The 72,089-nt window shown below is 29.5% G+C and overlaps 6 protein-coding genes across 9 annotated transcripts in view; 3 read left to right on the top strand and 3 right to left on the bottom strand.

The window, feature by feature from the left end:
- The first annotated feature begins 28,443 nt into the window (after positions 1-28,443).
- On the top strand, positions 28,444-36,470 carry LOC114391995 (auxin response factor 19-like). Its single transcript, XM_028353028.1, has 14 exons — positions 28,444-29,141; positions 29,296-29,804; positions 30,637-30,749; positions 30,843-30,938; positions 31,045-31,101; positions 31,236-31,391; positions 31,492-31,576; positions 31,892-31,982; positions 32,071-32,235; positions 32,320-32,515; positions 32,673-32,811; positions 33,245-35,142; positions 35,272-35,462; positions 35,554-36,470. Exons 2-14 carry the CDS (start codon positions 29,762-29,764, stop codon positions 35,735-35,737), a joined length of 3,414 nt encoding a protein of 1,137 aa, XP_028208829.1. The 5' UTR covers positions 28,444-29,141; positions 29,296-29,761; the 3' UTR covers positions 35,738-36,470.
- Positions 36,471-36,929: 459 nt separating this feature from the next.
- On the bottom strand, positions 36,930-39,225 carry LOC114392304 (20 kDa chaperonin, chloroplastic-like). Of its 2 annotated transcripts, none has more exons than XM_028353382.1 (6): positions 39,067-39,225; positions 38,673-38,875; positions 38,291-38,470; positions 37,990-38,145; positions 37,503-37,580; positions 36,930-37,290 (listed from the first exon to the last, which is right to left on the bottom strand). In XM_028353382.1, exons 2-6 carry the CDS (start codon positions 38,838-38,840, stop codon positions 37,117-37,119), a joined length of 756 nt encoding a protein of 251 aa, XP_028209183.1. In that variant the 5' UTR covers positions 38,841-38,875; positions 39,067-39,225; the 3' UTR covers positions 36,930-37,116. The 2 variants fall into 2 exon arrangements, with proteins under 2 accessions (XP_028209183.1, XP_028209184.1); XM_028353383.1 differs by having other exon boundaries at positions 38,673-38,863; positions 39,067-39,204.
- Positions 39,226-45,744: 6,519 nt separating this feature from the next.
- LOC114392791 (ethylene-responsive transcription factor ERF017-like) lies at positions 45,745-46,903 on the top strand. Its single transcript, XM_028354015.1, has one exon. The coding sequence runs from the start codon at positions 45,853-45,855 to the stop codon at positions 46,447-46,449; it is 597 nt and encodes a 198-aa protein (XP_028209816.1). The 5' UTR covers positions 45,745-45,852; the 3' UTR covers positions 46,450-46,903.
- Positions 46,904-47,682: 779 nt separating this feature from the next.
- LOC114392026 (beta-galactosidase 15-like) lies at positions 47,683-51,884 on the bottom strand. The gene is made up of 17 exons (XM_028353065.1): positions 51,575-51,884; positions 51,285-51,493; positions 51,115-51,181; positions 50,938-51,030; positions 50,688-50,831; positions 50,517-50,605; positions 50,284-50,389; positions 50,124-50,211; positions 49,919-50,037; positions 49,653-49,814; positions 49,376-49,569; positions 49,171-49,274; positions 48,978-49,087; positions 48,633-48,866; positions 48,325-48,539; positions 47,944-48,220; positions 47,683-47,858 (listed from the first exon to the last, which is right to left on the bottom strand). Exons 1-17 carry the CDS (start codon positions 51,746-51,748, stop codon positions 47,751-47,753), a joined length of 2,493 nt encoding a protein of 830 aa, XP_028208866.1. The 5' UTR covers positions 51,749-51,884; the 3' UTR covers positions 47,683-47,750.
- Positions 51,885-67,375: 15,491 nt separating this feature from the next.
- On the top strand, positions 67,376-68,659 carry LOC114393904 (FCS-Like Zinc finger 13-like). Its single transcript, XM_028355401.1, has 2 exons — positions 67,376-68,044; positions 68,162-68,659. Exons 1-2 carry the CDS (start codon positions 67,488-67,490, stop codon positions 68,319-68,321), a joined length of 717 nt encoding a protein of 238 aa, XP_028211202.1. The 5' UTR covers positions 67,376-67,487; the 3' UTR covers positions 68,322-68,659.
- Positions 68,660-71,697: 3,038 nt separating this feature from the next.
- LOC114393373 (oligouridylate-binding protein 1-like) overlaps positions 71,698-72,089 on the bottom strand; it is a 5,316-nt gene continuing 4,924 nt past the window's right edge. For all 3 annotated transcript variants that reach the window (XM_028354682.1, XM_028354684.1, XM_028354681.1), the window contains one exon: positions 71,698-72,089. This exon is cut by the window's right edge and continues 124 nt beyond it. In XM_028354682.1, coding sequence (XP_028210483.1) covers positions 71,938-72,089 — 152 coding nt within the window. In that variant the 3' untranslated portion in view covers positions 71,698-71,937.

Here is a 72,089-nt window from a genome sequence, read left to right on the forward strand (position 1 = left end):
AGGGTTTCCTCAGAATCTTACATCACTTTAAAATAAAAACACCTTATTTTCTAAATTTCACTCACTCACTCACTCACCTGGCTATCATTCTTTTTAAATTATTAAATCTTTTAATTTCATCCTTAAATTATACTAGTACTATTCGTTTTCTGAATTACTTACTACTTCCGTGTCATCCCAGTTGATTCACCGGCCAATGATTCTTTTTAGGCATTAATTTATTTAGGGTGTGTTTGAATGGGATAATTTAAAATTTTAAAAAATATTAAATTTTGAAAATTTTAAATGTTTTAATTTAAATAATTTTATTTTTAAAATTTTGTGTTTGGATACAATCTCTCTCGTCAACAATCACAGAATTATCATTAAATGACAGTCCCGAATTTTCCTCCACTTGACATTGGCTTTGCTTTTTTGATGTGGCAGACCCGTTCGGCTGGGACCTATTCCTGCGCTCCATAGCCTCTCGATGTTCGTCATCTCCGCCATCATATTCACTAGCCTCTTGATCTCCGTCGCCATCGAAATCAAAGAGACGCGATGGCTTTGGCGGCGCTACAAGACTCCACTCCAGTGGCTTATGTCTCCCCCTTGGGACACGTCCCTCTAGTCATGTTTTCTTCTAATCTTACGTTTTCTACCTCTCGTGTTTCCTTCACATGTTGAGAACTGTCATTGTTGTCGTACGACATCGTCGTAAGCTTGTTTTCTTTCGACTTTTTTACCATGCGATTTCCGCCTTCATGTCTTTCTTGTGGCTTGAGTTCTCGCAATCTTTCCAAGTTCTCGCGATCTTCTTCACCATGCTCGCATTCTCCGTTATGTATGGCTACCGCTTTTGGACATTAGCGGCGGCCTCCGATGGATCTCATGACGGTGCTTGACGTTGGCAATAACATGAGCGGCACGAAACTTCACATACTAAAGCGTACGATGCGGTTGGTTATGTCTTCTCTCGACACGGCTGACCGGCTCGCCGTCATGGTTCCGTAGCTGATTCCAAACAATTGTTACCACTGCGGAAAATGACAAACCACAGAAATAGAAGTTCAAGAGATAAGAGAAAAGAAAGAAGAGAGAAGACGAACTAGAGAGAGAAAAGTTCAAAGAGTCACTTACACAATTTTTAAATTCACTCTCTTAGAGATAGAATTTAAAATTTTGTTCTTTCAACTAATTAAAATTTCTTTTAAAATTTTAAAATTTTAATTTTTTTTTACTAAAATATTCAAATAGTTACTTTTAATAAAAAAGAATTTAATTTCCTATAAAAAATACATTATCTAGTTAAATTATCTTATCCAAACACACTTTCAATCATTTTCTCAATCCATTTTTTCCAAGGCTCAATCCGTTTTTATATATAAAAATATCAAGTCTGAAACAACTATGCTGAAAAAGGTTAAATTTATTAGCTTAGTATTTCTTAAAGATGAGCATGTCTTTGCGAGTTTTTTAATTAAATATCTTATTTGATGTATTTAGTATTTTATTCAATTAAGGTTTAATTACTCATTTAATATTTATAATTACATAAGTTTTACTTTTTATTCCACATAATTAAGATTATTTATTTAATCTCTATATATTCCATTTTCATTTTTTTTTAGTTTCTATCCATAACGTTTTTAGTCTCTACCATAATTTATTTTTGGTGAAGAAGGACTAAGGCCCCAAGAAACTAAACATTAAAAATTACGAGGAAAAGAGATATAAGTTACATTAGCTAAAACCTGTAAAGAAATAAAATCTGGATTAACATCAAAGAGACTGTCATCTCCCACAGGCGATAAACCAAACGTAGCTAGTGCATTAGCCACTTGGATCGTCTCACGAAAGACATGTCTCCAAATATCATATAAACTCATATATATATATATACATCGCACTATATTGGAGATATTTTTCTTGCAGTAAAAATTACAATACTACCACAAAAATAAGTTAAAAATATTATTCAAATAATATCATTATCAGAAAAATACTCATTAACAGACAATGTGTATCGAAATGTAAAATTAAAAATTAATAAATCTCTATATTATAAATCTAAATCTTCATTTTTGAACGATGGTGTTTTTACGAGTTATTCATAGCAACATATTTTATCCTAACCATATATATTAAACATTTAATTTTTTTTTACCTTTTTATTCCTTTCAAATATATTTCTTACTATTAATTTGATTTAAAATTTAAATCTTAACATATAATATCAAATTAAAGATACTTTTGAAATTTGAGATTTTTTTTTCAATTTGGGAAGTTAAAATCAGATTTGTTCAAAATTTTAGAAACAAAAACATAATTATTCGTAATTTCTTTTTGGTTCTCCTAAAAAAAAATGGTTCCACTTAATATATGCTTTAATTAGCCGCTTGATAATAAAAAAAAACTGAACACACAGGGTCTTTCTCTAATTAAAATTGTAATTTAATGCCCAGGGATGATATATTAGAAAAGTACTTTCTAACTTTTGCATTTTATTTTAAATATAAAACATGTTTGACCTTATCTCCTCCCATCCATTGTGTGTGAAATGTGAATGGATGTGTATCATTCAGGCGTTTCAAATTCATAAGCAAATATAATTATTTTAATTATAATAGACTTTAGTTTACATCCAAAAATATCGGAGTTGGAAATTAATTATTTTAATTATAATCTTACTTCTGTTGTTTCTTTCTTTTTCTATAGTTCACTTACCATCACACATATTATATTATATGATATATTAATAACAGATAAAAGTAAAATAAAAAGTAGAAACATAATATAATAAAATACCATACAATTATAAAATGATACTTTCATTTACATTACCATATAAACATTTTACCAAGAAAACATTAAAGAATTTTAGAATTATCCATATAACTTTTTATGATTATTTTATTATAAAATATTAGACAATATTTTTTAATTATTTTATTTACTAATAATATGGCATTATTAAAGTAAATACCCTAAATTTTATATAATTAATTAATATTATTATGTAGTTAAAAATTATAACAAAATTTAATAGGATAATAATCAAAACAAATATTTTATATCACTAAATAAAAAACCTTTAAATGATTATTTTTCTAATTAAATTATAACACGCCATTTTAAATTATTTTAATATTTTAAGTTATATACATGACTAGAAATATTATATCATTAAATAAAAATATTAATAAAATAATATTATAAATACTACATTATAATATTATTTATCATTTCTTGCTTACAATGAGAAAGCATTATATCAAAATACTAATTAAAACCAATCTTTCAAACTATTAAATAAAATATTTTTCAAAATAATTATTTAAATACGGCTAATCTAATTAATATTATGATTAATAAGCTTTAAACATGTTACAATAATAATAATATACACACATGTAAATCATAAATACACAACAATACACTGAAAAGATACAAATTAAGTAGGAGTAAAAAAATCCTTTTAAAAATAAAAGGAGTAAAAAAAAAAAAAAAACCAAACGTGTAAGCAATCATGTTTTAAGTCTTAAACATTTATTATAGCAAATGAGTCTCAAGACATGGAATAAAGGCCACTATTAAATACTACTATTATTCAATCCTAATCACATTTAATTTGGAGTGATCTGTTTTCCAATAATGATGTAATGAAATCATTTGACGATAGATTGAATGATAACAGAACATGATTGTACACCAAAAAAAAAAAACACAAGGACATGAAGTCTCTTAATTTATCGTTTAATTTATAATTTATGACTCATTGACGTTATTTATTTTATATAATTTAATTCATAATTTATCCATACTTGCTGTTGTTGTAGACACTTTTTTTTGTCAGGGATACATTCTGATCAACTGGCGACATAGATTGTTTATTGAAAGGTAATTTTATTTAAGTCAATAAATATATTTTTTGAAATATTTAATGTAATTAAATATTTATAACTTGAATTTGAAGTCACTAATTAAGTCAAAATAATTTTTATTGATTTATTTATATGCCCAGTGATAAGAATTATTAGAAATGATACTTATTTAATAATAATAATAATCTAAATCAATTCTATATTAACTAATTCATATACTCAGTGGGAAAAATATATTGAAACAATCTTTTAATAATTATCTCAAATCTTTGACTTCATAAAATTTATAGTTATTTTTATAAACTTTGGTTCTTTAAGTTAATTATAAAACAAACTTTCATTTCGAGATTTTCATACACTTAAAGTTCGTAACTTTTGTCTAATGAAGTGTTTTGCAAAAATCAAACCTAAGTTCTTCATGCAAGGAAATATGTTTTTAAAAAATTCTCTTAACCTTTTCTCTCTCTTTCAATTTATCCTTTTCTTTTTTATATCTAAATTGAATTTCAACTATTCTTTTAAAAATATCAACAATTTAAATAATTATATATCACAGTATAAATTATTTATCATAGATTTAAAATATAGTTTACATGTTTGAAATTATTGATTTATTATGATTTTTAATTATAATATAATTATATATTCAAAAAGTATTTATTTACTATAAAATAAATCATATACATCGGCTCAAATACTAGTTTCCTAAAAAAATATTGACGGTTTGAATTGAAAATTAATTATTTTGTTTAGTTGTTTAGATACTTGAAAAAAGCTGTTTGTCCCTCACCTATTTTAGAATTCGATTTTTAGTCTCTGTGAAAAAAAAAAAACTCACTTTAGTTTTTCATTTCTTTTTTTACACGTATTTTTTTAGTATATTAACAAGCTATAAGGTGGGCTTTTTTTATTATAAATTTTTATACCGAGAGAAACAAATTTTCATTTACACTCTTCTATGATTTAGATATTAAATTTTTTTAATTTAATTCTTTAACAAATATCCATAAAATACTAGTTAAGAAGATCCTAAATATAAAGCTTTGTGCGAGGCTTGCACATCTCGATTTGAACGTGTAGTCAACAGACTCAACACGTGACATATAACAACAAGCACGTGTAATTTAAATATTTGAAAAGGTCAAATTATTTCTTTTATTATTATCTTAATTAATTAATAATACTGTTTTAATGAATGTACTATTTAACTTTTAATATTAATTAATTAAACAATATGACAAATAAAAAAAGAAAAACATACAATAACTAGTCTCTCGTCTTACTTTTAATTAGTTTTTAAAATTATTGAATTTTTTAAATTATAAGAGTATGTGAATGTAATTTATCTTGACTTTGATATATGATTTTAATTAATTTAAAACGCTCCTATGTTAAAGTTTATTTAAAGCTTAAATATAGACTGTGCCAACCTTGGACGATACATGTTAACTAAATTAATTTGAGTAAGAAAAATGTTAACTAAATTAATGATTAAATGATAGACTAAAATAGATATTAATTTTTTAATAAATTTTCGAAATGCCCTGTTGTGTTAGAGAAACTTTGATGGGATTAAATGTAATTTACTCATTAATATATAATAATAAAAAATCACCAGCAATATTAAGCTACATACAATAATTAGTGATATATTAGACTGTAAGTTAAGAAAATTAACAATTGATTAAATAAAATAAGTAAATTATTATAAATTTTTTGATATTATCTTATATTTGTACAGATAAAAAATATTTAATGGTAAAAAGTTGAGCGTGATGATTTGATTTTTGATAGAAAAAGTTGCATGGGCTTAAATGCATTCAATTGAATCTAAACTATCAAATATAAACAACAATTGGGTACTTAATCAATTCTTTGAGAAATTTCATCGTAGATGAAAGAAGGGGTTGTTTTGAATTTGTTCCCCTTTTCTTACGGACTGAGAAAAAGTAATAAGAAGAAGGGGGTTGGTTGAATGACATAAGTCAAGAACAGGTAAGCCGAACATGAATCCCCTTATTTCCCATTATCACACAAACAACACTAGCTTCATTATTCCGTCTGCAATTGCAACCAACTTCCCAATTGCCTAAGAAAACAACATGCAACCACTCACTCTACCCACAGAACTTTATCTCACCCAATTTTAAGGTTCTTACTTCAAAAATCTTAATCTTACTTTTTCTCTATCTGTGAACCTAATATAGAAGCAGACCTTTCGTGTATCCGCAGTCTGCCAGCTCCAATCATACTTTTATTAACCAGAAAATTTATATACTATGGGAAATTCCACATGTCTAATATTTTGGTGCAAAATACAAATATTTTTGTTACAATAAAAAAAATCTCTTCATAAAAGTTTCCTTTATATTTTATTGGTCGGGTTGAGCATGTAAAGAGTTTCATAAAGCCCAATCTTTGAGTTCTTTGGAATGCAATAGGGTGCAACAGGAAGTAATAATGGAAGTGCATGAAATTTTTGCCCACACTGTGTGACACTCTTATAACTTATTGGGCTGAACCGACTCATGTTCTTTGGACATATCTGAATCCGTTGCATGCCTTCCAACTTCACACCTCCTTTGGACCCCATCCCAACAAATATAACCAAAGACTTCAGACCTTTCTTGTTTGTTGGACCCAAAGTTAATGGGGAATTGTTACGTTTACCTTCATTGTTGTTAAGTTCACCCAAATCTTTCCATTTTGACAAAAATACCCTTAACGGAGTCTTGTCGAATGAAATACACAACGAAGAGTTTAAATTTTTTTATCAAAAATTTCGGTCAAGAGCATCTTTTGTCCATTTTTTTTTTGGAAAAAAAAAATTGGATTAACTTAGATAAAATACAGTGGCAATAAGAAAGCCCAAAATCAGACATCTTAGTTGAATCATGGCCCAAAAAAAGATCTCTTAGTTGAGTGACAATAATTGGGAAATGGAACATTTTACATATTTTTTTAAGGAATAATCACTAAATCAATTTTTTAAAGACTTAAATTCTTTATTAATTTTTTTTCTAATCACCATTTCACTCTTTTGTAAAGTGTGGTGTTTTGGATGTTCTTAGTGATAAATTTTAAAGAGTAACATAGTTATAAGCTAACATTTATGAGACAACTAGGAGAAGACTTAGATTTCTTTTATATATGTTACCACTTTTCTGATACTGCAAATCTGCTACTTCACATTTCCTCTCTTTATTACAGTTTCAATTATCATTCATGAATCATGAAGTTATTCTGATGGAACTAAAGGGCATAGCGTTTCACTTTTTCCTCCTCCTGGTAGCTTCTCTTGCTGTCTCCGTCACATGGACGGCTCCAATGCCAGTGAACAATATCATAAAGATGATGACCTATCTCACAAATAAGAAAATCGCAAATTTGACAATTTTACTTTAATAAAACTATCAATGATATGATAACCACTCAATATGCCGATTCAATTCACGGAATTAATTAATTTTGTCAAAAACATTTAAGATGCACTGGAGTGGTAAAAAAGGTTTCCTTAAAATAATTAAGATACTAGCGGTAAGACATTGTAGTATAATGTGATAGAGAGCTTGACTTTTAACAACATTTTTTTCTAATATTTAATAAAAAAGTTGCTAAAAGTCTTTAGTCATATTAAAAAAATATTATCAAATTATAAAAAAATATTACTAATATGCTTTTATAATATTTTATCAAATATTACTAATATGCTTTTATAATATTTTATCAAATGTTATATATAGTATATGTTACTAAAGTTTAAAAATATTATAAAAAGATTTTAACAACACGTACTATATACAATATTTAATAAATATTATAAAAACGTATTAATAATTTTATTCATAATTTTATAATATTTTTTAAATATTGTCAAAATTTTTAGTAATATTTTTATTAAGTGTTAGATAAAAAAATGTTACTAGAAATTATATTTGTAGTACTTGCATATGCTTACATTAATTGGTGTATGATTTTTCTAGAACATGTTATCAAATATGGTTAACGATTCTACGTCATATATATATATACTTTCGTAACATCCAACCTTTGTATTGTGCCCTTCATGGGGTCCTGCTCCTACCTAGCTAAGATTTAAAAAATTACGGATTTATTGATTATAAGAGAACTTGTTTTCCCTGTTCCCACAAGTTTCTACACAAGATACGACCACATGCTGCAGCAGTTATAGGTGCCAATAATGTACTGCCGGATATCTAGCTAGTTCCAGACTGTGTGTAGGAATGAGCTTAATTACAACAAAGAGTGGTGTTCACACAATTTTTGCCTCTTTCTAGTTTCTACTCGAAATGGATTTAGTGATGTCTATTCCACTCAGCAGCATGTCCCATCTTTGCGCCCTAGAATGTTTCGTGTTGTTCATCAGTTGCAAGTGTTTGTCGAGTTCGGGTCACCTTTAAAGTAAAGACTAGAAATTGTATTTATACAACTTTTTTTTTTCTATAAAAGTTAATTCGCAACTAAGAAAGAATTAAATGAGAAAAGAAGAGAAAGGAACGTGGGATAAGATTACTGATCATAATATAAAACTAAAATAAAGCTAATCTAGTATACTCTCCCGATCAAGCTCATCAAGTATTTATACAATTATCATAAACATTGATATGCATTTTTCACGTCCTTCATTAAATTAGCTTTGCTAAATTAATGACAAAGAAAGGGCAAGAGTTAGACCATGTAAACTGCCAGACTAATATGAATTACTCTCCAAATGTACGGTGATCCTTATTCTCGATGATAGTATATATTATGTATACATTCAATCAAAGTGAGAATGTCTGAACCTTCTACATTTTATATTACCCAAATGATTCTAGCTATAACGTTCTTGATTAATATCTGGCCATGGTTATGGATGACCAGCAAAGCTGATATATATCTAGCAAAGAGCTTCGCATGTCGTCCTTAATTAGTTGGAAGTTGGAAAGTGATTTCGAAAGCAAACTAAGAAGAGAAAAAGATACGATCGAGAAGCAAAGAGCATGAGCGGCGAGAAAAGATACAAGTTACATACAAGTGTGTGGAGTGATGCAAACCATGATCGAATATGGATATAATGATGGAAGTTTGATATAGTGGATGCTGAATATTGTCATTGATGATGGCAAATGATGATTATAGACGGTTCTCGTGAGACCAGATTATTGTCCCCACGGATTATGCCATGCATTCGTCAAAATGACATCGATGCCTTTTCCGTTGTGGCTCTTTTCATTTCCGTAGTCTAAGTTGCCATAAAGGTGAGTATTTGAGTTGTTGCTAAATACATCAAATCCTCAAGTAATATTCGATACATAAAATTGTATAATATAAATACTTAACTAATATTATAACTTTTTACTGTCTAAACTAACAAATAATGTTAATTTGAATATAGCATTTAACAATAAAGAAAAAACAAAACAAAATTACAAGTTATGATATTTTTGAAATTTTTTATAAACATGTAATAAAACGATATAAACTTCAGATGATAAAGGTTGTTAGAGTTAGATTTCTCTTAATCAAACTCTCTTTACACTAAAACATGATATTCAACTTATAATCTAATGTTAATATCGGTCACATTTCAAAAATGATATTCTAATTCATAATTCCTTAAGTGAAAAGACTTAAGTTCTTTAATTAAATATCAATTCCTTGCACATTTAACAAAATACATTGTTTTAAACTCAATGACTCAAAGATAATCATTATTTCTCATCGTATTCCTAGCTTCGAGGTTTAGTGGGCATTTTATCACAGTTTAAGATAAAGAAAGTAATCTCCAATAGCAATCTCATCTAATAATCAAGTTATAAGTGATCAAATCATAACAAGCATGAAGCATTGAAGTAAAAAGCTAACATTAAAGAACAAGATGGATATATAATACTATTCCAAAAGAAATACATGAGAACAAGAGGTTCGAATATATTCTAACCCCAACAAAAGAGAATTTAGTTAGTCATCTCCATGAATAACATTCAAAAGCAAGAAAACTGGAGGAACATTAGAAGAAAAGAGTTGGAGAATAAGAACTTTAATAAAAAAAGCTTTTTTTTACAAAATGAGGAAGCGTGCCCTAAAATGAACAAGGCAATCTATTTATACAACCCCCAAAAAAATCTGCACTTAAGTGAATGTTTGCTCAAGCCAAAATTTGAGGCTTAAACATATACCGTAACTATGGAGTTCTGTACCTTTGTCTAAATTCAGCTTAAGTCAAAACATGTTTTGTTGAAGCTAAATTTCCTTTACAACTTTCTTTTTCATATTCTCCAAAAAGAAACTTCAATCTAAACCCTCTAATCCTAACTTAAGCACATTTGAACTAAAATTTTCACTTCAAGCTTTTAGTGAACCTTGCTCCAAAAAATTGTTATTCAATCCAATTTGAAATCCTACCAAATGGTCCATCAATAATTATGTGAAATCTAACAAAATAACAAGTTAAAGAGAACAAACTACAACTTAATGATTTACAACAGAATGACATAAATAAAGTCTTAATAAGAAAAAAGATGAAATAATTACCTAAATTCATATGTTTCAGTTAAGTATTTTTTACAATCATCAATTACATGTCATTCTAGTCCCAAGATTGAAAACATTGGTTGTTTTACCGCTTAATTTTACCCAAAAAAATATAGTTCTTGATTTTGTAAAAGTTTGTTTATTTTAATCTTTCTTAATGTAAAAGCGACAATGAAAATTTTAATATAAAAGAAGTAAAACGAATGATATTTTCTAAAAGAATAAAATATATGTTTGATTTTTTAACTTATTTTTTGATTTACAATTGGTCCGTTATATTTTAAAAGATCTAAAATAATCAATTAGTTAATTTTTTTAGTAACACATTTATCTTTTCATTAGTTTTAATCTAAATGACATTAAATTTACATCATTATTAACAAGTCCAACTATGACTCTTAAAATTAAGTTTGATATAATCTTAATTAAAATTTGAATTTAAACTTTAACTCAATCCTAAAAATTTCAAGTTTAAGATGTTCTCACTTATATACCGTATATCATATCACTATTTCACCTAAGATCTCCAACTTTCCAAATTCATTATTACTACTAATCTCTTTGGGATTTTCATTTTGGTCATGACAAGTAGAAAGCACTCTGTAAAGAAAGAAATATGACTAGGGATATTGTTCCAAATCTATAAGAAGAGACCCGAGAGATCGTCCGTAGCCATTCCTTATCGTGGTGTATACTGTTCTGTATATTCCTATGACATGTGGGTTGGTGTGTGTGGAAAGGGTTGGCACAACACAACGAATTTCAGAAAATGACTTTATGGCAATTAACCTGACCTTGTTTGCTTCAGCCCCCAAAACTTGAAAGAACATATTATGTGTCATTGCCCTATTAATTTCTCATTGATTCATTGCTTGGACAGCCGTACACGAAAGCAATATGGTGCAGATCGACCAGTTATTTATTCAACCAAGCGATGGAGAAAGGAGCAAGAAGGATATAGATTTGTGAATTCAAATAATTTATTAAAGCTGTCCTGAAAAAGTTAAATCTACCTTATTCTTGCAATTCAAGATTGAGAGCAGACACTGCCACATCTTTAGATCAACCTGATTCTTTGTCTCCATAGCACATGGTTTTGTTGGCAATGATTAAGCATTCATATATCTGATCATTTTTAGCCACACGTTTAATTTCTTCACTATGAGCCAATTGCCTTTTTGTAGTTTGAAAACAAACTTGAAGTTGGTCTCATATCATAATTGGGGAATTATTAAATTACGTACCCAGCTAACTATTTGGTTTAATTTATAAATGTTATCCTCGTTATTTTAATTAAAAATAATAATTGTAATTAAGACAGAGGGGGGGGGGTCGTTATTTAAAAGAAATATAAATTTGTTTAGTAATATTTCATTATTTTGTAATTAAAGAAATAAACATAATAAAAAAGAAATATGTAATTCATTCCTTATATTTGATGTAAACAATAAACAAAAATGCTTTAGATCAAATTACATCCAATTCTTACAATACCTTTATCAAAATCATTTATTTTTTGTCGACATTTTCTTTTCCTTATTTTTCATATTTCTTTTTAAATTCAATTTTTGTTGATAATGATTATATGACTTACAAAATGGCCTTTTGAGTATAATATAGCAATTACAAGATTTTTTTCTTATGCGTTATTTGATGAATATAAAAACTATTGAAGTTAGAAATATTAAAAATTATAGAATAATTGAAAAGAGAAAAATCTTATTCTGTAATCATATATCTTATGGTAGAACTAAATAAAATATAGGTGTACGTATATATAAACCTGTATGCGGTTTATATTAATTGGTAGTCTATATTCAGGTCCAAAATCCAAACCACATTATTATCGAAACTATTTTTAACAGAAAAACTGTTGTGCAAATAGTAATAATATTGAGTATGTCCAATATGCATTTTATTGTAAATTTAAATATAAACATAGAATTATTTTGCAATTGAGGCAGCGTAACGATGCACATAGGTCCGTTCTTGCTTATTACCATAATCAATAGTACTTTCTAACTATTTATATTATTTGTAGAGTTTAATATTTATGTTATTTAATCATAGTTTATTATTTGAATTAATTTAAGACATTTTAAAAGATAATAAATTTATTATATATATTAAGTTGTGATTAAATCATTGACAGAATATTTTTTTTATTTTGAATACACCGATACATGATTCGATGATTGAAATTTGAAAATAATGATATGACAGATGTGATTGAAATGAAATTCATTGACAAAATCGTGTAAAAAAATAACATCAAGAAAAAGAAAATGAAGATCTGCATCGAAAAAATCTACATCTACATCTATGGCAAAATCACGACATAGTTGCTGTACAGGATCTCTAAACTTTATATTAATTTAGATTAAAATAATAAAAAATATGCCTTTCTTTTTGCGTCTTCTCTATAGCGTATAAGCAAAACTAATTAAATCACTAATAATATTTAATGGGTGAGTCAATGTTCAACGTTGAACGGAATTACCGTAAACACAGTAATAAAGTGTCCATGCCATATCTTCACGTCAGGTGGATTTATCATGTCACATTTGTGTTCTCTCGATTGGGCCCAGTTCCGGACCGAATCTTAGGCCCATCAAGGGCCCACTTCACGTTCTAGCTGAATATCCCTTCCGTCCATTTCTGTACCTCTTTTTTTTTTTTCCTTTTGGATGGAGACTTAGCCTTCTCATATCTAACTCATGTTTAGTTCTTTTCTTGGAGGTAGAGACACTGAGATATCACCTAAAGTAGCATTAGCAAGACCAACCATCTTTTTTTAACCTATTTGAAAAAGAAGGCTTCAAAGAATCAAATTATCAAACTTTTGTTAGTCTTGAATCTTGATGATGTTAAAACAATAGGTTTACCTTTACTGTGCTACACAGTTCTTATAAATGATAAATTAAGAATCTAATATTAAATGTTAGTAGTACTGACGTACTGTACAATTTTTTTTTTAGCATCATTTATTATAATATATAAATTAAACAGATTATGATGTAATAATCCTCTATTCTTCTGGACATAACATACCCTTATGTTTTGTTTTGCTGGTTTCAGTGGTTTGTCCCTGAATAAAGATTCCACGATAACTAATGTTCATTCATGATGTTTCTCATAATTACTAATGATTTAGGCTGCTTTGCATCGCAAGTAGAAGAATAGATATAAATAAGCATCGTTAACGAGGAGACACGAATGCTAATTAACAGTATTAAATGTCTTCATGGACATCATAATGGCAGGGAAGAATTGACCCGAAAGAGATATCAAAGCAAAACAACGACCTTATACCCAAAAAAAAAAGTGCTATAAATGACCGGTTTAAGTTGTAACGGACATAGAGGTGTTATCATTGTCAATAGGAATGCTAATACTCAGAGGACTAATCTCATATTATCTCAATCAATAAACATATTTCGTTATCATTAGTTTCTTGGTCACCGGTTTTTCAATAGTAAAACCTTTATACAACAATTGAACGTGAAGTCATAATGGATAGGGAGTGTGGTCTTAAAAACAACCATGAGGGGGAGGACACATGATCATGTTATTATCCAAGTTTGATGTCCACACACACCACCAAAATCCACATGCTACCAGAAAGACCAAATTAGTCAACGTCATATATTCAACAGTGAAAAATTAATTACGTAAACACCTAGGAATATTGACTCTCAATCTCTCTCATCTTACTGTTTCCGGAATTCCAATAAAAATTTAAAAAACTGTATCTTTCTCTCTCTTTATCATTTAATCCTTCATCGCAGTATCAGTGAAAAACCCTATATTATAGAACCGACCAAAATAATATAATTAAAACTTTGGTTACTTTTATATGGTAAAACCGAAATCAAATCAATTATTCATTGATTTATGTTTCGGATATGTATGGATAGCCATAGATTTCTTTGCTCAAATTTCAAAAGACAAGATATATATACTAAGTAATAATTTGATGATACATACTCCCTATTGAATTGTATGTCCAAGCTTTCTGAAATATCTTCACGTGAATGCGATACCTCATATCATGTTATATTCGAAATGATATATATCTTAGCAGATAGCACATACATAATCAATAATTTAAGGGAAGCCGCCAAAAATTAGTAAATTATCGATGTTATTTTTTACTTGAAGTTAGCTTCTGAACCTTTGGATAATAGTAACTTGTATATTTCAGCTCCTTTAATAGATAATATACAAGTGTAGTGGGGACCAATGCTCCTTTAAAGAGGGAAGATCTGCAGAAGAGGGATATGTATATAACTATTACTTGTGGCTGGGATTTAATTCCGGAGGTTAATTTGTGGCAGTAACTGTATTGACATTATTGTAGTTTTGGCAGCTATAACAATGTAATCATAATAATGCAGCTTTGAATATGACAAATTATTACAATTGCATGCATTATATTGTTATTTCAATAATCTTGGTGATTAATTATTGGTTTTTCTGCATATTTATTTGAAATCAGAGTCTGATCATTCATTACCCACATTTCAATCCTACTTTAAAACTCTCATTACTGGTGTAAACTAGTGTTAAATACCTGACATGCACTACTTACTACAGCATTTATATTAGATATGATGACATGCTTTATATTACATATTAAAAAGATATATGTTCAAAGTAATGGAAAGCAATCAAGGCATGCTAATTAAAGTAAGAAATGTTGATCCAAGTAATGATATCCCGCAACAACACGTCAGGGAAGGCAAACAATAATTTTTTAAAAAAAATAAGCACACGCCAATGATCACAAATCCACGTGAAGGTCAATAATAGCATGACATTGGTTTACTGAGAAGTGGAGCAAAAACAGTTGCACTATGATTCTTGTGTAGCCTGGTGTCGGTGTTAACAAATAACAATTTGCGAGCGGCGAGCCTAACTTCTCTTCTTTATGTAATTTTGTGCATTCTTTTATTATTTTAGATGAATTGAGTATGTGGTTTTGAGAATTTTAAAGAAAAGAAGCGTGGGGGTGTGTCAAGTGCAGGGGACAAAAACAGAGGACATATTACGGCATTCTAAGAATTTATATGTATAATATACATATTTCTTAATTCCTAAGAACACTTAGAAGGGAAGGTTCCCTCCAACAGTTGTTCGTGCCGTGAACCTGGCTTCTTGCTGGCTTCTAAGGGCTCCGTAACTGAATTTGTATTCCAATTTCACTGTGCAATCTTTTAGTACATGTAATCCTATTTAAGCCAGATAAAATTATAAAATTATTATGTACGGTAAAACTCTCCAATTTGAGTTATGTTATATTTGTTGCTTTCTTTAAAATAAATAAATTGATTGTCAAAATTGGCATTGTGAGGCTGTGTTATGGAGCTAATTCCATCCTTATTTGTTTACAATGCATGAAAACTGATTTTTTTTTAATTTAAAAAATAAATTCATTATTAATAACTGAATCGTCCAAATGCTTTCACATGAACCTCTGATGATACTGACTCATAGTTACGTCACTGCAGCACTAGGAGCAGTTAACATCATACCAGTTTTGCATTGCTCGAAACCAAGTAATCCTTAACCCTTCTTGAGTGCCAGACGAAACAAACAGGCTTCATTTGTTATGTTCTAGCTGCACACACGAGATGGCAGGATATATAACTATTCATTATTATTGCAAAAGAGGTTAGTAACTTTTCCTTATTATTGTTGTCGGTCCCTTTACGACATAAATGTCAAATGGTTAAAATTTATGAAGGTAGCAATCACTCTAAAAAAATACAAGGAACATTTTTTTTTTTTTTGTCCTGGAGACCACGGGTAAGACCATTTTATATGTTGTTAATAAATACACCCTTGGATATTTAACAAATTTGAATTAAGCATATATGGTTTTGATAAATATGTCAGGACTTAGTAAACTTTAAAATTAAGGAGTCTTGAAAACAAAGGAAAGTTTGATTTAAGATTTAGAACGCTTTTTTAATATAAATAGACCCAAATAACTAATGGTCTGAAAGTACTGAGAGAGAATAAAAGAGGAATTTTGAGTCATAAGAGGGTCAACTAATTCTTCCATTCGTTTCAACCAAGGTGGGTGATGAAAATGAATACAAATGAACAGTGTGTAACCTGTTTTTTTCTTGAATGTATCTTTTTTTTAAAATAATCTTATTTGAAACATAATTGAACACAAAATATAGGTATTTCTTTAGCATGGATTTCAACCTTTATTCGTTATATTATAAGGATTAACTCATTTTATTAGACTCAATCTCATTGATAATGGAAATAAACCTTTGAAACTACATATATAAATATATGATTAGATTTTGCTTAAACCACAAGTAAATAATGCAAAGTTGATTTATAGCCTGAAAAAGAAAGGAGGAAAAATGAAAAGAATTTCAAGAGAATGCAGTTTCCGTGCACATTATCTAGATCTGCTCATATTATTTTCCTTTTGTAACTTTCTTAATAAATGTTTCTTGTGTGTATTTCTTTTTTAATTCTTGTACACAAGCGTTTTAAAGATACAATACAAAGCATTGGACTGGACTGGGGTTGTCAATGTAATGGACAGGCAGGGTGTCACATTGCAAAAACCTTTTGGCTCTCACACACACGAATACTCATCCAAATGAATTAATTGTGAGAGATTTAGCGCATGCAAATCTAGTCTTTATCTTCCAGTTGTTGGGAAATTGATTGATTGAACCCCACCTTTCTAATGGTGCCATTAAAGTGCCTACTGAAATACTGGACCCACGGCAGAAAAAAAAAAAAAAGTGGTTAATTACTCTTTCCTATACCAAGGCACTTGCATTGGTGTTGCCCTTTCAAGATATTGTTCAATCACCTTGATGGTGACCTTAGTATCATCTTCTAACTCCAACTCACCCTTCTTTTATGTGTTTTATTTTTCCTATTTGAGACTCGGAAAGCAGGCGATCTTTTTTTTATCAAAATGGGTTTAAAATGAAAATTAATTACTATTATAAGTTGATTAAGAAAATATTTATTAAAATTAATGGTTTTTGTCACGTAATAAATAAGAGATGTAAGTGTGACTTTGTATTATGGGTTGATCAAGCAAACGCTAAATATTCATGTTAAATGATTAAATTCATGTTACATTTTCAATCAATTTAATGTTGATACCTACAAAAATAAACTCCCAACCTTATAGCAATTTATTTTTACCTCAACTTTGTGTTAATATTAATGAGGCTACTCATAATAAAAATAAATGTATAATTAATTATGAAAAAATGGGTATATCTTGTTAGTAACAAAAATGAAATAATAGTAGTATATATTTTTATTTCTTTTGGTATTGAAAAATAAAATAATAAGAATATGAATTTTAGTATTGTTATAATATACTATGAATCATAGATTAAAATAGTTATATTCTTTTTTACTGTGGTACTACTTTGTATATGTTATTACCATCTGAGATTAAACAGAAGTTTTGACTTTAAAAAAAATAAAAAAGATATATTTTTGAGAAAAAAAAATCGTCTAAACCTCAAATTTTTTATATAATATTTTTTAAAAATCTATTTGTACACAATTCTTTTAAGTATTCCAATGACACATTTTTTTAGGTTTCAAAATTATTTGTATTATAATAAAGAAGATTCATTTAGTCGTAATATTATTTTATTTAAAATATTATTATGAAATAAAGATTGAAGAAGTATATTTTAAAGTTATATTGCCTTGATTTGACCGAAGTTAAATTGAATAAAAATGAACATAAATTAGTCATTAAATAAAAATGTTTAATGTCGTTCAATAGCATGAAATATATTAGAATGGTGTCTCATGTTACATGTACATAATAAACAAAAAAAAACACAAGGTATCATTCATGATGACACTTTTTATTTATTTTTTATGTAACAAAAATTATCCATTTTGATTAAAATAAAAAGCCAAAAATGCATGTGAAAAGTATCTCAATTCTTTCCGACCACCCTTTAGGCTTCAACCACCAAGACTTTTAAATTTTCTACTCACATGGCATCCCTTTCCCATTAGTTGAGGTTTAACAAAGTTGTTTTTCTGTTTTTAAATAGACAAATAGGTTTTATCATCTCGATTGTTAATTAGGTTCAATATTTTTTTTTTCTAAAAGCATACCAAACAAATCCCAATTAAAATTCATTTATTTCAAGCAAAATATGAATTTGTGACTAATATTTCAAGCTAGTGCATGTCTAGTCCAGGGCAACCAGAAAGAATCACGATCATTGTGTGTTGTCACCCTAATCATCTGAGAAAGAGTACAAAAAACCATAAAAGCTAATAACCCCACCCCCACTAGAGGGCTCTCTCACCCTTTTTCTTTGCTGATGCTAATTTCAGCGCTGCACTGTATAGACTATAGACAATAAAAGACTCAACTAACAATTCATATACTGATATACTATACTTGAAAAATATGAATCCCCTTAAGTGAGGGATGAGAAGTAAGTCTCAAATGGATTTCTGTATTTAAGAGTTTAATCTTTTTTAATTATAGTATTAATATATAAAGTTATTTTTACTGAGAGTAATGATAAATTTTCATCAACAGACCGTGAGCACGTTGATATTTCTCTTTTATCACGATTTATTTTATATTCAAAAATCAATAAATATTTGAATCATAGATCATTTAATTATCAAACATAAATTATTATTATTTATGTCAATCATTATTTATTTAAAAATTTGATCTGTGATGTTTGATCAAAAATATTTTAGACACCAAAATAAATACTTTTAAAAGTATTTCTATTCCTTTTTATAATTTCATTTTTATTATTATCACATTATTATAATTTATATTACTTATTAGGTCAAAACTTTCTCTTTCTTCTTTCTACTGATGCACCCAAAAACAGGATATCCAAATATCATTTTTATAAAATACTCGTGTTTAACGGTGGTTGAGTGAGTGGATCCATCGAAGAGATATATGCATGTCATGTCGTTGTCTACTGAAATACTAACATCTCATGCATATAACTTTTTTTGGCCACCAAAAAAAATGCATATAACTTTTTCATGAGAAATTGTATTAATAAAAAAAACACACAACAGTTTTATATGAGAAAAGAACTGGAAGAAAACTTTTGGAATTAAATAAATAATGTAATGAAAAGAGATAACGAAAAAAAAAATATAGATTAATGTATTATATAATCCCGTTGTATACTTGTATACATATTCTTTATTAAAGGAAGAAAAAGACATAAAAAAGAAAGAAATATTTCAATTATATTGACACTCTTTGTCCTAAGATCCTATGTCAAGACTCGACTAAAATTTAAATATAAAAAAAAAATAGGAGACTAAACCAAAACCCAAAACCAAATCAACAAAACCTATATTCAGACATCCCATTAAAATTAGCTGAGTGATTTTCTTCTATATAGACATGTGTAGCTTTAAGATTAGTAAGAGTGGTGTTGCGAAAAGACTTGGTGGTTATCAATCTTGTTTAGTGGTTGAATTACCCGGCATTTAGCTTGATCAATGACAAGCCTCTAACTAATTGGATTTTAAAGACATAAAAATTTAATCAAAATTAAACTAATTAAGCAATTAACAGTATCCAACACAAAACCACGCTTTTAATTAATTAACATTGCAGTCACAGATGTCTTCTGTGGGAACTATGTCTATGGTGAATGGACACCCCCATGTGCATATACACCTAACATAACATGCGTATGGATCATTTCATTGGCGTGTCGAGTGGCTGAGGCAACGGAAATAAAAGAGGGTGGAATCGTTCCCTTTCTAAATCCTGAAACTGAAAGGCTTGATCAAGGGTTTAACTTACATGGCTAAGCATTACATTTTCAGCTATAAGCACAATATGCATATGCCATCGAGTATCTTGTTCTCTGTCACAAATTACAAACATCATTGATCGTAGCATGTGTGCGGGATGATTTTAGTAATAGTGGACTCTCTTCTTTTTTATTTGGTTTGATGCTAATGCTTCTAAGCGGAAGTTTGTAAGGAAATGTCTTGAACTATTAGGAAATGTTTGTTTATCTTAACTATTTGAGGTGATGTTTGATTTAACAATTTTTTCACTTTTTTCTCTTTGAAACTTAGTAATCTAAAACTATCAAACAACTTTTACTTTATTGTAAAAAACAAAATTAACTTTAAACTTAAAGAAAAAAGTCGGACGAAACTAGTCAAATTTAAATGATAATTTACACTCGTAATCTAAATATGAATTTAAAAATGTCAATACAATTAAGTAATGCAATTAACTAGTTAATTACCTGAAGCTGTTTCGTGGATAATGTCTTTTTGGGGAATACTTATTTTCCATCCTTCATTAATTTGTCCCGTCTCTTTGAACTTTGAAGGAAACCCGGCCATCCCATCTATATATATTAACTAGTTAAATTTAAATCCCATCTATATATTAATGTCATATTAATCTATCGGCTAACGTGAGGAAATGTGTGGCTACACGATTTTCAATTATGTAAATGACCTAACGTCGTAGATCGATGTTGTCTTAAATATATATGCATGATTTATCGTTCTCTGCCTAAATTGGATTAAGTTTCTTTGGCTTTGTGTTAGGTTGATTCTTTTAAATCTTTTGTACTAATTACGTCATTTTTCTAAATTAAGAATATATTTCGTACACTGTGATAAAAAAAAATGAGAGCTTTCAACGTGGTTCTATTAAAAAATTAAAAATAAAGTATACTGAATTGACGGTAAGAAACCACGTTAAAGATAAAATCATGGTGATTGATGAAAGTAACACAAAAACAATTATTTTTTGTTTTAAAAAATCAGGATGGGATCAACTCACCATATTAGTAAAGATGCACAAAGACAAGATAATTAAATAAAACAAGGTATCTATGTTCCCAGAAATAAAAGGTGAAGAGGTATTAATTGGATATATTATGCAGCAAGTACATATTCCCCAATTGAAAAGAATAAGTATAATGTAAGTTCATGAATTTGGAAGAGTCTATGCACATGAAAATTTTACAAGATAACAAGATTTGCCCTCCTTTTCCCCAGAACCTTTCTTTTTCTCTTCCTGTCTTTCATTTTTGGTATTGATACAATCTTCTTATTATCTTGTATGTGGATAGACTAGATTCTTACTTTTTGTCATTCTGAATTCGGCCCCAAACGAGATAATGTTGGATCTATTATTTAAACTGGAATCAGATTCTTTGCTTGTCATTCATAATCAGATTTGATATGAAATTTGACTTCAGAAATTTAAATGTTTAAATATATTGGACTAAAATGAAATTAATCAATCCATATAATTATTAGTAATTGGAAAGTATATATTATGCACATTAGATGAATATGTATTTTTTAATTTAAGAAAAGTTTAAAGAATAAAAATAATTAAAACTAAAAGTGAAACAAGTATAATAAAATTAGACAAATAAGTAGAAATTGTAATACATAAAAGTATTAATTAGTAAGACTTTTTATTCAGTTAAGTTAACTATATAATAAACGATTTTTTTCCCTTATCATCAGATATAGTTGATAATTTTTTTTTCTTATAATAAGATTTTATTTTATCTCTGTTTTACATTAATTATTTTTTTATTAAAATATTTTAAATTTTCTCTTTCTCTTTCTTCATGAAATTGGAAAAGATGAATAAATCCTTAATATAATTAAAGATAAATTTAATATTAATAATTAAATTAATTAATTTTCTTAATTAAGTAAATTAGTCTGTATTAGAGTTAAGGAGGGAGGGAGTATATGATTTTAAAAAAAGACTTTCTATATTTAATGCACAACATTTTTTTTTCCATTTAAATCATGCATGCATGGCTGCGTGGTTGTAGCTCATACATAGCGTATGGTGTTGCCAATAATGCCAAACTTTTTCGCCTGCTCAAATTTCCAAAGATAAGAACCTCTATTAGTTCTTGTCTTTTATTGACTTTTCACTCGTGTGGGTGTTTTAACGTGTATGCACGTGCACTTTTATTGGGCATTTTATACGGGTGTTTTAATGGAAGTTGATAAATTAATTATAAATTAAATTATTTTTTAGTTAAAATTAATTTTAAAGTGATATAATATGTTTGGATATTTTTATTGTAAAATTAAGTTAGAAATAAAATTTAGTAATTTTTTTTTATTTAGCATTTAAAATTATTTTAACACATAATTAATTTTAAACTCTGTTTGTAATATGAAACTAAACATGTAATAGATTATCTAAATTGTAATCCCTTAAAACAGTCACACACCTTCAACCACCTAATTTAAATTCTCTGAGTTATTATGTTTTATTCTTATTCAGTCATATGATAATTGTTATCTTAAATTATTTTATAAAGACAAAACAAATGAATCAAATAGAATAATAACTATATAAAAATAATCTTATTATCATTAATTTATTTTTTATTTTCTATAACTCATATTATTAATATTATAAGAGATGTGAGTGAAAAAAATGTTATAAAAATTAAAATAACAATTATTTTAAAATATTTTTTATTATTATGGGATGGACTGAACTATTTATTTTGTGTGTCAGATAACATGTTGCAAGATGATAATCTTTTAAATGAATTTTAATTTTTTACATAAATCTAACTACTTTAAGACATTGATATCTGACTCTTAAGAAGATATCTCAATTTTTAAAAGCATTACTTTCTCAAGATGATAGTCTTTTAAATAAATTTTAATTTTTTACATAAATCTAACTACTTCAAGACATTGATATTTAACTCTCAAGGAGATATCTCAATTTTTAAAAGTATTACTTTCTCAATTCCATAATAATTTTTGTATATGAAAAAAAAGTTTTAAAATAATTATTATTTTAACTTTTTAGTGTAATATGACTTAATTTCTCGTTTATATCTTTAAGGTATTGGACTAAGAAATTTGTAGATGAAAAATTGTCTATTTTCTTATGAAGAATTCCGCATTTAATAGTGTTCATATAATTTGATTTCAACCTCTATGCATTAAATAACTAATATGTAACAAATGTTATTCTACCGCTAGGACAACGAGTTAAAAGATAGTTATAACGGTATAATCATATAAGATATGCTCTCTTGAATGACTAATAAATCTATGTTAATAATAACAAATATTTTATGATTTGTGTCTATTAATAACTAACATTATGCTAATTAATTTCATTGACATAAGGGCCATGTCTATAAGTTTTGGAACCTAAGGTAATTTTTTTAAAAAGATTTAGATTATGTTTGAATAAACTTTATATAAGCATTATATCAAAAGATACAATTAATTCAACTTCTCTTATGAGGTAAATTAACTTATGCACTTAATTTTTATAGAAGTTACTCATTTAATTTCTCTAAAAATCAAGATATATAAATTGATTTTAACTTAGGAAGAAATTCAATATATTTTACCTTCATTTTTTTTCCTCTTATAAATGCATATGAGGAAATTTGCCCAAGCATGACCTTAATGAAGTAATTATTTCAATCTTCTAATTTAACGATAAAATTATTCATCAAATTTTATAATCAAATAATTTTAATATTTCAGTGTCAATAGATAAATGGAGCAATCCATTCATAGTTTTTTTTATTTGACCCACTTCCTCTTTATTTTTTTAAAACCAAATTCATACTTTTCTATTTGACATTTTATAAAGTATAATCAAGACAATTTAAAATGAATATATATAACCGTTGTTTTTTCTCTTTTAACAACAATTTATTAACATTAAAACTTTCAAATAATTGTTAAGTAATTTTTTTATGAGTATGAAAATAGAGACAGGGAAACAGAAAAACAAAAACTAAGGTCTGATGTACCAAGTACCAACTGTTAAGTAATTTGAAATGACTATTGACCAGCAATATGATAATTGTATTAATTTACAATTCTACACTTGCACACTTGAAAACCTTGACATTTATATCATTAAATCAAACTGACGATGATTTTACTAGCTTAATTTACGTAAATTTCTCTCCAAGAAAAAGAAATACGTAAATCAGTTGCTGCAAGTAAATTTCATTGGTTATTAAGTCTTCACCATCTTGAATTAGTGGTTGGTGGTCTTGATAAAAAGATAATATATATGATAACATTATTATCCTTTCCTTGGTTCTAAGTCAGCGTCTATTTTGCCTTGCTCTTCGATGGAATTAAAAATAAATTAATGATGATAAAATTAATTTTGTAAATTATTATTTATTCTTTTTCATTTATTAATTTTCTTTGACATGTGTAAAATAAAGCAAGACGAGAGTTATAATGAGATGAAAAGGGTAATAATAAGTTAAATATTGTAAAACGTGTGTATAGTTTATTTAATTTTCATATCTAAATTTCAATTGGATGTAATTATTTAATATAAGCCATATTTTAAAAAGGTAGCATTTGAAAACTTGTTTTGTAATAAAGATCTTATAAAACATTAAAAACCCTATATATTCTTAGCAAACCTAATTAAGGAGTTGAGCTAAATTGGTTGAATATACTTACGTGTAAATTTTCTGATATGTTTAATTTTTACAAATAAAAAAAATCCTAGCAAACCAAAGTTTTTTTTTTGGTAGAAATAAAAAAAATATTTTTTTAGAAATCACATAAATATTTTTTTGGAAGCAATTCTACTGAAATCAAATAAGATGATTAGAAATGATAAAACTCTTCATCTAAATATTTAACATAATTGAATATAATTAGGACTTAAATTTGAGGTTACTAATTAAATTATAACAACTCTACACATTCAAAGTTGAAACCTAAACTTAAGAAGACATTATTTATGTAATTTAAAAATTAATGGTGTGTTTAGATGGGTAAATTTAAGTGGGTAATTTAATACAAGTGAAAAATTGTTATTTTTTTTATTTTAATATGAAAACATTAGTAAGATTTTTTATTTTATTTTATCTTTTGCACACTCCCTTTTCTTCTAACTTTTTTATTTATTTGTTCACATGACCGATGAAAATTGAATTGTAACTAAGAATAAATTTCTAAATTTCATTATCTACCAATATTATGTTTTTTAATGGAACCTATCAATATTATGTTAGTCTATGTGCAATTGAGATTAAATTCTTAAAGTGATGTTTCGAATTTGTATCTTGCAAATAATAAATTTTATTAAAATTAGTAAACTCAATTCTTTGATAAATATTAATCGTGAATAAGGTATTTCTAATATTCTCTGAATCTTAAAATTCTTTATCGAAATACAACATAGTTTTATGTAATATTTTGTCTGTTACATTTATCCATGATTAAAATCAACTTTGCAGTCGAGGCCGAGAAGCAGCTCTTTACACAGCGGTCGGAGTTGATCGACCTCACTTCACTCTTTCTTCCTTTACCAGATTCTCTGCTGCCACCTATCTATCTTTTTTACCTTTTAGTATCGTCTTCATCTTTCTGTCTTGTTTACAATTCATCCCATTCAATTTTTTTTCATTCTACTTTCCAACAAATTTTACCATACATTTTATTATGGGTAAATTATGCTTTAAACTATAAATTTTCTCTACCAAATAATCAAATAATTTTCATCTCCTCTCCTCCTCCTATTTTTTTAATTTATTTTTTTACCTAACAAAGCATAAGCGAAATGAAAAAGACAAATAAGTGAACAAAAAATAAGTGAAAAATACTAAAATAGTGCGAACATACTTGAAATCCTTTTATTTCTCTCATCTCTCAGTCCTCCTTAACCAAACACTGATACCTTTTTATTTTTCACATATTTTTCTATTCTGCACCTTATTTCTCTTTTATCAAAGATAGTGATTTTTCTCCTTCCACATTTCACCAAAAAAAATTGTGACGTTTTTTCTTCTTCTAAAAAAGTATGTAAATGTTAACCTTATTAGTTTATTAATTAATGGTTAACTTTTTCTTATCGAAGTAATATTTTATAATTAAAAAGAAAAGAAATAACAAGATAAACGGATGATTTAATTCCAAATTTCCAATAGAAACACTGCAGGGACGCGACGGTTATGCGGTCAGGTCATGTCGCACTACATTGATTCTTGTTAAAGTGTGTTGGTTTTTATTTTTGTACTTTTTTTTTTTTAGGAAAAGAGTGTTGATATTTTGCACAATGGACTTGTGCGAGCGATCCCCCAACAATTGAAGTTTTACAAATGCTACTGTAATTATGTAATTTCTTTTTTGGAAAATGTTTGAAAATTTAATAATTTTTAAACTAAAATCTATAATAAATAAATATTTTTATATATAAATTATATTGTGGTTAAAATTTATAATAAATATTTTTCATTAAATATACAAAGTAAACATGGTGAGAAAAGCCTAGATCACATCACAAATCACAGAAAAATAAGAACAGGAGAATGGAAATGGCAGATGAATCTATCCATATTGTGAAATTGAAAATAAACAAAACAGAATATGGGAACAAAATAAGCTAAGAGTGTGAGAAATAGCTTACAGTTAGGGCCAAATTTCACAAGATAGTCTTATCTTCTTCAAAGTAAAATTCTTATACTGTTATTTTAATATTTAATGTAAAGGCATGATATCTCTCTTTAATCAAGTCCTAAATAAATAAAAAAAACAGTGGAAACAACGAGTTTATTTGTCTGTTTGAATTGGTATCACAAAAGAATAAATGTGTATTGAAGTTGAAGTAACTATTTTTAACCTTTTCGTTTTTTTATAAAGAAAATTAGAATAATTTTGACATGAAACATGAAGATTACAAACATATATTGTTGAGGCTTGTAATGGAATTAATCAATTCCCTAGATCTAAAGATGCATACTATTTCTTCTAAAATAAAAGACGCATACTATTACAAATAGAGAAAAAATCATTTGTTTTACTTAAATAATTGTAAAGAAGGAATTTGAATTTTCTTCACTTAAATTATAGGGGAGATTCATTCCATAAAAGAAAAAGACAGAAATCAACAAAGCTTTTAGCATCCTATTTCTTTTCGCAAAATCATCAAATGTTTAGATTAATTAAGGTATAAATATAATGATCTCTCATCTCAGGCAGGAATCAAACCTTTGACATGTGAATCTCCTGCTTTTGCGATTAGTGGCTGCCGTAGTCTTGTATATGATAATCCCCTTTGCTTTTTTTTTTTTAGATACTTTTTCATTGGTCAAGAATCAAATACTAATTATCAATGGCATGAAGTAAGAAAGAAAGCCTTCCATTTTTTTATTTTTACTTTGAGTTTTAAAGACATCAAGAAAGGTGGAGTGGACCTTAAAAATTGGGGGCGGGGTGGGAATGATTATATATAGCATTGGAACATTTGATGATGAACAATCTAAAGTAACGAGAGAAGAACAATTGGTCTTTGCAAACAAGAATTTGGCTCAACTTGTTTATACAAAAAGCTCGAGTTCGATTTTTGCAGGTCATTAAAAACAATCATTATTAATAATAGTGGAGCAATATGAACATCCCATCAATTTTAAAAGAAATATTACCATAATAATAGTAATAATTTATCAGGTCTTTTATTTTAAAATTTGTACATAAAATTATGATGACTGAGCAAATATTAAGAAAACTGAGCTGAGAAGAAACGAGGAAGCTTTCCATAAATTAAAGTAGCAAACATTACGCGTATTTAGCTAATCTCATTGTTTCTGTTAGTCAAAATCCCAGAGAGAGGGAAGCTAATATGATTACTATAAACAAAATTTTGAAGCCTTTGGGCCTAGAGAATCATCATATATCATATTTCATAAATTGCTTTTATATTCTCGTGGGTCCAATCATCCACGAAAAATCTCAAAAAGAGGCGATACAACAATATTAAAAAATTCCATAATATAGCGAAAAAATTTAGGACCCAAATAATCTACACACAGTTCAACGATCACAAATGGAGAGCCACGTCACCGTCCATAATTTAAAAATTAAAACCTTAATAATCTATATAAGTTCCTGTACCAGATCTCTTTACATTTTTTCACAGAAAAAAGGTTAATTCTTCTTGAATCCTAAATTGTAAATAATCCTCCTCCCCACATGGGCGCCAACCTTTTTCTGGGTTCAGTCGCTTTACACAATTCACCCTCCCACCATAAAAAATAATAATGATAATAATTTTGACACAAACACTTATCCTCTCAACAATTTACTAGAGCCATGATAGCAAAAAAGAAAAGGCACCACAAAACGCGAAGTTTCGGTGGAATCTGAACTCTGAAGTGAATATGGCCACAAAGTTTTGTAATCACGAGGAATAATAATTTTACCAATTTCAAAGACTAAAATCACAACAATTTCACAGTTTCAGCAAATAAAATGATTGTTTTACTCCATTTGTGTCTTGTCGAACAATATTAGGATATGTTCCTGGGTTTACCACTTTTTAATAAACATCAGTGTGTAATGTAAAAATTGAGCAACTTTAATATGTGTGTTTTGTGTTTATTGCATATAGTAGGCTTAGTAGTTTAACCATGTCTGTCTGTGATTGACTGCTTTGGTCTATATTTGATGTCGGCTTGTTCAGTTCACATTCACATACACAGAAATAAAGCTGTCTTGCTTTTGTTCTGCCTCTGTTTTCTCGTCTCTCTCTCTCTCTCTCTCTCTTTCCACTTTCATCTCTGCTGCATCACCTGTTGTGCCACCTCAATCCCCAGAAACAACAGTGCATACCCATTTCATGCTTTTCCATTTTCGTCACTTCTTCTCTCTGTTCTTTTGTCCACGCTCATGAATTATGAATATGGTCGCTGGTCGAAGGTGGTTCTTTACGTCATACTTGGATATTTATTATCTTGGACTTGTGCTTCATCACTTTCTTTCTTTCGTCTCAAAGTTGCCTTTTTTCTTGTTTTTGTTTTTCTTTCTGTTGTGGTTTGGTGGCGTTATTGAAAGGGTTCTTTCTGCTGCACAGATTTTGGCCTCTTGGACATCATCAGCTTCACTCGTTTTCCATTCTTTGCTGATGCGGATGGTTTCATTTCTGCTCAAAGTGCTGTTGGTTTTGGCGTTTTGATTTGTGCAACCACAAGGATTCCATTGCTGGGGGTTTAGTCCTATTTGTTTGAGATTTGGCACTGACATGCGTGGCTTGAATCCTCGAATGTTAAGTTGTTGAATTTGGAGTACTTGGGCTGTGTGGATTTTGGAGTAAGAAAAGTTGCATTTGTGGGAAAAGGGTCACTTTTTTTGTTGTTGATCCTACTCTTCCATATTAGTGGACAATTTTTTGTTCGTTTTCCGGGGCAGTGCTGGACGAATTGAAGTTTGAATTGTATTGTTATGAAAATCCTGTGGAACAAGGGCAAATCTTGATGCTAGAAAAGGCCATCTGGTGAATTTGTTTTGGAGTTGGGGTCATTGTTTTTTTATAGGTCATAATGAAGGCTCCATCCAACGGTTACTTGCCTAATTCTGGCGAAGGTGGGTTTTTTTTTCTCAAAGTTTACTGCCTCATCATTCCTGTCTCTGTCTCTCTTGTTCTCTGCTTGTGTTTTCTATTTCATCAACCATCAAACATAACCTGGCCAGTGACTCCGAGGATGATTGTTTTCAAGGAAAATGCTGCTTTTGTGTTGTTAAATTAATCAAATATCGTTTTAGATGGAATAAATATGAGCATTTGACTGTTTGTGTCCAAAATGGTTTTCTTAGATATGCAATAATTGGCATTTTTCTCCTGAAAAATGATGAAGAGAGAATTGCTTTCCATCTCGCTGTGTAGTTGATGTTCTTTTACTTAAACTTCTGGAGTTGTTTGTTCACTTAGTTTGATTTCTGAAGTTTCATTGCAAGAAGGGAAATGATGAATATGTTTGCGTGATAGTCTTCAGAGGGAATATGATTCCTATATAATAAAAAATTTAAAAAAAGGAAATGGTTTTGACCTGAAGTTAATTACCTTCCAAGTATATTCTTTATGGGTAATGGGTCTACTGATATCAATACAAGAGGAATATGCAAGATCTGTTCCTTTGCCTTTTTCACTAAAAATGCCTTTTGGCAATTGGAAATATGTGATTAAGCTACTGCCCTCCTGAGAAAATGTCGATCATTTAAGAATTTAGTTTTCTGTAGTATATAACATCCTTTTGAAATTCTGCATCTCTTCATCAATAGCATGCTTGAAGAAAACAGTTAGAGATGTAATATAAAATCATCCATGTTTTTATCGAACAACTTAAAAGCATTTAAAGAAAAACTTAGTTATATATTTTTGTTAAAAGGGGTAACATTATGTTTGTTCTGTTAACAGGGGAAAGGAAGACTATGAATTCAGAGTTATGGCATGCTTGTGCTGGACCTTTGGTTTCTTTGCCTCCTGTTGGAAGTCTTGTGGTTTACTTCCCCCAAGGACACAGTGAACAAGTATTTTTCAAATGCCATGATTCTATTAAAAATAAGTGTGACTGCATGATCTTTCTGTAGATGTAAATTCCTTTTGATTATTATAACTTTCAGGTTGCAGCTTCCATGCAAAAGGAGGCTGACTTCATACCAAGTTACCCTAACCTTCCATCCAAGTTGATTTGCATGCTTCACAATGTTGCGTTGCATGTACGTGCGCTTCCCACATGTGACATTCCTGATCTGCATTTGATACAATTTTAATTGCTCTATGATTTGATACAATGGTATAATATTGTTATGTATTTTGGAGCAGGCTGATCCTGAGACTGACGAGGTGTATGCACAGATGACCCTTCAACCTGTAAACAAAGTATGTTAGCTGTTCAATCTGTGAATTTGTTTATTGCATGTGGGATTTGTTTCCCACCTTTTGTTTAAGCCTTAAGATCCTCTCAAGCAAATGATGTGTAATACATCAAAGTTTGTTTGATTTGGCTCTTACAGTATGAGAAAGAAGCAATACTGGCATCAGACATCGGTCTCAAACAAAACCGTCAACCCACTGAGTTCTTTTGCAAAACTCTTACAGCTAGTGACACTAGCACTCATGGTGGATTTTCTGTGCCGCGTAGAGCAGCTGAGAAAATATTACCACCTTTGGTACGAGCATAACATTTTCACTTTTTTTTTTATTCTTTGTAGCTAGAGATAGAATCACAAGAAGTTTGCATGCTGACCATAAGGGTGTTTATTTTGATAGGATTATTCAATGCAACCTCCAGCTCAGGAGCTTGTAGCCAAGGATTTGCACGACAATACATGGGCATTTAGACATATTTATCGGGGTATTGCCCATTTAACATATTCTTTATTCATTGCCATCTTTCATTAATATATTGTCCTTAGTATCGTATAAGTCACCGCTGAAATCTAGTGCTTTCTAAACTAAACCACTAAGGCATATATTGTCTCCTTAGTGGTTCAAGTGCAACCTCATTTTGGTTAAACTAAAACAGATCAATTTTTTTCAAAAAATAAAAACTTACTTTAAGAATAATATTATGCATGGTTTTGACCAAGTTGTGAACATAGAAGCTGTGTAATTGATTTTTACAGAGTTTGAATGCTAATTGCTAAACTTGGTTGCACATCGACTACAGGACAACCAAAGAGGCATCTATTGACTACTGGATGGAGTGTATTTGTCAGCACTAAAAGACTGTTTGCCGGAGATTCTGTTCTTTTTATCAGGTAAGATACCTTTATATTTTGCATGTGGAAATTTGTGGAATATTTTGACCCCTTGTTGCTGAGCAAAGTTGTTTTTGATTATTTCTAGAGATGAAAAACAGCATCTTCTTTTAGGTATAAGACGTGCTAATAGACAGCAACCAGCACTCTCTTCGTCGGTGATATCCAGTGACAGCATGCATATTGGCATTCTTGCTGCTGCTGCTCATGCTGCTGCAAATAATAGCCCATTCACTATATTTTACAATCCAAGGTACATTTGGCATACAGCATATATGTATTACCATGACCTGGCATGGCATGACATCCATTGAACAATGCTCTTTTAATTTGACAGGGCTAGCCCCTCTGAATTTGTTGTTCCGTTAGCCAAGTATAACAAAGCCATGTACACTCAAGTTTCTCTTGGAATGAGATTTAGAATGATGTTTGAAACTGAGGAGTCTGGAGTGCGTGGGTATATGGGGACAATCACTGGTATCAGTGACTTGGATCCTGTCCGTTGGAAAAGCTCACAGTGGCGCAATATTCAGGTATTATTAAAACGTTAACTTTTTATGAAGAAATAGATGCGTTATTTGGATAACTTGGTATGATTGTAGAAAAGTTTATGACTAATTAATATATGCACTGACAGTGTAAAGGTTTTTTTACACTATCATTCATTTACATCTCTTGAACTATTGATAGGTTGGATGGGATGAATCAACAGCTGGTGAACGCCCCAGAAGAGTTTCAATCTGGGAAATTGAACCAGTGGTGACTCCTTTCTACATTTGTCCACCTCCATTTTTCAGGCCAAAGTTCCCCCGGCAACCAGGAATGCCAGGTAGCAAGACTTCACCCCTAGCTAGTTCAGCTTTCATCTTGAAGATTTCCTCGTCTTCCATTGATTTATGTGTTCACTCATTACCTTAACTGATACTATCTTTAATTATTTTCTTATTGTAAGCAATTCAAATATCTATCTCCACTTCAAATCGAGTATCATTTTAATGGGCATATCTTGTAAAAAAAATATTAAAAAAATTCTGGCAATAGATGTGTTAGTTAATAGCTGCCAATTATCTTTATAATTTCACTGTCCTTAGAGCCAGCCTCACATTACAAAAAATCAAATTGCTTCTGTGTTGAATATACAGCCTCGTTTTTAATATCATTTTTGAATGGTACAACTTATAAACCCTGCATGCATTTTATTCTTATTCCCATCCTTGTGCATGGTAAGTGGTGACAGATGATCCTTGCAATTGATTTTGCAGATGATGAGTCAGATATGGAAAATGCTTTCAAGAGAGCTGTGCCTTGGCTTGGAGATGACTTTGGCATGAAGGATGCCTCAAGTTCAATCTTTCCTGGTTTCAGTTTAATGCAGTGGATGAGCATGCAGCAGAATAACCAGCTCTCTGCTGCTCAATCAGGATGTTTCCCATCCATGCTTTCATCTAATACCCTTCAGGGTAACCTTAGCACTGATGACCCTTCCAAGTTATTGAGCTTTCAAGCTCCTGTCCTCTCTACCCCAAGTCTTCAATTAAACAAACCTAATCTACCAAATCAAATCAACCAGTTGCAACAGTCCCCAGTGTCATGGCCTCAGCAGCAACAGTTGCAGCAGCAGCAGCAGCAGCAGCAACAACAACAACAACAGCAACAACAGCAGCAACAACAACAACAACAGCAACAACAGCAGCAGCTGCAGTCATTGTTGCAAATACCAATGAACCAGCTCCAGCAGCAGAGGCAACAGCAGCTGCCTGAACCACAAAATCTGCCATTGTTGCAGCAACTGCCTCAGCATCTAGGACAGCAACCTCAGAAACAACAACAGTCAAGTCAACATGCTACTATTATGAATAATGGGGTAGTTGCCTCTAACCAAATTACAAATCAGTTTGCACAACAACCAATGGCATATGGTCAGCTTCAGCAACAACAGTTACTTTCAGGAGGTATCCAACCCCAGCAAGGTATCCAGTCAGCCACTAAGAATACATTCCCATTGACATCCTTACCACAAGACTCACAATTTCAGCAACAGATAGACCAGCAAGCTAGCCTCTTACAGAGACAGCAGCAGCAACAACAGACACAATTGCAACAATCTCCACTGCAGTTGTTGCAGCAAAACCTGCCACAGAGAGCACTACAACAACCGCCAGCCACTCAAATGTTACAGCAAAATCCCTCAGAGCAACAACTCCACCTACAATTGCTACAGAAATTGCAGCAGCAGCAGCAACAACAACTTCTTTCCACGTCCACCCCACTTTTGCAGTCTCAGCTTCTACAACAACAAAATACTCACCAACAAAACCAGCAATCACTGCAGCCCCTGCCGCCTATATCTCAGCATCAGCCTCAACAACTTGGCAATAATGCATTCTCAACAGAGAAGCTTCTCAGCAGCAACAACTTCTCTTCATCTCTTACGCAATCGCAACAGCTTTCAATGAACCAGCCCCAGAATACACAGAAATCACATACCATCACTAGAGCCCCCTCTACACTAACTGATGGAGATGCCCCATCATGCTCAACCTCTCCATCTACTAACAACTGCCAGGTGTCTCCTCCGAACCTCCTGAAAAGAAATCAGCAAATACCAGCCACATTAGGGGGGGGTTTGATAGTTGAGCCCACTAGTAATCTGATACAGGAGCTTCACAGTAAGCCTGACACACAGATCAAACAGGAGTTGCTCAATGTAAAAGGACCTGACCAGTTGAAGTATAAAGGGACAATTACTGATCCGCTGGAAGCTTCTTCTTCCGGAACATCTTACTGTCTTGATCCTGGTAATGTCCAGCAGAACTTGCCACTTTCCAACTTCTGCATGGAAAGGGATGTCCAATCACACCCAAGAAACAGTTTGCCATTTGACTCTAATCTGGATGGTCTAACCCCTGATACTATGCTTCTAAGGGGGTATGACTCCCAAAAAGATCTTCAAAATTTGTTGTCTAACTATGCTAGTGCTCCAAGGGACATTGAAACTGAGCTGTCAACCGCTGATATCAGCTCACAGTCGTTTGGAGTGCCAAACATGCCTTTCAAGCCAGGTTGCTCAAGTGATGTTGGCATCAATGATACTGGGGTTTTAAATAATAATAATGGTTTGCGGACCAACCAAACTCCACGAATGCGAACATATACCAAGGTTTGTCATTCTTTGACAACTGCAAATAAATCTATTTGGTATATTTACTGGTTGCATTGTGTGTGTGCGCCTCGAAGTTAAATGTATTATATGGTGTATTAAAATCCAAACGATGTACAAATTTTGTAGGTTCAAAAGCGTGGCTCTGTTGGAAGATGTATTGATGTTACCCGTTACAAGGGATATGACGAACTCCGGCATGATTTGGCTAGAATGTTTGGGATTGAAGGGCAGCTAGAAGATCCTCTAAGGACTGATTGGAAATTAGTATACGTGGATCATGAAAATGACATTCTTCTTGTTGGTGATGACCCTTGGGAGTAAGTAGCTAAGTCCTAAATAATTTGTAAGCCTTCTATTTCTGCAATTGTGGTTTGTTTTAATTGACAACCAACTTATGATTCCTTGCAGTGAATTTGTCAGCTGTGTCCAGAGCATAAAGATATTGTCATCTGCAGAAGTGCAGCAAATGAGCTTGGATGGGGATTTAGGTGGTAATGTTCCAATCCCCAATCAAGCTTGCAGTGGGACAGACAGTGGCAATGCATGGAGGGGACAGTATGAAGATAACTCAGCTGCCTCCTTTAATAGGTAAAGGAAGGATGTCAAATGCTGACACTTAAGAGAGATCAACTTGTGCATTTCAATTGGTGGAGAACCAACTTAACCTAATAAAACTTTTGGTTGGTGATTCTCAAATGAAAAGTACACATGCATTTCAAATGATGCAGTTTATTGGGGTATTGTAGAAGAGGTGGACTCACATAACTGCATCCTAGTTTTCTTCACCACATCACTTTTGATGGTGTCTAGTTTAGATCCTCAAATATAGCAAGAGCAGTTTCCGTTACTACTGATGCCACAGATCCTATACCTTTGGAATCAACTTTTCTTGTGGTTGTTGGATTAGGATTTCTTTTTCATTTTTTGCAAGGTACAGCAGAATAGGGCAGCTAGTGTATAATATGATCTCTTGTAAATCTTGTTATGGTTAAAGTTGTATACGGAAGTTTGGTGTCCAAGTAATGGCTCAGAGCCTCAGACAATGAAGAATGCATGCCAATTCTAGCTCTTGTATAGTGCCTACGATGTTACGACGTTTACACGGTGGCCATTTTGGAAAAGTTTAGTTCATTATGGATGGAAGAAAACAAAGTTTCTTTTTAAACTCTTCAATTTTGGAATTTGTGTGCTTAAATTACAATTAGCTAGCTTTTTGCCTATCCAATAGTTTCTAGATGCCTTCAAGTTCCGCCCGTACATTTCAACGGGAAATGTTTTACCTTATTGTATCTAGTCTATACAGAATATTTACACCTATACTTCAACTATATTATATATTCCTGTTTTAATTATTTTAAAAATGACATTTTAAAACTTAATTTTCACAGTTGATTTATGATGCAGGTATATCTATTTGAGAATATGTAGTGACAAAGAACAGCCCAAATTAATATCCAACCAAAGAATGCCTTAACTGGATCTTACATTTATTAAAAATAACAATAAATTTTATACTAAAGTTTGCGATGAAGTTATTTTGATATTGGCTTTTGATTGGTTGCTCATACTGTAACAGACATACCAACAGAATAAATGTTCATTTTTTAGTTGAAGCACCAAATGCAAAATGCCTTAATAGAACGATGCCTTCTCAAGCTTACGGTCCATGACCTCATACATTTGCTCTTAAAGGGAAGATCCCACTTTTTTTCTTCTTAAAAGCTTTCTAATTTTATGCAATGCAAATAGGCTAAATGGAAGTATCCACATACAAGAGAGGGAAGTTGAAAGGGCGTAGAAACTAAACATATTTCAAGCGTTTCAATTTAATGCAAAATTGTCTAAGGAACAGAGTTGCAATCAGCTACAATTTCAAGCTGTCGTCACAACATAAGTATCCATTTCCCTCGACATTAACTCAAATTTTGGTTACAGAACAAAAAAATATTTGTTACTAAATACTGATTCTGACTAGGACAGGATAGCCATGACATCTGAGGCCCTCAAGGCAATGTAGTCAGAACCATCTTTGCCCTTGAAGTCATTCCCTGCATATCTGGAGTACAGAACTGTATTCCCAGGCATGACGGACAATGGCTTTCTGTTACCTTCCTCATCCAGAGGCCCCGGACCAACTGCTATCACCTGTAACATCAAGAGTAGTGCAAAAATATTATGGACAAATCTCAGAAAATAAACGAGCAAGGTTTATTAGAAAACATTTTTCTTGCAAGGTGTTGTTACTCCATAGCACAGGCACCCATCTCGGACAAGGAAATACAAAACTGACAAGTATTTTTTGTAGTAACTACACTATCTTTTCAACACAAGAAGTCAAGAACAATATGAAAGCATACTGTTCCAATAGATGGTTTCTCCTTGGTTGCCTCTGTGAGCAACAAACCTCCAGCAGTTTTTTCCTCAGCTTCTGCAACCTGGAGTAAATATTTGAACAAATCAGTAGACACCATCATTAATTCATTGTCACAGCCATGTAAAATAAGCAGAAATTATAGTCAGTATATGCTACAGCTTTAAAGCAAACAAGAACAAGTTACAAAAAGGGCAGAACAACAATACATCTTGAGTATTAAATGATCAAGGGGGGAAACTGGAAGAGTTTATGGGGAACTTATTTAAGCTTACGAAAATATCTTATGACTCTCATAAGCTCTTTTTGGCTTATTCCAATACGCTTTTTGGTGTAGCTTATCAAATAAGCTCGTTTTCACCTTATTCTAACAAATTTATGGTTAAAAAACTCTTCTGTGATTGACAAACTATCCAATGCAATTCTCCTAACATCCAGCATCAAAATAAACAAAGCTCTAAAGAGTAACACACCTTTATCAAGACTCTATCGTTCAAGGGTTCAAGATCCTTGACCTCATCAGTTTCAAGGATACCAACAATGTCATCGTCCTTCAGAATAAGATGTTTTGAACCATTGAACTCTACCTCAGTCCCTGCATACTTTGAATGCACAACTTGTGCACCTGTCTGTACAAACAACTGCATCACATAAGTTCACAATTAAGAGGAAAACACAAACGCCCCCTCCCCCCAATCTCCTGCCCCAAAATCTAGAAAAATAAAAACGAGAATAGATTGAAGCATCAATGATTTGCCAACATAGTAACATCACCTTCACACTAACATCCACTTTGCACTTCCCAACCGACTTCCCTTCTCCAACAGCAACCACTTCACCCCCTTGAGGCTTGCCTTGAGCATTTGCTGGCAGTAAAATCCCACCTGCAGTCTTCTCCTCTGCATCCTTAATTTTCACCAGTACTCTATCACCCAGAGGCTTAACAGTGGTGTGCTGCATTGTGAAATACAATCAGAAAAACATGTAACATTGAACAGAAAAAAACCTAATGCAAAAACCAAAACATTGAAAACAATCCAAAGGGGCCAAAACTTATTATATCTATGTCAACAATCAATCACAAAGTCCACCTAAGAATGAAGCATTGAAACATATAACCAAATGCATTAATAACAATGACAATGACAATAAAGACCTTGGGGGCAACAACAGTGGCGGCTTTGACAACGAAAGAGGGAAACGAGGGTTGCGTGAGTGTTCCAATTCTGACGTGCCCAGCAGAAGAAAATCGAAGCGCTGAAGGTTGAAACCTTTCAAATGCAGGCAAGTTCCTCAATGATGCAGTGATTTGAGAGGTTGCCATTGGAGCCGCCCAAAAAACCAAAACTGAAAATTAACCTTGGACAACAGAAAATGTATCATAAACAATGCTGTTGGAATCGTGCATTGCATTTTCCTGAGTCACTCCGACAACAGCACAAAATTGAGATTTTCGTTCATGTTATCCAATTGAATTATCTTAAATTTCCCGAGAAACAATAGTTTAGCTTTGCTAAAATAAAAAGAAAAATAGAGATAAGAGAATGTACCTTATCAGAAGTGTGTCACGAAGGTAGGATAGTGGGAGTAACAATGAAAAGAAAGATAAATATAAACCCTAGGCTAATTTATAGAACCTTCTAGAATTCCACAGTGCAGTCCACGGTGCACTACTCCTCGATGTCGTCTTCTTCGTAGTATCCAAGTGAAACAGTCAAAAATTGGACAAATACTCATTTTTATTCATAAATGTCTATAACATTGATAAATTCATTGTGATTAAGTTACTTGATTTCGTCATTATCTACTATTATTATAATAAAAATTTAATAATGCTTATTATTATATTTATTTTAATTTATATTTATATTTTTATTTTTTAAGTATTTATTATAATATTATTTATATTTACAATGATTAAAAAATAAAAAAGATAAAGATTAAATTATATTTTATATGACAGTAAGTTCTTTTATTAAGGCTAGTAGACAGAAGTTATCAGATCAAAGAATTCATACAAAATACAAAATAGTAAGTGGAATGATTAATAAGAAAATATTTAAAAGTGTTGTATTTTTAAACCATAATGAGGAGGGTTTAACAAGGCCAAGATATAGCGGAAACAAGTCCAAAAATACATTGCAATTTGTAAGAACAAGCCCAAAAGCCGGAACAATTCCTGGGATTAGAGTCCAAGTCGAAACGAGATTTAGCTATTACAACTCCACGTTGCAATACAAATATTGTACAATAACAAAACTAGGGTGCATTTATTTCGAAAAATGATACAGTATTAGATTTTGAAAATAAAGCATTTAGATAGTACTATTAGTTATGATTAACATTACGTATAAAAAAAAGTTAAGATTAACATTTTAATGCGATTCTTAATAACCCGACAGGAATCTAAACACACATTAAATATATGAATATTTATTTTAAATTATGTTAACTAATATTTCAATGTGTTAAGACCGATAAAGCCTAGCTTCTTTAGCTTTATAAATTCAACATGTGTATTTCTTTCTCGTAACTCATGGAATATAGTTATCTCCCATTAATTTGTATAAGCACGATTTTCATGAAGTAGGGTCTCGTGCCTACAAATTTAAGGACGTAAGGCAAAATTATGTATAAAAAAATATTAATTATTAATTATTAATTTTTATGTTAATTTTCTAGTTTTCTCAAACTGTAAAATTATTTAACAATGTTTTATAATAAAGTAATTTTATTATTTCATTTCCAATAGATAAAATAATTAAGTAGTTCAATATAAATTATAAATAAAAATATAAAATAAGTAACAGAAAATGATAAAGTGATGAAACCTAGAAATAGAGACAATTACTATTTCTAGTGCTACAATTTGATACATGTCATTTGTTATTCACGTTGATAATTTAGTTTAAGTCTTAAAAAATAATAAAAATAAGAGAAAAAAGATTAAAAATGAAGTAGCTATGAAAAATTGAAGTGAAAATTTCAATTCTTAGTTCTTTTATAATCACTCTTAGCCTGATTACACACATGCATACCTACGCATGCACAATGTTAAATTTCTTCAAAGATTGTTAAAGATTACTAAACATTGTGTTTGCAACACCTAAAATAACAAGGTCCAACATTTACAAGACACCTGTTTCATAGTAAAAATAAATAAAGTGGTTTTTAAAAAAATACATTGTGAGCTAAAGATATACATAAAAATTTAAAGTACAAAATTACAAACTTTTTAAAGTTAGTCAAATCTAATAATAAATACAAAAAAATTACTATGAAGTTATAAGATTGATTTAATAATAAAAGAAAAAGAAAAAAAAAGTTGTAAATTCAAATTCTCCAAAGCTCTACTAAAAAAAATACTATTAACGAAATAAGTACCATCGAAAGTTATCATATAAAAAAGGTTAATTATATAAAAAAAGGTTAATTATACTTTTAATCTCTAAATTTCTTCAAGTTTTAAATTTACTAGTCAAAAACTGAAAAAAAAATATCTGTTGTGCATTAGGATGCATAAATATTTTTATGCATTAAAAAACGTCACAAATTGTTACCCTAACATAAAAAACAAACTCCTCATCTTTAGCCCCGTTAAATAAAAAAAAAAAAAAGCATATTATGAAAGATATAGATTATTCCAAAATCAAAATCAAGGCGCATTTGACTGAAACCAAGAAAAGCCTCTTTTCGAGCTCTCCCGTCATCTTTTCCTACTTGGTTAATGTGAATTATTGCTAATTTTCGTCACCATCGCAACACATTTTTCATTGAGAGGATCTCTTCTCGCTCTCTTCATCTTCAAATCCTCAACACACTCTAAAAGAAACTTGTTTCAATTGGATCCCCAAAATCACCAACGGTGCAATTCAAATCCGCCATCCTCTCCTTCGCTTCCTTCTGGATTTAGATTTGGATCTTCATTTCAGTTTGGGGGTTTGGGATCAGCGAAGATGGGTGTCGGTGTCCTCGAGAAAATCTGGATCTTGAATTCGTTTTCACTTTTGGGAAAATTATTATCGTTAGAAGTCAAATTTTGATATTAGTTCTCCATAAGGTTTTTAGTAATTAGCTTCTGATTTAGTTGTGCAAATTTAAATCCTTGAAGATAGCTTTGTGCTTTTGTCTATCATTTCCGTGCCTTTGTCTCCCACAACGGCATTCTTATTGAATGGGAATCGATATTGATAAAATATCGCTTCAACGTTGTGTTTTGATTTGATGTCGGTTCAATCTCTGTAAATTTATTCAGAAATTATTAAACATCTTTTATTTTATCATTTTTTTTGCAGTTTTAACGGTTAGAAAATGAGCCGCTAAAAAATATAATAAAATACTAAAAGACTTATACCACGTCACAAGAACTAACCTAAAAAATAATTACCAGAACAACAATTTAGAAACTAAAGATTAATCAAACTTCATGTGAAGATGCATGATGTGTTAAGTTGGCTCTCGTACAAGATTTTCTCATGCATTCAGTATAAAGAAATTAAAAATCAGTTACATGATAAGGTGCTTCCCTTTCGATGAACCATATGATCTCCATTTGCTCCCAGGCCAGCCCTAACTTGGTGCTTGTCATGCTGCATCAACCATTGGTTGAAAAAGTAGATTATTCAATTCTAACTATACGGTTTAATTAATTAAAACTAATTAGGACTACTTATACTAAAATAAGCAAAAACATTCAACTTTTCTATAGAACTAACCGAAAATTTAAACCTAATCATAAACAATAATTATAAACAAACTGACGAAGTTATAGCGAACCAAACATGAATAAAATAAAAAGTAACACAAGAAATTGTACTATTTATGTATTTAAAAGACAAGCAATTGTCCAGCCCTTGTGCAAATGGCTTATCACCACCAATCTCTCGAGGTATGGTCTTTTTCTCCCCAACATTCTCAACTAGTTTATCAAGTGCACTATAACTTTGTTGATTTGTGGTTAGTAATTTGGTGAAAGCATCTCTTGCACTGCATTTGGTTTGTAAGAGTTAGTGCATGTGGAAAGGATGAGGATAGGATGAAAGAACAAGAAGTAATTTTTTTCGTTCGCTTGGTAGCGTAAAAATAAGTAAGAAATATTCATAAAATTGTGGGGTCCATGTTTTCATGTTGCACTCAAGATAGCAAAGATTTGTGTGGAAATCTTGAGCCAATCTCTTCTTTTACAAATTGACCTTGCGACTTTGTGCTTCTCGCATTTCTTCTTCCTCACAGGTTGCAGCTTTCGGACACGTGCTCATGCTGTGCTTTTGGAGTCTTTTTCTTCCTCGCATAATTGATTATGTGGAGAAGCATAATCAATATACAAGGTGTTTGATGGTTATATGAAGGCATGAGTTAATCAATTGTATGGAGGAACATAATCAATACTATGGAAACGTGTAACGTAAATCAATTATACGTACGTTTTTTTTTCGATAAAAAAATAATGAGTAACCTATTTTTATTGTTATGTGACTTAGTTTTACTTTGTTATCTTGTATCTGCTGGGTACTGCAGGTACCTTGATAATATAATTTTGTCTTTTGCCAACCCCTAAAAGAAAGCTCTTGTTCCTTTTGTACAATTAAACCTTTTTATTGTTAACTTTAGGTTAAAGTAATCTTTTTCTTCTAATTTATTATTTATTTTTTTTATTTTTAAATTTAGTCCTTTAATTTTTAAGTTTTTTTAAAAACAATTTTTTTTTTATGATGATTTAAAATTATTCAGTGATAATTTTAAATTAACACAAAATATAATTTCTTATAATTTAGATTGAATGATGAAATTGAATTAATTAAAAAAATAAAAAAAATAAAATTAAATCTAAAAAAATAAGAGGATAAGAAAAGTAAATCTAACTTTAATTTTAATTAAATAACATAAAGTCCTAGACATATTAAAGGAAAAATAAAAAGAATTAGTTGATGTGAGCAAACTGAAAAGTGAAAACGATGGTAAGCATTGTAGCAGGTGGTTGTAGGTTGTAGTGATAGGGGTTACGGGGTATTCTGAAATCCGGATCAGATTATGACAATGGGACAACATAAGCTTACGCTTACACGCTTAGCTTTTGAGATCATGCATGACGTTAAGTAATACACGTGGGGCATATGTCTTGACGTAAAGTAATACACGTGGGGCATATGTCTCCAACCCTGTCTCTTTAGGTTTAGGTACTTTTTTTAGAATGTTGAATATGAATACTACAATTAAATAATTAATTTGGTTTGTTTAACAAGTAAAATAGGTGGAGAAAAACATGGTCAAACATTAGAGCTAGATTAATAATATGCTATTTGATATTATTTAATATTTTTATGTTAGCTAAGAATTTCACAGTATGTTGGTTTTATTAAATATTATGTGTTCGCACACTTTATTAGTAAGAATAAAATAAAAAACTACTTCGTGATAAAAAAAAATCAATTAAAAAATTGTCCAAACAATGTATTATAATGTTTCGAATTCGATAACACGTGATAATTATCGTATCCCTTATTATATTTCAAAATAAATTAATTACATTAATTATTTCAGGAAAACTATCAATAGAAAAACATATTTCTACCAATTTACATTTTTATCCGTGTACGGAAATGGTAAACTGAATCCCATTGATTGATGGATAACAAGGCAGCACATTTTTTTCTTCATTTTCTAATCATTTATTGAAAATGTTTAATTAATCTTGATATAATAAAAACCGACACTGATATGCTTAGTAAAATAATATTATATACTGAAAAAATTTCAACCTCATGAAATTTATTTCTTTTGTAAATAAATATTTAAAATTTAATTTCATACAAATTGATGTTTAAATTGTGTCTTGATTGTAATAAATCATATACACTATTCTAATAAAATCATTTAATGTAATAATAATTTCCTTAATGTTGAAGTACTAGTATTAAGATTCAGCAAAAAAAAAAGTACTAGTATTAAATGTTTTTTTTCTAGAGTTACTTTCCGTAAAATACACATTAGATACTGAATAATAATGTTTTATTCTTAACTATCAAAATCACTTCAAAATTATATTTTGTTGAAATTCTTAAATTTGACATGATATAATGGAACATGTTAACAATTAGTTAAAAATCAAAGAATACGTTAGACCATTTGTTTTCTTATAGTTGAAAGCTTTCGTACGTTGATTCTTAATAAAAAAGAATCTTTTATTATTAATTTATCAACAGTTGCTTTTAGGGAGTAATAAATACTTTGAAAAGAAAAATATTTGATAAAGATCCCTTAACCTTCTAAAAAAAATCCCTTAACCTTCTAAAAAAAATCCCTTAACCCATGTGCGGACGTAGGTTCAAGGGAGGGGAGGCCTTGGCCCCCTTAATTTTTTCTAAATTTTAAATTCAATGCTTACAACAATTTTTTTAATATAATTTTTACTTTTCTTCACCTATATCTTTTATAATTTTATTCACCTTCTAGTTTTTTTGTTTTTTTCAGCTTTATAATGATATGTTTTCGTAAATAAGCTCATGATTACAAAAACTCAACCAGATCCATTGAAAAACCACTAATTTTGTAATTACATCATATAGACGATAGAACTATAACTAAAAATAATAATTTTATATTTTGAACATTAACTTATGAATATTTTGTACATAAATTGATAATATATTTATCAGATGAATATTATACTTTTATGTTGGTCCCTCTATCTTTTGAATCAGGATTTGTTCCTATCTTAACCTATTTAACACCTAAAAGAAGTAAAAAGAATATATAATGTGCATAAAGAGAGATAAAAGAAATCTTTAAAATGAAAAATATTTATATATTATTACTCTTATAAAAATTAAAGTTAAAGAAATACTCCTCCCAATGTTGAAAGTAGAGAGCGGTTTCCTTATCCAAACCAAAGATTAATGTAGGGAGTAGTAGTAAATAGAATCCCTAGGCAGTTCCGAAATTGAATTAAGTTCACGTGGATTAGAATACACGCGTGGTCCAAGATTGTCTTCTTCTACCTAAAATTCACACAACGCGTAACGACGAACATTCAGTGCCACGTAGACAAACAAGTCACAATGGGTCTCTTGTGTTCCCCAGGGACGCGCCTCGCCAAGTGAGTGCTGACCGGAGAGTCAAAATTCTTCACTCGCTTCATCAAACACTCTCTCACAACACAGTACAGTACGGTCAACCTCTTACCCGCAACATATATATATATATTGGCCGCAAACTCTCCCACAACACAGCACCAACAACTCCTATTAAGTTTTCAGTTCTCACAAATTAAAAAATAAAAATATTATATATACATATATATATATATATTCTCTTCGAGTCCGTCGAAAAAGAAAACAATGGCGAAACCCAGCAGCGAAAAGCCAGAGGAGCATAGCGATTCCAAGTACTACAAAGGGGTCCGAAAGAGAAAATGGGGCAAATGGGTATCCGAAATAAGACTACCCAACAGCCGTCAGAGGATTTGGTTGGGATCCTACGACACCCCCGAGAAGGCCGCGCGTGCCTTCGACGCGGCAATGTTCTGCTTACGTGGCCGCAACGCCAAGTTTAATTTCCCCGACAACCCACCCGACATCGCCGGCGGAACGTCCATGACGCCGTCGCAGATTCAGATCGCCGCCGCACAATTCGCCAACGCGGGGCCCCACGAGGGACATTCGGGTCGACCCGAACATCCTCCCATGGAATCTCCATCGCCTTCTGTTTCGGAAGGGACCATCCAAACGGACAGTGACGTCCCCACTCTTAACGGTTCAGTAACGGATTTGTTCACGCCCGTTGGGTCGAGTGGTTACGCATCCGATTACGGGATTTTCCCGGGCTTTGATGATTTCAGTGGCGATTTTTATGTGCCGGAAATGCCGAACGTTAATTATGGAGAAGAAAACGGGGAAGGGTTCATAGTTGATGAATCTTTCTTGTGGAATTTTTGAGGGGCAATCAAATCCAGTATTCACCACCGGCCAAATGGGTTATGGTTCAGGACTACGAGAGAGGCGTAACCAAGTTTAAGAATAAAGTTTTTTTATTTATACATCAAATAGTTTATTAAAATTATTATTATTTTATTTAAAATTTATTTTTAAATATAATTTTATAATAATTTTTTTTAGGTATATTAATACTAAAAAAATAAAATTTAAAACTATTTTTTTAGCTAAAGTCCTTACATGGATTGTTTGATCCTTAAGTCGATCCTGTCATTGTTATGGTTGCAGATAGTTTTATTGATTCTGGAACCGTGGTAATGATCCGGGTTTGAATTCGTTAATTTTTGGACGACCAAACCTATATGATTAATGAGTTTCTATGATATTGATATCGATGTAAAAAAAAAAAGTTGTGATTCATTCAATAATGAAAATATTAGTTATCTTGCAAATACAAGCTTTCTTATTTTTTTTAACTTTGAGTTAAGTTATGTTATACGACAAGCAAAATTTGCCGTCACCTTATAGATAGGGTAACAAATTTGAATGTTAGTTTTCAAATTTTTTATTACATTCCAACTTTATCCTTGTAACTATTTATATTGAAATGAATTGATCTATTTGTGTAAGAAAAATGAAAATATTAGTTTCTCCATCGTCAAATACTAATTTTTATTCTATGACCACTTTTTTAAATGAAAGTTGCATTATTTTTATGGCAAACATTAAACGCATCATCGGTTAAAAAGTGTTATTAATCTAATGTCACGTTAGAGTATTTTTACTTTAAATAGGTATATTGTCAAATTCAAGGTTTAAATTCAACTTATTTACCTAACACAATATGTCTTGGGCTTTTTTAAAAGCTTAATGTAGCTTAAAACACTTTAATTATTATTAAATAAGTTAGTTTTTAAATTAATTAATAACTTTTATTTTAAATAAATTACAATGCAATAATACATTAGAAAAGATGTTATTAGTACTTTTTTAGATGGATTTCAACTTTTTGTCATGCATATTTTTATTCTTGTTATTTGGTAATAATTGTTTGTTTATGCTTTTTAATCTTAAGATTATTATTTTATCTTTATCAAATATCTCAATAGTAGAAGACTATGCATGGCTTAGATAGATTCCAAGAGCAAAATAACATAATCAAAAGGCAATTTAATTTTTATTAGTTCTGATAACCAGTCATAATAACATAATTACATTGATAACTACTTGGGTCTAAGGCTAAGAAATCTAGGCATAAATCAAATAGCGCTTTGTTTTGTTGTCTAAACTAAACAGACAAAGTCCTAGCAGACTGCCTCCACGGCAAGCCTCTTAGCAAGATTTCCACAAGCCGTTGCACCAAACGTCTTCTCTGAAACATCAATTGAACATGCTTCCTTGCCAACGCATGCCTACAGAATGAAGTATTAAACTCAAACCATTATCATCATCCTAATAATAATCTTAAGGAAAATAACATTTGAGTCTCTTAATTACCTTTTGCACGATGGGAAGTGCATTACTCTTGCTCTCGCAACTGCCATTGGTGAATGCTCCACACACTCCTTTTGGATCACCAAAACTTGCAAACTTAATAGCGGAGATTTTACGACCTTGGCAAGACAACTCCAAAGTCTTGTTCTCATATGCATTTGCACATACATTGCCAACAACAACGGTTTGGAAATTCACTAGTGATGGGTTTCCACCCAACTCCGCAAACAAAACCAAAGTATTTGCACCATCTTTAAGATAAGAGCGAGGGACATGGTACCTGAATTAATAATTTAAAACATAAAACATAATTATCTTATTGTAAAATGAATAATTAATAAACACAAGAAATGATAGTGTACTATGTGTAAAAGTAAAACCAACCATCTTTGTGTTGGCTTCCCGCAATTTGTAACACATTTTGAGTCAGAATATTCTCCACGATAATCACAAGGTTCATCACTACAACCATCTTCTTCAGCATTGTAACTAGGCCAGATACGTCCAATGTTTTTCCCATTCACCCAAGCGTAGCCTTTGCCCATTCCTTGCAAGTCCACCACAACAGGGTCTGTCCCCAGAGGAGCTTTGAAAGTAGTCTTTCAATTATAAAAACACTAATTAGTTTTAGTAGTTAAAAGATTATAACATTTCAAAACATATTGAAAACAAAATGAAGATTAATTAATTACCTTGTACCAAGTCAACATCCTGTTTGTGGGTAACTTCTCAGATTCCCATTTGCTTTGAGCAGCGAAGGGTGAGTCATCACTAAAGAGTTTGTGGTCCCAACCATGCAACCCTATCTTGTATGACCATTTGTGTGAGGATAAATTCTTAATGATGGTTTCTTCACCTTTTACACTGACCAACTCAATAGGCCCAACAAGACCGGCATGCCATGTAGCAAAGAATGCCCCGTAGTTCTATTTCACAAAATATAATTAATTAAGCATTCTTAATCAGTAAAATTGAAACAAAAATTTCTTATTATATGCAAAATTATTAAATCATATCAAGGTCCATAGGTAAAGTACCTGAAGTCCAACAGTGACACTGAGCAAGCTTATAGTATTCGTTCCATGCTTCAACTTAATCTTCGGCTCAAATTTATCGTTGTGAATACCATATGTTGCCCAATGGGAATCTATTCATCAAACAGGTTATTGAAAAATTGTCACGAATATAGTCGATACAATATTGATTTAGAATATGGTTCTAAAATGTTACCAATATATTCTCCGTTGACGAATGCATGAATTACATGGCCGCTACCATTAATCCTAAGAGTCATATTTTCACTCCAAACTGGATCATCGTGCTTGACATGAAGTCTGTCATAAAAGGAAAAAAGAAAAAAAAAGTATGATCAACAGAACAAAGAGAAACAAAGGAATTTAATTAAAAAGATAAGAAGTTAAGTGGGGGTGATTACTTTGTCATGTACCAAAGATAGTCACTAGCATCATTAGCCGCATCTTTTTGATCAAGAAGTCTGTGTGCAGAGACATTACTTTTACCATGAAGAGCCTTGTCAATGTTCTCTGATCTCCAGACCCACTTCAAAATTGCTGCCTCCTTTTCTGCCTTGCTATTTTCTTTAGTCATTACAGAGGTTTGCACATTCACCTGATTGAGAAAATATAAATTTAAGTTATTAATTAGTAACATAAATCATTAATCGATCTTAGTGTATAAAAGTTTTCTTTAACCTTGGCAGTGTTATACTCTTCGTGCTGACAATCAGGAAGAATGCTGACAGACCATGCTGGAACAGTATAGTTATTCCCTCTAAATGTTAGAGTGGCATCAGCGGTGGTGTTGGTGTTGCTCAGGAAGCAGCTTGATGATCCATTTGTGGCATAAATAGTGACCTTAAATTTGAAAGTATGTTATAATAAGAACTTTTACTCTTAAATAATATAATAATAACACGAGCCATTTGTTAGTGTGTTTCAACTTTCTACCTTTCATTTACCTTAACAGAGTTGCCTAGATCAGTCTCGGATACGTTCCCACTCGTAAGAGCTTCCTCCATTGCCTTCAAAGCACTGTGAAGTTCTTTGAGGTGACCCCATTTTGGTTGGGCAATGTTACCTGCAAATAAAAGAATAAAATATCAAAGGTTAATATTCAATAAGAAAAAAATATATAATTCTAAACATTTAAATAAATTCAATTACCATATTCATCTAGAGGAGCATCATAATCATATGATGTGGTAATGTATGGACCCCCGGCTGTTCTACCGAAGTTAGTGCCACCATGATACTGAACCAAAAAATCGTATACATATATATTCAGGAACATGACGATTAATATTTTGAACTGTGAATTGTTTACCATATAATAATTTTGAAATGTGCCTCCGGTTTGGAAAAATCTAGCCACTGCAAAAGCAACATCTTCAGCAGTTCTGTGTGGATCTCGGCCACCCCAATTCTTGAACCTTGAATAATTCACCCAAAAAATAAAAGTTCAAATTTAATATCTGTTAATAAAAAATATGAAGATAAAACTGTTTTTTGTTTTAAAATTAAAAATTTGAATACACGAGTTAAGAATATTAAACCTACCAGCCTATCCAATTTTCGGTCCACATTTTAGGACTGTTAAAACTATTTGGTTCAAAGTTGTCACAATACCAACCATTGCAAGTATTGATCTATAACATAAAAAAAATGTAAAATTATCAGCTTCACATAATAATTATATAACCATATAATATAAAATATAAAAATATTTACCATAGGCTGAGGAGCATCGGACTCCTGGCACATGATCCATGGAACCCCAACTTTCAAGGACTCCGCCATGTTCGCACACCAATTCATGTAAGCTTTTCCAGCATCTCCATATTGTGAAATTACGTTACCATATTCATTTTCGATCTAAAAATTATTGACCAATTTGTTAGGAAATATATATATTTTTAAATAATAAAATCAATGAACCATTCATAAAGGAGATCCAAAGGAAAAAATAATAATAAAGTACCTGAGTGAGAATTATAGGACCACCTTGAGAAGCAAAAAGTTTCTCCTTTTTGAGCATATCCACGATCAAAGTAGTGAAATTTTGCATTTCATTCTTAATTTCAAATTAAAACAAAAGTCAGCGAAAAACTTATAAAAGCTCAACAATATAATACAAATAAGAAAAAATAAGCATTACCATGAACACACTATTGGCAGTCCGAATCTCGACATCAGGTAGATTGTGAACCCAGACAGGAATCCCTCTGAAAGTAGCCACACAGAAAATTGAATTTTTTTTAATGTTATTCATGATAAAAAAAAAAATATAATAACATGCATTAAAACAAAAAGGATGATTAAATGTACCCATAATTCCATTCGGCACAAACATATGGACCAATGCGAAGAACACCATAAAGTCCAGACTCTTGAATGGTCTTGAGAAATCTGATGATATCATTATTGCCAGAAAAATCATACACACGACGTGAAGGTTCATGTGCATTCCAGAAAACATATGTTTCAATTGCATCTAATCCTCCTTCTTTGGCTTTTTGGATTAACTCGGGCCACATCTATGATTAAATTGACAAAAATTAGTGTAGACAATATTACATACACATAAAAAATAAAATACATATGATGAGTATAGTTACCTCAGGGGTGCTTCTAGGATAATGGATTGATCCAGATATGAGCACTCTACGCTTACCATCAATTTTGATGGCCCTTCCATCATGAGAGACATCAACAGCATGGGTGCCAATGAAGGAAAAAATAACAAGGCAAAAGCAAACTATTAGAGAAATAAAGCTCTTTGGAGTAGCCATAGTGACTCATAAAATAGTGTGATAGAATTGTACTTTATTTATACAGAGAGTGGTGTATTCCAGAATCGTTAGTTTCATTCTGTTATCTACCCCATCCCAAAAATATATTCTGTCAATTAAGATCTTAACAAGAGAATCTTTAACTTAAACAACTTAAAAAGAATTGTTAACAAATCCTATCCATGGAAACAACTCATAAAAACAACATGATCCTTTTCCAATTCGATAATTGGCTTATTTGTTATATTCCTTTCTATATCTTTCCAGCTATATTTTAACTATTTTTAAATTTATTTTACATTCCCATTTTGTAATTAATTCAAAATGTTTTAGCATAATTGTTAAATGCAAAGTTTTGTAATCTAAAGTATATGTTCAAATATACGTACAACTTTATAATTTAAAAACAAGTTATTTTCTCAAATAAAACGATTTCTACTTAAGAATGTCAAGCTAGTTACTTCTAAATTATAGATTTTCAACTTTTATTTAATATTTTTAAAAAATATATGTACATAAATAATAAAAAATTCAAAACTATTTAGTAGCATATTATATATTAGTTATATTAAAATTGGGGAACAAAATTAATTAAATTTTTAATTGAGTAGATGTTATGTCAGAAAATATTAAGCCTGTCGAATTTTTTTATGATTTTTCCTTTCTTTAAGTAATAATAATGTAACACCTATATAAAAATGTGTGTATTTAAAATAAAAAGTATAAATATAAATTTATAATTTATAATTATTTAATTTGATATTTATTTTTACTATTATGAATACCATGTTTACATATACTTAAAATTTGTGTTTTTAAAACTAAGTATTTTTAAATTGAACATTTATTTTATTTTGTATTAATATCAAATTAAGATGATTATAATGGTATTTAATAATTTTATGTCCAACGTCTATCTATATGCTAAGTTAATACTATGTTTTAATTTTTTTGGAAAAGATATAAATTTGATCTTTTGTAATAATTTCTTCTAAATATACATTGATATGCATTTTAATTCATTTTTTTCACCACATGTATCAAATCTTTTATTTTTCTAACGTCCAAAAATAATATTTTTTTTCTCAATGCATGTAATTAATAATTATTAGTTTAAATTTGACCTTTTATTTCTTTTAGTAGTTGGGGGATGGATACTCTGCACGCAGAGAATCTTGACCTTTCATTAAATTTTTATACTATAATGTTTTATTATAAATAGAAGAAAAAAAATGCCAAATAAAAAAAATAATGCATGTAATTTGTCCCTTTTTATAATCTTATTTTTTAATTTATAGATGTATTAATTTTTTGTTTTTAAATATTTTTATTTAATTATTCTTTTTCTAAACATTAATTAATAAGATCATTAAGATGACAAACACTTAGTGGGGAGAGATAGTTAATTTTTTTTAAAAAAAAGTAATAGTACTTTTAAAAGAATAATAGAAATTAACGACATTATTGATAAATTTGATATAATTAATTAAATTGACTATTTTTTTAAAGAATATGAATTAGTCGAAAAAGTGATAAAGACTAAGGAAATATTTATAATACAACTACAATATAGCCTGTATTTTTTCTTTTCTCCCTCATTTCTGTAATTGATGGGTTTATATTATTATTATTATTATTATTATTATTATTATTATTATTATGCGTGGATTATTTTATTTTAAAAAATGTTTTTTAAAAGGTTTAAAACTGCTATCATATGAAAATTGATTTGAATTAAATAATATATATAGTGGTAATGTAAAAAAAATTTGTTATCGTCTAACTACAAATAATATTATCTATGACATAAGTTTAATGATATTTATAATAGTTACTTGAAAAAAATGATAAATAATTTTAATTTTTTTACAAAGATAAATAATTTTAATTAAAATATAGTGTAGATGTTTTCACACTAACATACTTATTAAATGTTTATTATTTATAAATTCATTCCAAATAATTCTATGTTTACTGAGTAAAATAAATAAAAGTATTAAATACTATTAAATATTATAACTGTTTTTAAAAAAATAACTGTTAAATGACTTTTTATGTATTTTATTTTAATATAATAAAAAATGCTACTTCATCTCTTCTTAAATTTTTGGTTTTTTTAGTATTTTTTTTTCTTTCAAAACTTTGGATGCCTTAACAATAAAAGTTCAGTTTGGTGAGAATCAAAATTTTAATTAAAAATATCCAATAATTTCTCAAGAAGATTTGTTTTAAAAAAATACGTGTTAAAATATAACAACCTTAAAATTTCAATATATAGTTGTACTTTTTTTTCCAACTATACCTTGCATGTTTTCGTAAAAAAAATAAAAATAGAATAAGTACTTCTCCGTAATGACATTTGCGCTGAGATAGAACATTTAATCCAATGTTACCATGTCTTGAACTCTCCATATACATAGAGACAAGAAAAATCAAATTACACTAATTTAATAATTGTTGTATCATTTTATAACTTTAAATAAAATGTGATTTTTATGAATCTAACTATTAAATTATATTTATATATTAGAAAGATTGTTTATGTGAAATTTTATCAAAATTAAATAATAATAAAATAATTAAATGATTCATATTTTAGTATATTTTAAAAAAAATTAAATTACATCAATTTTAATTTATATAAAGATAGCAACGAATTTTAAATTAACATAAAATTTTGTATATATAATATAAGTAAAATAAATTTTAATCAATATATTTTAAAAAAATATTATTTGGTTGAAAATTATTTAAAAATATAATAATTAGTCAAAGTTTCATTGGTATAATTTGATTATATATATATATAGCAAATGTGTATAGAATTTACTAACTTGCATCACTTAATTTTTACAAGGGATAAGTTAAAAAATTATAACTACAAATTTCCTTAAAATAGAAAACTTACTAACTTACTACCTTATTCCTTTAAAAAAGAAGTGAGTGTAACTTAGCAAATCCATATATAAATTTATTTTAGTTGTAAAAATTTTAGTTCAACAACGTCTTCATCCTTGCGCAACTCCAAAAATGGTAACTGGAGTCGAGAGGATGTGAATGTGCAATGTAACAGAAATTGAGAAATTGGTTACGTTTTAAAATTATTTTTATTTAATTAAAATACTATGTGAGGTGGTAAAATATAGAAATATGATCGGTTGTCCCAGTAAAACTCTTTTACACTCATAGTGTACGGGCATTATTCTCTCTCTATATATATATATTATTTTCAAAATAAATACACACCTAATATCAATATGTATGTGATATATTATGTTATACTTTTAACATTAATTAAATTGTTTAACAAGTTATAATTAAATATCAAAAATTATTTTTAAATAAACATATTATCTAGTCAATTCCTTTAAGGAATAATATTTTTTATATATATTAGAATCATAAAGAACAGACAAAAAAAATATTTTGTGATTTTTGTTTACAAAGACGATAATAAAATTTAAATACAAGACTTTAGGCAAGCTATCTAAATCTCGTCACTATTAATTTGGTTCTAATGAATAAATTTTGTGGCTCTTAATAAAGATTTTTCTATCACCAAAAAGATTTAGTTCAATTAGTTGAACTGTGTGCAATAATTATTATAAATTCCTAAGTTTGATTTCCTTTGATAAGAAAAACAGATTCTTACCATTAAAACTTAATTCCTATTAATATGTTCAAAGAAGCCAATTATTTATCAACATTATTAGATCTTGTTGATAAAAAATGCATTATAATGTATTATCATATACTTTTAATGATAAACTCAAGTACAATGTTTTAGGTATTTTTTATGTTCTTAAATTAAGTTTGAAGTTTCACCAAAGTATTCAACGTTGACTTTAAATGCTTATATTTATTGTGAGTACCAGGGTGAAAATTATATTTTTAACTAAATAACACGATAAAAAAATATTTAAGGATTATAAGTATTATTTTACTAACAATAAAAATTATGTTAAGTAAATTCTAATTAACGTTTCTCTAGATGATATCAGAATGTCGTTGATTTCGACCATCAAAATTGTACTAAACAGTGTCGAATGTCGGGTCCAACTCATTGTTATGTGTGGTGCACAAAAAGCCCAATACATCTGGGCTTAAATTTGGAGCGCAAGATACACTCCTGGGCTATTGCTTCCTGCACCCTTTCCATAGTATATTTTTGACCATTGAGATTGATCATTCCAAAAGTCAAAATCTATATAATCAACCCAAAAAAGGAGCGCAGGAAACAACCTAGAGGTACGGAATCCATAAGTGATAACAACATATTTGCAAACCCGGGTGGTATTAGAGGCTTTACCGTGTATATCATAGGGGTGTAAGCAGCTCATTGAGTTAAATCTAGTCTAATTTTTAATCCAACTCAATTAAATATAATTGGGTGGATTTACTTTTTTTTAGCAATCTAACCTTAATTGAGTTGATCATTGAGTTGAGTAATTAAAAAAATATTTTGAACTCTTTAACTCTCACATTTATTAGATTGAGTTTTTTTAGAGGAAGAATAGTTATATCATTTCATTCATAGTGTGGGAAATGATACATGAAGGGATATAATTAAAAATATGAGAGCTAGCATAGAATCTTGAAGCCCTTTGTGAGCTACATGATTGACTTGCCTCTTAAGAAAACTCACCCTGGAGTTTAACATAGTAGCTAAATTTGCTCTACAATTTTGTGATAGAACATGAAAAGTAGTGGAGCCTTTGAAGTTTACAACCATATTGTCAACGACTGTTTTACAATCCATCTCAAATGATATTTGTGAATGTTGAGGTGATGTGTCCATTTAATTGCTTGTTAAGTGCCCAAGCTTCTGCTTCTTTGGATGAAGGTTTGCCATTTACGGTTACCATTAGTGCCTTGTAGAAACTCTCATTGTTGTCTCTCAAACAAATGCTAGCTCCAAATAAGTTATCATCATTAAAAATTACCGCATCGAGATTACACTTGAAGAATTGTCGAGGAAGAGGTGTCCAACGATCATTGCTCTCTAATGTGTTGAGGTGATGAGGTAGGTTGCGTGAATTGAATTGTTGACATTGATGATGTGTTTGCATGGCCATAGAATAAGCTATTGATGGGCTCATTTCCTTCTTATCCCAAAGTTTAGAATTTTGAGTTTTCCATATGCACCAAAGGCCAAGACAAATTTTTTCCTTCACATGATTATTAGAAATCTACAAAAGAGAAAAAATTAGTGTGTTGAAGTTGTCAGCCTTGTCCCATTCCTTCTCCATTAGGGTAAGGAGATTTGTTAGAATTCATTTGAAAGAGGGCAATTTTAAATTCATCAATTCTAAAAGGGAGCAAAAGGGATTCATTGTCATAAGAAGAAACATAGATGAGAATTTTACTGATAATAGGATCAAAATCATTACAAACAAATTTTGGAAGTAAGAAACTACAACATCAGAAATCCCACAATGATCATAGGCTATGGACCCATCTTCACGAGTCAGAGAAGTGAAAAGTGCTGGATTTTTTCCTTGCATTTGAAGAAGTGTGGAAATTTTTTTGAGTTTGTGTCCCCATCCTTCAGCCAAAAAATCTTTGCTCTTTGTCTTCAGTATGAATCTTCTTGTGCGATGAGGTGGTTTAGCTTTTTTGAAATCTTCTTGCTACCTTCTACTTTTTAATATATTTTTTTAATCAAGTTAGGGTATGCTTGAAAAATAAAAAATATGTACATTAATCCACTGAAACAGAGAAATTTGTGTTGAATGTACATAAAAACTGGAAGTTATACAAAATAAACACATTCTTAATCATTCATTTTGGTAATATTATTCATATAAATATATGAGCAAGCCTGATAGAGTTATTAGACATTGGAATCAATCAATAGATCTCTCATAACCTAATTTAACTTAGTTAGGTTTGGTTGAGTTTATTTGTTAAATAACTTAGATTTCAAGATGTTTATAATGTTTTTAAACTATAGAGAAATTTATTCAAATAAATATAAATTACATTTTACTATTATCATATTCATTTTTTTGTCTTAGGTTAGTCATCAGAGATTATAAATGTCTCCCAACTCATTGATTAGAGACTATTTTTGCTCGCGGTGCGTAATTGTTGTTGATCCAAGAGAATTTTGTATAAGAAGATAATCGAATACATATTCTCTTATTAAATAAATCGTTCTCACCCATGTGAAGATAATGTGACCTTATATGACTATGTCAATCCTTTAAATTTACTATCATATTGATTTTACTACAATTTTGAGAGATTATATATTTAGTACTATATTTACATTTTAAAAGATTGGATTCCTTAAACTTATATAAAGCCTTAGGTTAATTAATAATTTTTTTAGAAGTAAATTTGTTGACCTATTTAAGAGAAAAGACTTTCGGCCCATTTTATTAAAAATTATATATATATATATATATATATATATATATATATATATATATATATATATTAAAAAGGCTTATAAAAAAGGAATGTTCAACTCTTTTAAAATAAAAAAACAACAGACCAAACATAAAATAAGGTAAAACTTAACCTCATTTGTCACATTTCCACCTCTGAGTTGTTATTCTTTCCATTTGTCACTTAATTTTTCTTAAAAAATTAAAATGTTTCCTTTTCAAATTTAGTTCTCTATTTTTTATTTCAATTTCATCCTAAGTTTTACACATACTCTTCTTTTTTTAAAAGGAGGCTCTACTCATACTATAGTATGACGCTTAAAAGTTAATAAAATAATAAAGTGTGTTTATACCAAAGAAAGCGATATATGTAACTATGTAACTATGCCCCTATTGTTATGGTCATTATGGATCTCATTAGATTTGTTTTGAATTAAAAATTCACCATTTGCATATACTTTTAATTCCAAAAGGAAATGTTGTTGATAAATTATAATATCAATGCTCTGAATGAAAGGAGCACTTGCTTAACAAAGCCTATGAAACACAAATAGAATTGCACGGAATCGTATAAAAGCAATATAATTTTTATCAAGTTGGATTTCCAGATAAATTATTTGGGTAAGATCATACCGATTGGCTTCCTGTTCAAAATAAGTTAGAATTCTAAATGGATCATGACATATGTGACAGGAATTTATGACTTCCTTAACTTCATCTGAGAATAAAAAAACAATCTCATTTAAATAATATCATACATTAGAGGACGTACGGTAAAATTGGTTGGTCTTGCTATTTGTTATATATATATAAGTCTATTTGCTATATTCATTTATTGGCCATATGTAGGTAGAAATAAAATAAAAAAAAAGGGAATGTAATAGTATAGATTAAAAAAAAAGAAAAAAATAGTTAAATGATACGTATAAATTCATGACAACGTAATTAAGAAAAGAGTCATTTTCTCAAAAATAAAATGATTAATGTTCAAGAATGTAAGACCGTTTACTTATATAAAGATAATAATGTATTCCTACATCAAAATGGTCCACAAATAAAATAAACAACGTCAAACGTCAGTTCAATATTAAGCTTAACAATGAGCACATTCACAAGTATTTACCTATATTTTATACGTTGGGTTAATTTGCATGCGGCAACATGATCTAGCATGTAGGCGAGCTCACGCGCGCAGTGTGTAAATGAGTTTGTTGATTTTTTTTTTTTTTTTTATTTTCATGTTTTGTAACTCAGAGCGTGTAAAACATCTTATGGTGTTGAGACATCATATGGTTATCATTAATAAAATTATATTTGCTTTATTATAAAATATGGCACCACAAAATTATGCTAGTGTTTTAATTATTGGTGCTACAACTTAATTTCTTTTATCTATTGATTTATTGTTTTTGATATTTTCATTTGGTTAAGAATATTAACGAATTTGGATCTTATCATGTTAATAAATCATATGATACTGTCCCATAATAGAAGATTAAATTCTTTGTTTTGATGTGTTGCACACCAACCGTCCAGAAGGCGAAGGAGTTTCGACAATTTGTTAAATCGCAATCCTCACTCTGAGCATTACTAGAGGAGATGATGGAGGTTTTTTATGACATCATTACCAATATTCTACATCAAGTAAAGATCATCGGTGTTGTATTTAGTAATACCATATCATAGGAGTGTTCAATATATACAACTTAAGGATTGAATTTTTTAATTGTTTGGATTGAACTTAATTATAATCTAGTCATATACAAATTGATTAATATGTTTTAATTTTTTTTTCAATCCAACACAATATATATCATATAATTAAATTTATTATATATAAATTAATTATTAAATATAAAACATATTAATTTTTAACTCACATGATTTATTAAATTAAATCACATAATTTTTTTAAATTGTTTTTTTTATCTTTGTCTTAATTTTGTTTATATTTTCTCATGTTAAAACAATATTTTTTTATTTAAAATAAAAATATTGTATTAATATTTAAAAAATTAATTCTATTAATCAAATATTGTTATAATTTTACCTTTTTTAAATACATATAGTCATTATATATTTTTAAAACTTTTGATAAAAACAAATTATTATTCTAAAAAAATATTTAAATTTCATTAACCTAACTTTATAATCAAGTTATGTTGAGTCAAATATGTAAAAAAAGAAATATATATAAAAATCTGACTGAATCAAACTTGTAAAAATTTGATTCAATTAAATAATAGATTTAATCAAATTCAACTCCAATCCAACCCATCATCACTTCGATCATATGATTATAACATTTGTTTTATTGCAACTCTTTAAGATCTTAATTGTGTGTGGGTTAATTTCATGATAACATTGGGGTATAAGTGATAACATGTATACATGCTAAACTTTTAGCTATATTTCATGGATTCATCAAGGCATGGAATAAAGGCCACGAGATAGTGATTTGACATTGATCTCATTGAATGTGTTGCCACTATTTGTTCATGGATGCATAACAATCATTTGTAACATCTAAGCATGGTGTGTGTTGCATGATGACCGCTCCTATGGCTCTCATATCTCTGTTGCCAGTTGACTGCAGGTATATATATATTATTTAACAATACATTTTGCAGCACATTATTTTTAATATATATTTTTCTATTCATTAAAATTTGTTAAAAACTATAAAATTAAGAGAAAGATTCATTAAATAAAAAATAATGACTCTTTTATTGATTAAGGGAGCACTCTCTGTTTATAAATATAAATATATGTTTGGGGATATAAGGTAGTGACTTTTTTTAGACTTTCAGGCTATATACTTACCATCAAGTTTGAAAAGGGAGATCGAGGAAGATCCTATCGTATAATGTTATTTTAGGAACATTCAAAGGCAATCAAAAGATTGCAAGAGCACTCTAAAAAATCAAGAGAACTTGAAGAATAATGACTTCAAGAAGTAAAAGCCGTTCATAAAAAAATGTTGTTCACCTTGTCTGGTTGATTTGGTGTCCTAAATATTATTCATGACGAGAGAGTTATTTATTCATTATATATGAAATTTTTAAAGAAATATTAATTCATTCGCTATGAAATAAATATTATTTTAGAGTCTTGTTCAAGAATTGAAAAATATCAAGTTCTAGTAAAAATTAACATAAGATTCTAATACTCGTTTCTTTGAAATCCGGGTTATCATTACTTTAATGTAGTGTGGACCTATCTTATATCATTTTTAACTATATTTTCTAAAAAAAAGAATAAATATTTATAAATATGTGTTGGCACGTGTGTGTATGAACCTATCATATTTAATAGAAATTTTAAATAGTATTTTATAGAATGAAATAAAATGTAATGAAAGTGAATACTAAATATAGGTAAAAGTTTTAAATTAAAATAAAATGTGAAAATGTAAGTGTCATCTTATTTTACTGTTTAACTTTATTTATTTTTCTCTCTCTTTAACCTCTAACAAATAAAGGGTAAAGTCTACATCATCATCTTTTTATTTAACTGTTTTTTTTTTTCTCTATAAACTTAAGATTTACCTTTTCAAATAAACTATATAAATCATGTAAGACGGATATCTAACATTTTTATGCTTTTATTGAGAGAAAAGCAAGATTAAGATTGACTATATTTTTTATCAGTAATGAAACTATATAAATATAAATAAGTAATAATATTGGTTTTAATAACAAACAATTTTAAGTGTATAAAATCAAATCGTCAATTATTTTTTTTCATATTCTCGCTACTTGTGGATACATCCTTCACGTCTATATAAAAAGGTAAATTTGTTTTCTTATTGTACTAAGTACTCATATTTTTTTTATAATTAAAACTATTTTTTAGTTTCTCAAAATTAACTTATATTGACAAAGTTATGTTAACTTTGAAGAGGAAATGTTGGAGAAAGAAAAAAAATTGAGAGGAAGGGAAATTCGTTGTGAGGAGTTTTGAATATGTTTTCTTGTGCTAAACCAGCCAGTGCAAGAAGCACACGTATAGACTGACACGTGATGTGGGCCCCAAAATTATTGGTTTTATAATGTTTGTAATAAAACCCGTTCCGTTCTGTTTTGAATGCTCCCTTTCTTTTTTGTTTTTTGGTCAAGAAAAGCTCCTTTATTTCAGCTGCCTCTCTGTATGTGGGCCACCCTCTTTATTGCTTCCACCTCATTATTGATATTCCATAACACTTCAATCACCAAACTACCCCTTTCCATTCAATCAATTACATTCTATCCTTATAAATAAAATAATATATTATCAAAGTCTTGAATCGATGACACTTTATTTCAAGTACATATAATAAATTGGTTAGCTGAATTGGATAACATCATAAATGATCCAGATATAATAGTAGAGCATATGCTATTTTAACTTATACAAAAATACTTTTTTTTTGTTAAAATTGCTAGATAGATTATCTAATTCAATTATTTTTTTAAACATAATGATCCTTTTTAGTTTTGTAAAAAAATTAAAAAATTGAATTTAATCATCTACGGAAATTAAGTACTAAATCATTTATGTGTCTTTCGATTGACATTCAGTCCTCCAACACCTACTCACGAAATAGCAACGCTTATACCTCAATAGATTCAATTAATTCTCATAATACTGTTTTTTTTTTTTTGCAAAAATTACATTTTTAATCCCTCAATTTGTCTCCACTTTTGATTTTAGTTTTGCTTTAAAATTATTGACAAATTTTATCCTCTTATTTTATCCCATAACTCAATCTTGGTCCCATCCAAAATTAGAAGTCGCTTGTTAGGAAGGAATATTGATTGACACTCTTATCTTTCTTGGATTCGACATCCAACAATCAGAATATTACATGTGACAGTAATCATATAATAAGGATGTGACACGTGACAATCAACATTATTTTGTAACAATCAAAGTCCAATTCTGGATTTGGGGATCAAGATTGCTTGATCGGATAAAATAGGGGAACAAAATTTGTTAATAATTTTAAAGGAAGACCAAAATCAAAATTGGAGACAAATTAGAAAAAAAATACAATTTTACCTTTTTTTTTAAGATTATTTTCTTCAAATACTTTTTCCTTTATTATCATCAACATCTTTTAGGCCTTTTTTCTGTTGAAAGGAGGATAATTATATCATATAAAAAAGATCAAAGAGTCAATACATGTAGAACTATCATAAAAAAAAATTATAGACAAGTAAAAGATTAAGATGCTCTCTAACTAAAGAATGAACGATTTGATTGATTTGTCGACACACAAAATAAACATAACAATTTTGAAAACATGATAATTTAGCAGCAGGTCTTCTAATAATATTTTCAGCTTCATTGTTCATGAACGTCCATCTTCTAATAACACCTTTTAGGCCTAATTCATAGGAATTGGCATTATTTGATAGTAAATAACGTTATTTTGTTTATTTGTTTCAAATATATAAAAATAATATTTGTCCAATTGAGTGAGGTGAGATATTGGTGACAAGTGTGGTGATATATTGTTGATGAAGCAGTAGTGAAACCCACCTATAGGATCCTAAGGACACCTTGATGCGCAACGCAACAAAATTCTAACAAGGTAGGATAGGAAGTTATATAATTAAGATGCATTGATAAAACTCATGTCATCAACCAACTACCACCCGTGATTTCCTTGCTATTTTTGCAGTTACACAAGGTTGTTCATATGGTGGCAATTCATTAAATCGGGCAGAGAAAGGAGACATTCTTATTAGAGCTTCATTGTAATTAGACAAGCTACTATAGCCAAGTTTTTTTTAAGATGTATTCCCACCTTAATTAACCAAGTGTAGACTAATGTTGGGATTGGTAGTAACTATTAGATGTTTAGATAATTTGATCAATACTTAGTTATTCATTAATGTGGGATCTATGGTGCAGGATTATGAGATACATAAGTGGTTATTAGTTATTTGTATCATGTTAGACGGAAATAATAAATAACCATGTCTCTGTATTAGTGGCTTATATTTTGAAGGAGGTGTATACGTTTATGTTTCTTTTCTTTGGTTGTAAACATTCGATTAATATATATATATATATATATATATATATATATATATATATATATATATATATATATATATATTCGCTGATAAAAAAATACTTAGTTGTCATTATTTTTTATTTTCACGTGTTAAAGTTGAGTCCTTTAGATTAATTATATACCTTAGTCAAGCAAAGATGATGTAAATTATATCTTTATCGGAACAAATTAAATGTATAAGTTATTTGGGTTATTAATGAACTTAATATTAGTTCAAAACAACATTTAATTGCAACAAATTCAAAAAATTTGATTTATTATTATAAAATTTTGTTGTATTCACATGAATAAAAATAATTTATTTAATAAAAAAATTTATATTTAATTCTTATCATATCTAAAATTTTCTTAAACCAACAATAATCACAAATCACAGACAAGATTAATCTTTGATTCAATGATTTAGTGAGTTAGGAAATATTCTTAATTTTTAACCCAAGATGCCAAGAAAAAAAACATTTAATTACAATATATTCAAAATTAAAAAAAAACATTTATGTGTATTTTATATAAATGTGATGTGAAAATAGAAGTATACAATTGTCATCAACTAATAATTTTGTAAGAATGAAAAGTAAAAAAATATTAAATTACAAAGGTTAAGTATATATTTAAGTCTAATAAATATTAAATTCATAAAGACTGTGCTTTATTTTTACAAATTTGTTGTTATTTAGGATAAAACAATAGTTGATTGAGAATGAAAATAAAGATTAAAAGCAAACAAGAACGTGATAACAGAAGTTAAGGGAAAATCAATAATGATTATTGTTTTCAGGATTAGGTTTTGCACAATGAGAATCAACAGCCCTATTGTTAATTCTCAATGCTTGCATTGATTCAATTTTGAAGTTGAATTAATCTAAAAGAATTAATGTTTGCTTTCAAGATACGAAAATCGTGTTTAACCAAAATAACCCATACTTTTGTGATATTTAGACACAAATTAAACCCTTTATATATTTTTAATATTTTTTTTGTATCTTTAACTTAAAAATGTTTGTATTAAAATATACACAACTTATTTTTTTTAACCCGAAGTGGTAATATATATTATTATTATTGTTAATTATAAATTATTCATTTCAGTCTTATATATTGGTCACATTCTAAAAGAAATACTTTTGATTTTATTTATAAGTCATCAACTAATTTATTAATAATGATTTTTTAATTTTGTCATTTATATTATTCTCAACACTTTATTATTAAATAAGTCTATTTTTCATATTATTGATTCATATCCATTGATGAGATAACAAAGTAATGAGTGAATATTAATAATGATGTGAAAGAGAGAAGATGTAAGATAAAAATTTAGGTCAAATATTTAATTAATCATTAGTGAAATTAGTTAGATGTCTAATTATGTTATAATATAATTTAAAACTTGTTTTATTTTTAGACATATTTAATGATTTAATTTTTTTTATTAATTTTGATGATTCTCTTGTTAAAAGTGATTAATATATAGGATTGGAGTACAATTTAAATTCCTTTCAAGGGTATTTCTTATACTTTCTCCATACTTATTTTAAATTACAATTTATGAGACTACTTTAATACGATACTTTCTTCATCGTAACTTTCAGTTTAAAGCTTATTTTATAATTGCAAGTTTGCAAAATGAAATAATAATTGTGGGTACTCTTTTTTCACTAATAGAAAAACAACAAACACTATAAAACAAAAACAGTTAGTTACAAAATAGCAATGAGTGTTTTTTCTTTTTAGGATGCAATGAGTGTTTTGTTGAAAGAGAGAGTGGAGCATATTTCTTTTCCGTGCTTCGATGTTTTTGCACAGTATAAAGTGGAGGAAATATAAAATATTTATAAGAAAACGATAGATTATATCAGGGATATAAATGTAATTTGGTAGGGATAAGTACATTTGTGTTCGGAGTGGGCTCGACCAGGTCGCTTTCGACATTTCACAATCAGTGGGCCCAGTGATGTGGTTCCAGTAATCGCTGTCCCAATACACTGGACACGTTGCTTCCATCCAACGGTCTAAATAGCATGGAATCCTTATCAACCAGAGAGGTAACGACACTCCAGTATTTCTTTGGTCGGAGCAAAATTGCCAAGAAAACAATAAAAACAAATGAAAATTATGTTTATTGTTTAATTGAAAAGAAAAAATAAGATTTGTTTTTCAAAATATAAAAAAGATTGAAGTACTAACATATTTATTGTCATTATACAAAATTGATATAGTTATATGTTTTTCATTTTCAATAAAACAAAACAAAATTAATCATTTTTCTTCTAATTTAAATATTGGAAATTTTCTTTATTTTAAAATATTTTTTTGTATGTCTAAATAGAGTATTAATGTCATATTCGTCGATTCTAAGATTATATTTCTTGTTCAAAATTTACAAGAAAAAAAGAAGAAGCCGATAACACTTTTTAGATGAAGAGACTTTCTTTTTTTTTTTACAGATATCTAATTTGAAATTGAAAATGTAATAATAAAGTATATACATTGAGATTTGAGAGGAAGGCTGTACATTTTAGTTACAAATACATCAATTAACATTATAATTAAAAATTGTTAAATTTCTCTTTGTATTTTATTTTTCTGATTTCATATCTATTCAACTGATAACAACTTGTGTTTTTAATAATAACATTTTAGTAACTACCCAAGAATAAGTCTATCGCAATAAACACAATTGAAACCAAATAACTACTGAGAATAATAATATTATAATATTTATTTGAAACACATGATTATTTCAATTAACTATTGTACATCAGTAAGCTCAACATGTTCTAGATATTTGACCGTGCAATCACATAGCCTCTATTAAACTACTAACGTTTATATTTCCTATTGCCTATACCGTATCTCAATAATTGAAAATGACAAATTTTTCAAGAGCCTGGCCCACTGACAAGCGACCTAGATAGTACTACTACATTATTATTAAGGTAAAATAATCACAAGAAAATAATCGGTTCAAGCTGGAAAAAGTAAAATAAAATCACATGAATTAGATTATGACACCACCCGTTAAATAAAATAATAGAGCATGAAATAAAAAAAATTAATTGTTGGGTATTTCTCTAGCAATGATCACCCACAAAATTCCAAACAATACCAGGGGCTTAGGCCCAACCACTCCATGAATTAATAATAATACCTCTAAGATGGCTTTATAGTTGGTATTATAAAGACACCTACCCACAACACCCCCTTTCTCCAATTCCTCTCACTCACCACAACAACTCCTTTTTTTACCTCTTCACATTCTCCGTTTCACAGGGTTTTGATCATGTTGGGGAAGAGGCCCCGGCCAATGATCGGAAAGTTGTCGGAGTTGTTGGTCTCGAGAGGCCGCACGGTGGCATATTTGGACACCACCGGAAGCCCTAGAGGCCCATTAGACATGAAGATGATGCAATCATCACCAAGAGGCTTAAAAAACTATGATCTTGGTGGTGTTGGTCTTGGAATTGTAGTGGCTCTTGATAAATCCAACGAGGTTGCTGCACGTGAAGTTTTGCCCAAACACGCCGTTTGCACCTCCAATTTGAACCGGTCCGGCCCAATCCCGGTTCACTACACCAAAAACCCAGATGAATTTGATGTGGAGGAATACACCTATGTGACATGCCACGTACCTAACAAAACGTTCACTAAGGTATACTATGATGGTGGTGAAGGTGAAATTCGGAGACATTACAACAACAGCAACGTTGGAGTTCTCAGAAGAACCGCACCACAACCTTTGATTGTTGAGGCCGAATCATCGTACCCCACATCGAATTTTCTCAGTTCATGTCACTTATGCGGAAAGAAACTCCACGGCAAAGACATATACATGTACAGGTATCGTATTAACTCAACGTACCCAAAAAAATTTATTGCTTAATTAATTAAATTTTGCGTTTTTTTTAGATATATCAATAATAATAATAATAATTGGCGTGTGGTTTTGTACCACAGAGGAGAGAAAGCGTTTTGTAGCCCAGAGTGTCGTTCGAGTCAAATAATGATGGACGAACGGAAGGAACGGTGTAGGTCAGAAGCTTCAAGGTCTGTGGAAATGTCAAGCTCGCCATATGCAAGGGAACAGATATTTTCAACTGGGATTCTTGCGCTTTAGCGTTACTCTCTGGGTGCGGAAATAAATTAATTCACCAGAGATTGATGAGTCTAAGCTATGAATAATATACCTATAGCTACTACGTATATACATAATAATAATAATATACGGCTATACTATTATTGACTATCTGGAATTAATAGTATATGAGAGTTAATTAAGACAGCTTGATTGGAAACAACAAAGAAAAGTTTTGATCGGCTAAAGGGGTAGACATTCTGATGTATTTTTGTATTACCAAGAAGGCAAAGAGTTATGAATTTTCAGATCTCAGTTGCACACATTAAAGTTTGTTCTGTTTCTGAGTTCTGTTTCAAAGATCATAGATTAACTCAGACTGTTTCTGGGTGTGTTTTTTTTTTTTGTTAAAATACATAATAAAGCTTCAATTTTGTAATCAGAAATTATAAAAACAATTGTACTAATCCTTCCAAAATTTGGACCATCAAAATAGTTTAAAACTTTAAATGATCGTCATATTTTATCATTAAATAGTCTCTTAAATTATAGCCCATGTTTAATTGTGAGATTTTATTTTCAAAGACCCTAAGTTAATAGAAATTAGAGAGTATTTATCTAAAATAAATTAAATTGAACAAGTACTTAATCTATTACCAAAATTTTCCCTTAAAAGTTCTTTCCTGAAAACTAGTTGTAGTCTTTTAATTATTTTAAGAAATAAATTTGATGACTACATTTTTTATCTAAAATATAATGTTGGTCATTCATTTTTTATTTTATCCCTAGATATTTTTAGGAATTTAGTTCTTATTCAGTTCTCTCTCTTTACTGGAAAAAAAAATTAAGTACTCTCTCTCTCTCAAAGCCTGACACGTATAGAATAACAAAAACTTGTACTTTTGTTATATTAAGCGTATCCCATTGTTTTTTTTTAAAGTTATTTAACAAGAAATAACGAGGGCAGAGTTGAAAATATTAACTCAAAAGAGATTAAATTGATAAAAATGTTTACATACGATCCAAATTAAAAGTAAACTTAATATACAGGGACCGAGAATATTTAAAAATTTTCCATCTCAAAATTTCTTCCCCTATTTTGTTCTATAGCGGATTGCTTTAATTGCAGCTCATAAATGGTTCATAAGTCATCTAAAAATGACAAATGGGGAAGACTTGAGAGAGGAGAAAGTGGGGGTAAAAGTGTAAAACTAAAAGGGTGCATGTATTGGGACCTTTTTTTGAACACAAGAAGAAGAAGCTGTCTCATAAATGTGTTATTTCGTCGTTTAAGTGGATGCCATTCAGTGGGGACCATTGGATGGGACCCGCTTTGAAAATGAATACACCACCAATGTCCAATAGAATGAATATGACAAGGGAATCCAACTATCCCCACTGAGAAAAAGAAAACAAGAAAAATCATCAAACGAGAAAGAGAATCATATCATGGTTCCTACTTCCTAGCTACTTTATGCTTGGGTACCCCCTTTTATTATTCGTGACTCGTCACCATATGCCCCCACTACCAATCTCTATTTCTCCTCCAAAAATTTATTTCCTTAAAAGTGAACATGATTCTGCTCCCTGCTCTCAGGAGAGGGCTAAGTGCTATGTCGACATACATAGTCATAGATCTGTTGCTTTTGCTACTTTTTTTTTCTCATAAGCTATTCAAGTATTGTTAGCGTGGCTGAATTTCATTTGCATAGTTTAGACTTTAGAGAAAAAAAAAGGGGGGGTCAGTGATATTATTATTGTGCACAGAAAAACTTACGTAGTTTGCATGAGTTCGAGAAAGAAACAAAAAGCAATGGCTTTCACATCTTCTACCTCATGGATGGAGTAACTATTTTGAGTATTTTCATTTACTGAATAGTCCAAGGCAAAATGCCTCAAACATGACTTTCAAATCCACGAGATAATTTCCTTTGAATAGTTTATGGGGTAAAGGTAGTAATTTATTGTTGTTGTGGTGCATACAAACTTAATAGTTTGAAAAGAAGAAAATTTTGAGATTGATTAAGTGGTAATTGTAGGGTGAGTGGTTTAGGGAGTGTAATTAACGGAAAACAAAGCAATAGAACAAAACTAACTAAAAGAAAATAATGGGACAAATATAATGATTTATGGAGGTAGTTATAAGAATAATATCTTAAAGCATATTTTAATTAAGTTCTTTAAGCATGTTGTTAAGAGTTAAAACTCATTTAAATCATTTTTATGTCTCTAAAGGAATTAGTTTCTGATTATCTATTGGAAAATATCTTAAAGCCTACCAAAAAAGAAAAATCACACATCCCCTTTATATATATAGATAGTAAATTTTATTGAAATATTTTAAAGTTGTAATTATGTACTTTTTTAAACTAATATTTTTATACCCATTAACATATTTAAAAGGTTTTATCATAAAAGTGAAGCTTTAAATAATTTTAATAAATTCGTTAAACATTTGAAAATGTCCAAGTCAATATTGAAATAGAGACTTATAAAAGTTAGTTTTAAACCTTAGATCAGAAAATAAGTCAAGCAAAACATAATTCAACCCATTTTCACCCTTAGGTTTAATAATAATAATAACTTTTTTGTTTGGTAGCTATAAAAAAATGAGAAAATAAAATTGCATTGAAAATTATAATAACTTTCTCTTATTGACAAAACATGAAAATGATCAAAATTGACAAACCCATCTACACAATATGCATGAACTCTTCTACAAGTTTTTGTCGATGAAACATGCAATCTCTATTGACTAGCTATTCCAAATATATGAATATGTCATTTAAATTTCTACATCCATTTCAAATCCCCAAATTTCTTTATTAAACTCCTCTCGAATAGATAATAATCCCTACGATAGTATTTTTAAGTAACGTTAACAACACTATTATTTGTTTCTTATAAAATTGATTAGTATTAAATTGGATTTTACTTTTTTTATCTGTAAGAATAAAAAAAAATATTAAAAGATCTACAACACTCACCCTTTATTCAATCAACTAAGATAAACACTCTTAGTAATTAGATTTGGTTCTAATAAAGAAAAAGTAGACTTTAAAAACAAAAATGTCAACGAGTATTGATTTACAAATCAATGATTACACTTGTAAACAACTTAAGTTCTACACATTTAAATTTTATTAAGGTTTAATCAACACGTAAAATATAAGTTCAACACTTTAAGTTTGTGACTCTTAAAATATATTTATGAGAAATGCATACTTTATTTTGAATGATAGTGACAAGTTTCAGTCTTTGTCTTAAAATATCATGTTTTCGGAACAAATGCCTAGGGCTTTATTTCCCCTCCCCGAAATATAATAATAAACAATTTGGTTAAATAACAACTCATTATTTTAGTCTGAATAAAAAAATTCTAACTAAATTAAACTTTAAAAAAATAAAGAGAGGAGACTAAGCATAAGTTTAACACTTGGGGCAAAATTACACAGCTAAGTTGATAGATACCTCCCAAGCTGTGCACAAAGGTATTAATAGAAGACACACCATTCATGCATGCAACGGCTAAATAACTGTAGTATTACAAATGTAATAACCATACATAAGCACAGAAGAAACAATCGGTATTGTAAAACCGTTCTTACATACTTTAATCCTCCCTTGTTTATCGCGGAGAGTTGCACACCAACACATTTTACTGATAGTACATTAGGTGTTGGGTGGTCGCAACATTCTGGAATCTTGCATCATAACCAGCCCCAGGAGCACCCATTCCCATGGCTACCTGTTTTAGGGCATGTTGACCTTGTTGATGCATAAGGGCATGTGCACCACCCATTTTACTCA

Source organism: Glycine soja, chromosome 17 (genome assembly GCF_004193775.1).
Source record: "Glycine soja cultivar W05 chromosome 17, ASM419377v2, whole genome shotgun sequence".
Lineage (NCBI taxonomy): Eukaryota > Viridiplantae > Streptophyta > Magnoliopsida > Fabales > Fabaceae > Glycine > Glycine soja.

Coding starts and splice junctions, on each gene's coding strand:
- LOC114391995 (XM_028353028.1), top strand. CDS start 29,762: ATGAAGGCTCCATCCAACGGTTACTTGCCTAATTCTGGCGAAG. Junction 31,983..32,070: donor GATTCTGTTCTTTTTATCAG/GTAAGATACCTT, acceptor GATTATTTCTAG/AGATGAAAAACAGCATCTTC. Junction 32,516..32,672: donor CACAGTGGCGCAATATTCAG/GTATTATTAAAA, acceptor AACTATTGATAG/GTTGGATGGGATGAATCAAC.
- LOC114392304 (XM_028353382.1), bottom strand. CDS start 38,840: ATGGCAACCTCTCAAATCACTGCATCATTGAGGAACTTGCCTGCATTT. Junction 38,471..38,672: donor CCACTGTTGTTGCCCCCAAG/GTCTTTATTGTC, acceptor TTCACAATGCAG/CACACCACTGTTAAGCCTCT. Junction 38,146..38,290: donor AAGTGGATGTTAGTGTGAAG/GTGATGTTACTA, acceptor TTGTTTGTACAG/ACAGGTGCACAAGTTGTGCA.
- LOC114392791 (XM_028354015.1), top strand. CDS start 45,853: ATGGCGAAACCCAGCAGCGAAAAGCCAGAGGAGCATAGCGATTCCAAG.
- LOC114392026 (XM_028353065.1), bottom strand. CDS start 51,748: ATGGCTACTCCAAAGAGCTTTATTTCTCTAATAGTTTGCTTTTGCCTT. Junction 50,606..50,687: donor CCGATGCTCCTCAGCCTATG/GTAAATATTTTT, acceptor TTTATGTTATAG/ATCAATACTTGCAATGGTTG. Junction 50,038..50,123: donor TGCTCCTCTAGATGAATATG/GTAATTGAATTT, acceptor TTTTATTTGCAG/GTAACATTGCCCAACCAAAA.
- LOC114393904 (XM_028355401.1), top strand. CDS start 67,488: ATGTTGGGGAAGAGGCCCCGGCCAATGATCGGAAAGTTGTCGGAGTTG. Junction 68,045..68,161: donor AAAGACATATACATGTACAG/GTATCGTATTAA, acceptor TTTGTACCACAG/AGGAGAGAAAGCGTTTTGTA.